The sequence below is a fragment of the Vitis vinifera genome, chromosome 14 (assembly GCF_030704535.1).
Source record: "Vitis vinifera cultivar Pinot Noir 40024 chromosome 14, ASM3070453v1".
Classification (NCBI taxonomy): Eukaryota; Viridiplantae; Streptophyta; class Magnoliopsida; order Vitales; family Vitaceae; genus Vitis; species Vitis vinifera.
In genome coordinates this window covers 4,719,014-4,791,102 of record NC_081818.1, presented here as the reverse complement: position 1 = coordinate 4,791,102, position 72,089 = coordinate 4,719,014, and the positions used below count along the sequence as shown (strand labels likewise).

The following is a 72,089-nucleotide window of genomic DNA, read 5'->3' as shown; positions in this document are numbered from 1 at the left end:
ATGTTTTCTGTTATGCATAGATTTAAAAGCTTAGGAAGTTTTTTCATACACCTAACTAATCCAAGGCTAATGAATAGAGTATTCTAAGTTTTCCAACATAAGGCATATATAACTTGAGCCTAGTTTTCATGGTAACATAGTTTATAAGGGTTAATTGTGTTCTTATTTCACTTGTATGCATAAAGGCATTTTAGTAAATAATCAAGGTTGCATAAGATCTTGTGAACAATTTCTCTAAACTGAGTTAATTGATTAATTGGAGCCTAATTAGGTTAATTAATCAATCAAGACCTATATGTATCAGTTTAAATAACCCTAGCCTTAGATGGGTGACTTAAACCCAGTAGAAGCCTATAAATATCCCTTTTAGATATTAGGGTTTTAGTCTTGCATTTTGTCCACTTAGAGAGAAAGAACCCTAGCCACCAACCCTTCTAAAGGTTTTCATTTCTTTGTATCAAGATCCATGAAAAGCCATCAAGCGAAAAACCCTAAGTTTACAAGATCTTCCATGGATTTATGGCATTTTACATCAATAGTAGTTAATTTGGGAACATCAAAATATGAGGTAAAGTACCATTCTCTGGATCTAGGTTGTTTTAAATACTTATATTTTTCGTTATGCATAGATCTAAAAGCTTAGAAAGTTTTTTCATACAACTAATTGATCTAAGGCCAAATAACAAAGTAATCTAGGTTTCCTAACACAAAGCATATATAACCTTAAAATGATGTGGGAAGTGATGAGAAACTCATCATTAATCTCACCATGTCATTAAAGTTTGATTTATTTTTTCCACTACATTTTGCAATGGAGTTTCAAGTGCACTTAACTAGGATAAAATCTCATGGTCCCTAAGGAAGGAATCAAACTTACTAGACATAAACTCACCGCCTCAATCAAATCGAAGTGCCTTGATATGTTTACCTAATTGGTTCTTCAATTTTGCCTTAAATTCAATGAATTTATCCAAGGCATCATATTTTCAATGTATTAGGTAAATATACCAAAACCTAGAGTATACCCATATAATCTCCAAGCATGGACATTGAAATGTCCACACATGTCAATATGCACTAACTCCAAACATTCCTTGGCTTTAAAGGTTCTCTTAATCATTTTATCTTTTAGACAAAATTTGTAAACTAGAAGTTTTTTTAAAATCAAAGTGTCTAGTGACCCAAACATTCAATCTTTAAATCCCATTTAGATTAACATAACATAGGCTCAAAAGGTAAACGTTTGATTAATGCTAGGTTATTTCATTTCTTCGTGAGATTTGACTATTCTTATTACTTGGCAAAATTGGTAATAGAGTGATACATAAAAGAGGTAATACATTTTACTAGCTTGCACAACTAATCTTGTAACTAAAGATAAGGTAAGTACATAGCTACCATGTAACCTTCTCTCTTTTTGAAAAGCCTATAAAGAATACAAATAGTGGGCTTAGAATCCATCCTCTACTATATATTCAACAATAAGAATATGATGTGTATTTTCATTTTTCATAGGCGATCCAAGCATAATTCCTTTTCTTGTATCCTAAAAGGGTGACTGTTATTCTTTGTTGTCCAAAATACTAAGCCTTCTAAGTAGCGACTCTGGCCAAGAAAAACTAAAGAAAGAGTCATTACAGCTTTTGTAGTACTCTAGATATTGTCTTTAGAGATTCGCCTATGGAATTTGTCAAACTAGTTCTAAAGGATTACTTTAACCAAATTTTTTTAAATTGAAAATATTTGAAAATCTATTTGAATAAAATTAGGTTTGCTAAATAAGTCTAAATTAAAAATGCAAGATTTTATTGATTTTTTATTCAAACATTCAAGAATGGGTTTCTATAATCCAACTTAGGGCTTTAAGCGAAACAAAAGTAATTATTTATATAAATTTGTTGATATTCAAAAAGTGGGATAAATGAGATCAACCTAAATAATTTAGAGTTGCATATGTCTCCTTATGTGTAATGAATGAAACTAAGATCTTTGTTTGGGTCTAAGATTTGTAGGTCTTCACCACTCCGTATGGATTTGCCTTAAGGAAAATAACAATGGTTAAACCTCACATAACTAGGAATCAAGAATTGCCAAGAATCTTTAATATTAATAAATGGACATTTATACCATCCTCTAAGTCAAACTAATCTTGGAGGGTATCTTTATTTCAATAATTATGTTTTTAACCGATCATGTGTTCTATTATTGAGTTCAATTTCCCATTGTTTCCATACAAGCCTTAACTCTAGGTTTTCATGCTTTACATCCCAAGAAAGCTCTTTAGCCTCTAATGGATGTGTTGTCACAAACACAATCAATTGAAGAAAGATAAAGAATTATTCTAGAAAATTAAATAAATAAATATATTAATTAATAATAATGGAAAAGAAAACAAACCAAGATCATAACTTCATTTTCTTCTCTCTAACCAAAAATCATGAATTCCTAAGACAAGCTAAAAATTGAGTTCTTATAGTTTCGACAAAACCTTACATGTGACATGTTTCTATTGGCCACTTATTTCCCAAATAATTACCTAAAAATGACTAAAAATGAATAAAATCATGATTTACAATCATGTATGCCCACTTAGGGTGGAGGAGTGCTTAAAACACAATTCCCAAGGTGGAGAAGGTGAAATCCTGAAGTGGCAGTAATGTATTTCAAAATTAGAGTCATTTTGAAATCATAAGTTAAATTTTTTAAAATCACCACTTTAATTTCAAAATAGTCCTTCAACTCCACCTAATTGCCTTCAAATGGTCATAACTTCTTTGTTTCAATTTCGATTTGTATATCGTTTAAAGCATTGGACTCTTGACTTCTAAGCTTTGAAATGATTATAGTTTCCTCAAAATTAATCTTGTAAAGTCTTTCAAAATTCACATTAACATGAAGGTATGTACTTATGCCAAATTTTGAATTCCAAATCCCAAGTATGAACTTTAAGCTATGGCCTCCAACCTTTTTCATCATATTTACTTGCTCTCCAACTCTTTTCATGATCTTCATTTCTCATCTTTCATGTTATAAATTATTCCATTTTCATTTGTTGTAGCTTTCATCATGCTTAAGAACTCTTAGAACTCCTTGTATGCACATTAAACTACTTCACTATCATGGGTGAGAGAAGTTCTTGTAACTTCTATCATTTTCATCTTTTAACTTAGATTTTAGCTCAAGATATAAGTTAAACTTATGGCTAAGGTCTTAGAAATAATTTGAGTTAAGTGGGATGAGTTAAACATTTTTATCACATAATTTGCTCTCTAATTGTGCCATTAAAGCACAATTTGTGACTCTAATCAAAGAGTCATAAAAGAATCACTTGCCTTTAAGCTTGCGCTTTCCATCTCTTTCTTAAACTTTCCTTATTTATTGTTATTCTTCTTCTTCTTAATAGGATAACCCTTAATTCTCATATGAACACCCTTCTAATCTTTAAGAAACCTCTAAGCCATCTTAAAGAAATCTTGTGAGATATTTAAGATCACACAAACCTTGTGTTCATAATAGTCGTAAAGGCAACTTGTCTAGATGACATGTTCTTTTCACCAAATATTCCTTGTAAACGAAAGAGAATGTTATAAAATATGGTAATAGATATGTGTTGCTATTGCAACACATTATCCAAACACCCAAGTATGAGATACGTGGTCTTTGATCCATATTAATTACGCCACATTTGATACATTTCTTTTTCTTTCTACTAAGATTATCCAAAATGAATAATTAGCTCTAAATGTTGCCTATTTTAGCTTTTCTACTATTGCTTACTATATCTAGATTACTTTCTAACCCATACAATTAGGCTTGGTCATTAATTAGCCATGAGGATGAGAATGACGAGAATGATAATAATTAAGCAACATGATATATATAACAAAAAATAAACCATGCATTAAACATTGAGCACTCAAAGGAAACAATATATAACTCATGTAGAGCTCTTAAAACTACATATCCTTTACTAGGTATGCGATGTCCCATATCGGATATGGGAGAATGTTCTTGGCGCTATATATATAGAGGCTCTTTTTAACCAAGTAGACGCGTTTTAAAGCCGTGAGGGCCCCCTTGGGCCCAAAGTGGACAATATTTACATGGTTGGGTGCGGGTCGTTACAAATGGTATCAGAGCACTAGGTTATGATCTTGTTGGGAACTTGAATCGATTTAGATTGGGGATAGATGAGTGACGCATTAGTTTAAGTTTTGGTTTCATTTAATCTAAGTTATAATGTTTGGAGGTTGTCTTGTGATGATTCGTTATAGAAAAATGTCAATTGACTTAGGAAAAGTGTCTATGTTGATGATAGATTTGTTAGCTTTCTGATATGTCTATGTTGATTGTTTTAGGAAAAGTGTGACTTTCCACATTTCTGGTAAGGTTGGATTTAGAGGGAAAACATGTGATTAGACCATTGTGTATGATCTTAGCTTTATGGGCTAGTTCCTTGCTTAGGAAAGGTTGTTAAGGGCTTTATGCCTATGTGGTACGAGATGGAAAACATATTATGTTCTACTGATAAAGGTACAGTGAAGCAATTTTAGTATTCGAGAGGTCACTTAAGAAGTAGATGAAGAGATAAGAGAAAAACATTTTCATTTATTTCAAGACTCATGTATGTCAAGTTTAGAGGACTAAACTTATGTTAAGGAGGGGAGAATGTACTGCCCCAAACCCAATGTAGGGGTAAAATTGTAATTTAGAAATTATTAATTAATTAAAGTAATTTAATAAGGGTAAAAATGTCTTTTTGTATTTAAAACCCTATATATAAATTATATATTTCCTATATTCTCTATTCAAAAAACGCTTTTACACAGATATCAGAAATATCAGAGAGCATAGGGTTGAAGGTTTAGGGTTTGAAGATCAATTTTTCAAGTAAGATTTTTAATCTTTAAATTAATATTTTATATTCGTTAATTAGTTTTAAACACTTTAGATATTCTTTGGAATATCTCAATTTTGATTAGAGTTCGTTTAATTAATTTCTAGGTCAAAAAGATTAAAAATTTATGAACATAGTTTGATTTATTAATGGAGATCAATAAATTTTTATTACTCAAACGAATAGATCTAGATAAAAAAATAAAAAATAAAAAAAATTTATATAGTTTTGGATGTGAAAATTACATAAAATTGTGAGCATGGAGGTTAAAAGTTTTGACTTTAGAGAGGGAAAAAAAATGATGAAAGAAGCGTAGGAAGGATTTGACATGTTGAAAAAAAAAAAATTGCATGGGGTATTTGTTAAGTTTCGGTAGGAGATTTAAATAATAGTAATAATAGTTTAATGCAAATAAATATTCTTAAAAGATTTATTTTAGATAAGTTAGAAAAAAAAAAGAAATAAATAGTGAGAGTAAGATTAGAAAAGAAAATGAATTTTACAATAATTTGGAAACTCACTAAATTAATTTATTATTGTTTAGGAAGTTGAAAATAATATTGAATGGTAATAAGAAATTAATTAGGATCCTAATACTAAACAAAATATTTTTAAGATTGTCAAATATATATATAGATAAATAATCAATAATCAATATTGTGTATGATATTATGTTAGGTGAGAAGAAATTCTTCAGAGTTAAATATTTCAAGATTTTGAGTACTTCTTCAAGGTAAGGGAAATTAATGCAGATTTTTACAAAAGAAAATAATTTCCGTTTTATATTGTATTTTGAAAAGTGTAAAAATATTATTTTTATCTTTTTGCATGGATCAAATATGTGTTTTGTATGGAAAGTATATTTGAGAATCTTCTTTGTTTATTTATGAAAAGTGAAAAATTTTGGAGATATGATATTTTGTTTTGTAAGTTTGAATTAATGAAATAAAGTGTTTGACTTTGGTTGCTATGGCCCTAGTCAACGGGTTATAATTGTTGACATTTCTATGGCCTTAATCAACGGGTTATAATAGTTGATATTATATGGCCCTAGTCAACGGGTTATAATAGTTGACCTTATGGCCCTAGTCAACGGGTTATAATTGTTGACTTTTGGTTTTGTTCACCTTAAATGGAACAAATTTGAAACTAGCCACTCATTTGTAAAGTCCCACCTAACTGGACACCATTTGTTATTTGATAACCAGAGTAAGATATTTTGAATGCATTTGATTTGGTTTTGATGAGAAATTGTTTTGAAATGGATATGAGAAAATTTGTTGAAAAGTTTGAATATATTAGTTTTTTGAACTCAAAAGTTTTTTATGAAAATAAGTATATGTTATATCTCTTATTTGCAAACATGATTGAAAATGTTTGATCCATGAAACTGCATTGATGTTCCTTATTGAGCTTTAAGTTCATGCCCCTTCGTTGATAATTTTTTCAGGTACTCTTAGTTCGGGCGAGGAGTGATGGCTAGGCTGGGGAAATTTTTCTTTGTTAGGATTTTGGTTCAAACTTTATTTTGGACATTGTTTTGATGTTAAAATTTATTTTTCATTTAAATTATTTGAATTTGGAGTTATTTTGACAATAACACTCTGGTTGATGTGTTAGTTTTTTTAAAAGTTGATATTTGGATATTTTAGAATTTTGTCCTACTACTCTAAACAGGAATTTGGTAATTGGTAAATTTCCAATTACAATACGAATGTTTGTGTCGTTTCCACTTTGAGCATTTGGGTTTGAGATGTGAAATGACCGTCATGCCCTTGGAGTGGGTTTTAAGGCATGACAAGGTATCCTAGTATAATAAGCATCAAGTCAACGTTAGGTAAATCACGATTCTAATACTAGATAGAAACCCCCTCTCACATTGATCTTCCTACCTTAAACTTAGAGAGTTCCTAAGGCAAGATTAATATACCTTTTAATTTAGCCCTTAGTCCTTGAAAGCCCCTACATTGGGTAAGTTATTTTCATATTTTAAGTTAAATGTATAACCAAAATCTTTGACATTTAGGGTCATTGCTCCCACTACTAACATATCTAGTTTTATCCTTAAGAAAATTCACATTCTATGATACTTTAGCCCAACCTATCATTGGAGTGGTAATAACCCAAAATCAAAATGGGTTTTAAGATGATGGCGAAAGTCCATATCCTTTAATTCATTGGATCAATCCATTTTTGGAGTGGTAATGACCCAAATCAAGATGGATTTGATTGTGGAAGCAATGGGTTTGCCTATGACATCTCCCACTTAATATTTTGAGTTAGAGTGCATTTGGCAGTGATTATGAGAAGTGTTTTTAACCTTTTCAACACTTGAAAATATTTATTTTTCAAACATTAAAAATATTAGAAACACTTCCCAAAATCATTGTCAAACACACTTTTAATTAAGAGATTCTAAAACTTTAGTAATTACGTTGATGAATAAATTATCTTTTATGAAAATTTAAAAAAATATTTACTTCTTAATTGGAAACATATTGTAATAAGAGAATGTATTCTTAAAAAAATTAAAATTTTCATTAGAGCTTTTTATTCAAAAAATAATAATTTGATAAGAAAACTACTTTCAAAATTTTAAAATCTACTTTTATAAAATTTTTTTTCTTTACAAAATTCCAATCTAATAAATATCTTATTCGAGAAATGTTTATAAAACACTTTTAACGTAAAAAGAGTTTTTAGAGAAAAATTAGGTGTTTGATAAATTTAAAAAACACTTTTAAAAGTTTTAAAAATTACTTGTAATGTTGAAAAATCATTTGTAGTGTTTTTTGAAGAAACACTTGATAGATGATTATCCTAAAAGCACTTTTAGAAAAATCACTTTCACATAACACTTCAAGTAAAAGTACAATCAAAAGCTCTCTAAGTTTCTGTAAACTTCTTTTTAGTAATGTCTTTTAGTGATAACTTATCTCTTATGAAAATTTCTAAGATATTTATTTTCTAAATTGAAAATTCTAATATAATAAAGAAACTTCCAATTTATGAAATTTTTTAAAATTTGAAAACACTATTAGTGTATTAAGCTATTTAGAATAAGATAACAATTTTGTTTCATTCATCTTATTTTAGAACTTTGTGTATTTTCCTATAATTTATATTCATTTGAAGATTCAAGATTGGTGTAGAATCAAGTCTGGATTAAACAAATATGGTTGAGTTATTTAAGACTAATGACATAAAAAGTATACAGTAGACCTATGAAAATTAGAAATAAAATTCATTTAAAAGGAATTTAAAATTGAGAATTTTAAAAGAAAATTGTTTCCAAATTATAAAAACAATTTGAAAGGAAAATTTAAATTGAGGATTTAAAATTGAGAATTTAAAAAGAAAAATATTTTCAAATAATAAAATTAATTTGGAAAAGAATTTTAAATTGAGAATTTAAAAAGGAAAATCTTTTCAAGAATTTGGAAAATAATTAAATTTCTTTTTCAAAATCTTTCTAAATTTTTGCCTATAGGAAATGTTCTTAAAAAATTAAATGCACCTAATTTTGTATGTCATTATTCTTTGCACTTAACTCAAAACTCTCAAAAAGTATGTAATTCTTATTCTTAGGTTTGTGAGAGAAATTCACATCCTTTTAAGGTGTTGAGGAGTCTACTAAGGAGCACAATGGTGTTGCGTTGCGGATGTAAGATTAAGTATAAATTATGGGGTGTAAGTATTAGAGAGTAGCGATTGCCATATAAATCTATATACCTCTTCTTCATATTTTATGGATTATAGTTCTACGATCTCTAATCTCATGATTTTTTATCTCCGCGCATTGTGTGAAGGTTTTTCATGTAAAAAATACTTTGTTTTACATGTGTTTGATTACTTTTAATATTTTCTATTTTCTCAAAGGAATCAATTGAATTAAAAATCTCAATTTTTATATTAAAATCTTTGAAAATAACCATTTCTACTCCCTTCCTCCTCTCTTTGGGTGTTACCTTACTAGATCATAGGTGTTTCAAGCACCTTATCCCATAAGAGCAATATTTAATTCAAGGATTCCCATAAAATAAATTTAAGGAAAATATTTTAAAATCCTCGATAATAATTTGAAAAATGAACTTTAGCTTCTCAAAATTCAAAATTTCTTTTTCATAAGATTTACTTTGCTTACTGCTACTCCTTTCCTGTTTAATAAATATTCCAAATTTGGAATCTTATTTTTATAATAATTTATTCAATTAAAATTACCTAAATCTTAATTTTTAGTAATATTGTTTTTAGCAACTTTCTTAATTATAAATTATTTATCAAGAAGCTCTCTAAAATGATATTTATTCTCTTAAATTAGAATCTTGTGCAATAAATAAAATATGGTATTTAATATTTATAAAACAAGAGTATTTTTCCTTCAAGGAAACTTTGATTTTTAAAATTTTGAAATATATTTTGAGAGGATTTTTAGAACAAAATCTTTAAGAATAATTTTATAAAAGGAAAAATTGTTTTTAACCTATTTCAAAAAAATCTTTCCAAAAACTAAAACTTTCCTTATTTCATGCACTTTCCAATTTAAATAAATATATTTATTTGGAAAGTAATTTCAAGAAAATTTATACATATAAGATTTCCCAAAAAATTACCAAAAACATAACTTTTAGTAACATCTATAAAATATCCGTCTTGAATATCCCCAAAAATTATTTATTATTCTAATTAAAGATTATTATAATAAGAAATTTTCTTAAATACTTGAAAAGTAAAAATCTAGACAACATTTTATCTAAAATAAAGTTAAGGAAAATATTTTAAAATCCTTTAAAATAACTTTTCAAAAAGACCTCTATGACCACCTAGACCTCGTTCCTATTGTTTTGAAATTGTTGTGCTCACTATTAGTATCATGAAACACCTTGATTAAACTTTTAAGCTCTTTTGTTGATTCATATTTGCTTCTACTGAAAAACAACATTTACAGATGGTTGGGATCCATTATAATTCACTTAATGTTGCTTGATTCGACTTTCTTGAGCTAACATAAAACCTTAAACATCTTCCAAAGAATGAGATTCAACTCTAGAAGTTATGATCAAAACTATAGTCATACCCAATATTAAGACTAGCAAGAATACAGAGAATATAGTCTTCCTAAGAGATTTGATGCTTAGTCAAAGTAAGAGTATTAGAGTATGTTCTCATTTTAAGAAGATATTCTCTCATTATCAAGCCTAATTTCTCAAACCCTAGATTTGTAATTTGTATTGCACAATCTTAGCTTTGCCTCATATTGCAACTATCTTGTCAAGAGTTTGCCATATATCACTTGTTGTGTTGCAATCTACCATTTATGGGAAAATGTTATCGCTCATTGAAGAGTGAAGCTATGAGATAAGTAGTTGATCTTGTCTCTACCAAGTCACATATTCACAGTTCATTGATTCTAACCTTCCATTAATATTAATTGTCATTTCAAGCGAGCAAATGGAAGTGTTGTAAACAAAAACCCTTTACACCAAAGGCTTAGACTTATCAAGAGCTTGTTGTTCCTAGATAAGAAAATTATCGTTAGTGAGTTCCGTTGTAACCAATCGACTAGAAAAACTAATGACTATATTTAGAGGAGATGAGAAAATCAATAGAAGTTTAAGATGACGTTGTCATTGTAGAACTCTAATACCATACAAGAAAAGTAGAGAAAATGGAAGTGATCTACCAAGTCACATATTCAAAGTTCATTGATTCTAATCTTCCATTAACATTAGTTGTCATTTCAAGCGAGCAAATGGAAGTGTCGTAAACAAGACCCTTTAGATCGAAGGCTTAGACTCATTAAGAGCTTATTGTTTCCATATAATAAAATTATCATCAATAAGTTTCATTGAAACCGATTGGCTAAAAGAACTAATGACTAGATTTGGAGGAAATGAGAAAATCAATAGAGGTTTGGGATGATGTTGTCATTGTAGAGCTCTAAAACCATACGAGAAAAGTAGAGAAATTAGAAGTGATCTATCAAGTCACATATTTACAGATCACTAATTCTAGTCTTTCATTAACATTAGTTGTCATTTCAAGCGAGCAAATGGAAGTGTCGTAAACAAGACCCTTTAGATCGAAGGCTTAGACTCATTAAGAGCTTATTGTTTCCATATAATAAAATTATCATCAATAAGTTTCATTGAAACCGATTGGCTAAAAGAACTAATGACTAGATTTGGAGGAAATGAGAAAATCAATAGAGGTTTGGGATGATGTTGTCATTGTAGAGCTCTAAAACCATACAAGAAAAGTAGAGAAATTAGAAGTGATCTATCAAGTCACATATTTACAGATCACTAATTCTAGCCTTTCATTAACATTAGTTGTCATTTCAGGCGAGCAAATGGAAGTGTCGTAAACAAAAGGCTCTTTAGACTGAAGGCTCAGACTCATTAAGAGCTTGTTGTTTCTAAATAAGAAAATTATCATTAGTAAGGTTCACCATAACCAATGAGAAAATCAATAGAGGTTTGGGATGATGTTGTCATTGTGGAGCTCTAAAACCATACGAGAAAAGTAGAAAAAATGGAAGTGATCTACCAAGTCACATATTTACAAATCACTGATTCTAGCCTTCCATTAACATTAGTTGTCATTTTAGGCAAGCAAATGGAAGTGTCATAAAACAGACTCTTTAAACTGAAGGCTCGGACTCATCAAGAGCTTGTTGTTTCCAAATAATAAAATTATCATCAGTAAGTTTCGTTGTAACCAATTGGCTAAAAGAACTAATGACTAGATTTGGAAAAAATAAGAAAATCAATAGAGGTTTGGGGTGATGTTGTCATTGTATAGCTCTAATACCATACAAGAAAAATAGAGAAAATGGAAGTGATCTAGCAAGTTACATTGTCACAATTCATTGATTCTAGCCTTCCATTAACATTAGTTGTCATTTTAGACGAGCAAATGAAAGTGTCATAAACAAGACCCTTTAGACTTAAGGCTCAAACTCATAAAGAGCTTGTTATTTCCATATAAGAAAATTATCAACAATTTGGTGATGTTTGTTTTTTGGCTGAATAGAAAAAGCCAAAATATTTGGTTTTTTCTATTCAACTAAAAGTAACTCATTGACATCAACCAACATAATTAGACTAAACTTATTGATAACAAGTTTACTTTAATTATATTGGTTAATATCAATAAGGTACTTTTAGCTAAATAGAAAAAGCCAAATGTTTTGGCTTTTTCTATTCAACCAAAAAACAAACACCACCTAAATTTCGTTGTAACCAATGGGCTAAAAGAACTAATGACTAGATTTGGAGGAAATGAGAAAATCAATAAAGATTTGGGATGACATTGTCATTGTAGAGCTCTAATACCATACAAGAAAAGTAAAGAAAATGGGCTTGAAGGAAAGAAAAGAAAAAAAAAACAACGATATATCATTTTACTGAAATAAGTTGAATGTAATTTATGATAATATATATAATAAAGAGTAACAAATTGTGGTCAATGATGAAAATATCGGTAATTGGATTTTATAGATATATCGGATATATTGTCAGATATTTTGATACAAAATATCAATAGACCAAAAATTCATCAAAACTTATGAAAATGTAAGAAAAAACTCTTAAAAATGAAATTAAAAGTATAATAGACATTTTAAAGTTGTTTTGTTAAAAAAATTAATATATGTATGATATGATTTGCAATATTAAATTTAATTATATAGTATCGGTTGATAAGCAATGTAAATTTTGTAAGTGTAGACTCATTATGAAGTTAAATTATTATAAATATACTAATTATGTGATTTAAATATATTACCGTTAAGTTAATTTACTTACCTCTATTGAAAATATATTAATTAATTATAAAAATATATTAATTTAAATTCAATGTTATACTGATTTAAAAATGCACTCAGTTAATTTATTCTTATTATATTATTATTACACTTGAATATCAAAATAAAATAAAATCATTAATTTAAAACTAAATTATTACAAATGTACTAATTAAAATTAACTTATTTATAATAATTCAATTTTTTACCAATTTTTCACCGATATGTCCAATATATCTTCAAAATTTCAATGATTTTTTTCCCATTTAAAGCTGATATTTTGCTTGTATTATCGATATATCCGTAATTACCGATATTTCCGTCAGACGATATATCTTACATATATATTGTATTCACCTTCTCCGACACACGATATATCACTGATATATCCCGATATTTTTGTCCTTGATCGTGGTATCATAACGATCAAAAGAATATTTTATAAGACTCAAATAAACTAATAAACAAATTAATCAAATTAAATATGTTACATGAATTTAAACATTAAAAAAAGTGATGACCATTTACTTTAAAAATCTCCCATTTACTCTAGAAATATATAAAAGAAAATAAATATCTTTAATTTTATATATATATAAAAAAAATTATCCCATATCCCACATGTCCATGAAAAGGTTTGACCATTGACCCTCTAGATCCTTCCTCCATATGGATCAATCAAAATTAAAGCCACTTGTCATATAAAATTAAAGCACTATTAGCTAAATTAGGAAATTTTAAAACAGAAAAAAACTCATAAAACACACATTCACTCCATTTTTTTTCCCTCACACTCACTCTACCTTTCTCACTCTAAACCCTAGAAAGTAAGTTCACTTCCACTCTCCTCTCTGATGCTAGCTTTTCTTCTCTTAACCGTTTCAAGGGTTTTTCTTCAAAAACATTTTTACTATTTTAAATGAAAAAAATTTCTTCATGGGGTTGCATTTTGATTTTTCTGTACTGGACGTTTTCCATTTTCTATTTAGGGTTTATATTTTATGTAGTTTTGGTGATTTATTTGTTGTAACGCCCTTTTCGGGTTTTGGTTTCTTCAGAAGTTATGGAATCTAGTTTTGAGTTCAGGGGTGGGTTTTTGTTTTTGAATTTTAATTTTTGGGAGAATTAGGGTTGTTGATTTGTTTAAGTGTTTGTGTTTTTGGTTTTCCACTTGAGGGCTGTTTGGATGCTGAGAAATGAAGGGAGAGAAGTTGAAGCAAAATTTTGGCTCGGAATGGTGTTGTTTCTTGTTTGTATTAGGTTCAGTTGAGGGGAGGTTTTGGTTTTATCTGATCTGAAGCGGTGGAAATGTTTTTTAAATCTTTTCTTCTTTCACCTTGTACAATTTTCTCAGCATCCAAACGGTGCGGAAACGGGTTAAAAGGTTTTGGTTGGAATGGAGGTGGAGTGTTCATTGTTTGTTAAAATGGAGGTGTTTGGTTTTACTCATGATGTTGTTTGTAGTGCCTGCATTTGTTGTAATTCAAAGTTTTCCTCCATTTGAAACTTAAATTTGATATTTTCCATGTTGTAGTTGATTGTGTCCTGGTTTATTTGTTTCAAAACATCAAGCTTGATTGTTAAAGGAAATTAGATTTTTTTTTTTGAAAATATAAAAAAACTTGAAATGATGGTAAATATGTTTTTTGGCAACATGTTTTCAAGAACATTTCCTGAAACTGGGTCATTTTCAGAAAGTTCTAAAATATTGTTTGCAGTTAAAAGATGAAATTAGAACTTTTCCCTCCTCCATGCCCGTTTCATATCTGATTTTTTTTTTTTTCCTGTTTAAGTCGATCCCCACGTTTTTCTAAAAGTTAGGGCTTCATTGTTAGTGGAAATAAGAACAATATTTTCTTTTTTGAAACTAGAAGATGGAAACAACAAAAAAAGGTTAGATTTTTTTTTGTTTTTAAACATTTTCTTAAAATGAGTTATTATCTTTAAAAAAATGTTAATTATTATAGGCACCTTAACTATTGAAACAATCCGAAAAGGACATGTGCATTGTGTTCGGATAAGTAAGAACATGTTCATCATATTCTGATAAGTTGGAACATGTTCATTGAGATTTTGTTCTTGAAAACAAAATTGTTTTTAAAAATTTATTCTGGTTTCTGGTATCAACAGATCCAAAATTTAGAACTTACTACCATTTTGTGATTATTTTTTGTTTCTTTTCAGATTTATGTATGGCATTGATGTCATCTTCATTCTTTTGCTTTTATGGTTGAAATGGAAAGTCTCTATTCTTTGTTTCTATTATTGGTGTGTAAAATAATTGATTTTCTGAATTGCTTTCCTGAATTGCCCCTTGGACGGAGTCAATGTTATGACTTGGAGAGCCTATTTGGTTGTAGAAATGAAGATGGACTTTTAAAAAAATGTTTCGGTTTCTGAAATGAAAACAAATAGCATGTATTTTTCTGTATAAATTAGGGACATCTATATTCTGTGTCTATTCTGAGATGCAATTAGGCCTGCCTGTTCAGTGAACATGGTTTACCCTATTTAAATTTTCTGATCTGTAAAGTGAGATATGAATTGCAGGTATTGAAGTCTAGGGTTTTGGCTTCCATGGTGTTTGGGGTTTTATTTCTGTCAATAGGCTGCCTGGAATCTTCTGAGTGTGAAGCAGAAGTGCTTCGTATGTCATCTGCTGACTGATTCTCTCATCAATGCTTGTTACCAGAATGGTGGGTGCATTATCATTTCTACAGTGATATTAGTTTTAAAGATGAATTTATTGTTTCATTAACCTTTTTCTTGAAGCAAAAAGTAAGATGAGAAATGGTTAATTTGAGGTTAACTTTGATATAGATTCAATTGGCTTGTTGGATGCAGAGTGAAGATTTTGGATGATGTGTGAACCACATGCGGGTGTATCTTGTTGCCTCTTTGGTTGTGCATGATATTTGATTTTTGAATCTCCCATGGACTGCAACAAGGAAGAGGCCTTGAGGGCCAAAGTAATTTCAGAAAAGAAGATGCAAAGTGGTGACTTCATAGGAGCCCGGAGGATAGCACAAAGGGCTCAACAACTTTTCCCTGATCTTGAGAACATTTCCCAGCTGCTAACTGTATGTGATGTTCACTGTTCTGCCCAAAACAAGATATATGGGACTGAAATGGACTGGTATGGAATCCTTAAAGTTGAACAAGCAGCTGATGATGCTATCATCAAGAAGCAATACCGAAAGCTTGCCCTTCTACTTCATCCAGATAAGAATAAGTTTGCTGGTGCTGAAGCTGCTTTTAAGCTTATTGGAGAAGCAAATAGAATACTTTCAGACCAGGGGAAGCGGTCTGCGTATGATATGAAGTATCGAGTGTCACTGAAGCATACTGCTCCAAAGCCACCACCTCATCAGCTGAATAGGAACTCATTTGTCAGAAAACAATATGGGGTTCAGAACAATTTTCCAAATGTTGCCAATCCTCATGGTGTGGGTTTGAACCCTCATCAGCAGACACAACCAGGTTTATCTGATGGCCAGCAAACATTCTGGACATGTTGCCCTTTTTGTAGTATAAGGTACCAATATTACAGGGATATTATGAACAGAGTTTTGCGTTGTCAAACTTGCCAGAAATCCTTCATTGCCTATGATTTAGGGGCTCAGAGTGTGCCACCAGGAGCAACTTGGAGTCAGCCTGCATTCTCACTTCATAATGAAGTCCCAAATCAGTGCCCCATTAAAGTGAAGACACAAAGTCCTGCAATGAACCCTGGCAGCATGGGATCTCAGGGAAGTTTTAACAGTAAAACTGCTGGGCCAGATTTAGTAAAGAAGAAAAGGTGCGCTGATGAAGCCATTGGGGGGTCTAAAACCAATGGGAAAGAAGATGGCAATGTAGATGTGGGAAGTAAGAAAGGTGTTAGAATGCCCAAGTCCGATGCAGATAAACCCAGGAAATCAGGATCTTCAAGAAGAAACACAAGCAGGAAAAGGAAAAATTTACCTGTGGAATCCAGTGAAAGTTGCCAAACTTCAAGTAGTGAAGATGCCAAAGAAGCTGCCATTGCTCAAGAAAAAGGTGTCGTTCCTTCTGGAGAAAATTCTGAATTTAATATAGGACATCAACCAAGGAGATCTTCGCGGAAAAAGCAGCATGTTTATTATAATGAAAGTGTTAGTGATGATGATGACTTTGTAAGCCCTCCGAAAAAGGCAAGAATGGATGGATCACTGGGCACTGGTGAGGAGAGGAAAGATAAACCTTTGGATGATGGGGTACCAAAAACTTGTAATACTGCTGGTTTTACTTCTGTTGTGGATGTAGGCAAGGAAAATATCAAACAAAAAGAAAATGTCCCTCTTGAAGAAACTGTTGTGAAAAGAAAAAGTGAAGCTGGGGGATGTATGATCAATGGAAAAGCAGCAGCCACGGCAGATGACAATGATGAAAGGTGCAAAGGCAGTGTTAATTCTGAACCAAACTCATGCCCTGATGTTACCCACGAGCCAGTGAGCCTTGAATGTCTTGACTGTGATTTTAGTGATTTTGATAAAGATAAGAGAGAAGATTGTTTTTCTGTTGATCAGATATGGGCTATTTATGACCCAATAGATGGCATGCCAAGATTCTATGCTCGGATCAGGAAAGTTTTCGCTCCTGAATTTAAGCTGCGTTTCACTTGGCTAGAGCCCTCTCCAGATGATGCAAGCGAGATTGCTTGGGTCAAAAATGAATTGCCTTATGCCTGTGGTAAATTTACATATGGGCAAACAGAAGAAACTGCAGACCTCCCTATGTTCTCTCATCAGGTTCATGGTGAGAAAGGTGGTATTAGGAATTCCTATTTTGTATATCCTAGGAAGGGAGAAACTTGGGCCATCTACAAAAACTGGAATACTGATTGGAGCTCCAACCCTGAAATCCATAGGAAATATGAATTTGAATATGTGGAGATTCTGTCAGATTTTGTTCCGGATGCTGGAATTGGGGTTGCTTACTTAGGCAAAGTGAAAGGGTTTGTTAGCCTCTTTCGGCAAAGTGTGCAGCATGGGATTGTGTTATTTCAAATACCACCTAGTGAACTGTTAAGATTTTCACATCGAATTCCCTCATTTAGAATGACTGGCTCAGAAGGGGAAGGTGTCCCTAAAGGATCATTTGAACTTGATCCTGCTGCTCTGCCTAACAACCTGAATGATTTTAGTGGTAATGATGATCTGAAGACGGAAAAGGAAAGTGTCAATGCTGGTGTCAATGGTTCGCGTACTAAATCTCCTGAAAATGAAATGAAATCCATGAACAATCCCACGATGATCAAGCCAATGAAGCACGAGGAGAATGATACTGAAAGAGAGACCTCAGAACTTAGAAGGTCTCCAAGGGAATTAAACGGCTTATATAAGAAAGATGGTCAAGTAAATCAAAGTGAATGTGCAAACCAAGCGGAAATTGGAGATAAAAACCATGGAGACCTCACTCAGTCTAAAGGGAGCATTTATGTAAATCTGGCTGATGAGAGGATCAATACCCCTAAGAAGCATGAAAAGGATGATCTTGAAACAGGTAACTTCAAACTTAGAAGATCTCCAAGGGCACTAAACAAGAAACACAGTCAAGTAAATGCAAGTCAATTTATGGTTGAAGAGCAGACTGACAGGCATATAGTTCATGTCAAAGATGATCATCATGGCAGCGCTCATCCTAAAGGAAGCATTTCATCATGTCAGTATGATGAGAAGATTCCGTTGCATGTGAAGGGCCAAAGTTCCAACAGTTTCACAAAAAATGCCATTGTCTCTGCATCTATCTCTTCAAATAAAATTCTGGAAGCACAGTTTTATGACTTCAGTGGGGAAAAATCTGAGGAGAAGTTTCAGACTGGTCAGCTATGGGCACTGTATAGTGAAGTAGATAGGATGCCTAAGAACTATGCTCAAGTTAAGAAGATCGAGCCTACTCCTTCTTTCAGGTTGCATGTGGTATTTCTTGAAGCCTGCTCGCCTCCCAAAGACATGGTTCAGCCTGTTTGTTGTGGGACATTCAAACTCAAAAATGGGAAAACCAAGGTTTTTCCACGTGCAGACTTTTCTCATCAGATAAGAGCAGAATCCATTGGGAAGAACAAATTTGCTATCTTACCTATTAAGGGTCAGGTCTGGGCATTATATAAAAACTGGGAAAATAATTTGATGTGCTCTGACATAGTGAATTGCAAGTATGACATAGTTGAAGTTCTCGAAGATAATGACCACAGCACAAAAGTTTCAGTTTTACTACCCCTAAATGGTTTTAAATCTGTTTATAAGGCTCCAAGAAGGCAAAGATCAAGTACTGGTATTTTGGATATACCCCGGGACGAGTTACCAAGATTCTCTCATCAGATTCCTGCTGTTCGACACACAGGGGAGAACGATGCCCGCCTGGCAGACTGTTGGGAGCTAGACCCTGCTTCAGTCCCTGGTATTTTAGTTTGTTTAGATTGAAGTGTCAGTAAGGTAAGTTCTATATATCATCTTGTTCCCTCAAACCTAGTGTAACCAGGAGCTTCATTCAGAATGCTCCAATGTGAAAAATGGAATGGATTTAGGAGAAACTTGACAAATATGATTCTCTCTTTTGCATCTGGTATCTTGAATGGCCTCAACCATAGAACCTTTTTGTTTGGGTCATACTTGTAGAGGAGAAGTAGTTCTTATGAAATGATTACCTTATACAATCATGAAAAAGATACTGCAACTACAAAATGTTGTGGGACCTTATGCTTCTGTACTAGTCACTCCAAATTCTTTAGAACCTATGAGGTTATGTTTGGTTCTTGGAAAGTACGAAAAGAAAAAAAAATGCTAAAAGAAATTATTTTTTCTTATTTGGTTATACTATGAAAAATATAAAAAATAATCAAATATAATTAAAATTAGTTAGAAAACTGTGCATTTTCAAATTGTTTCATTTTTATGTAGAAGAGTTGAAGAAGAAAAATAAATTTTAAATAGCATATAAGAATAATTTATTGAATTTAATTTTTCTTTCCATTTTCTTTTCCTATCATTTTCCCCTAAATTTCCTGGGAACCTAACATAACCTAAAAGAAATCAAAATAATATCCATAATCTCTTAAATAGTTGAATGCTGAAATTTGGTTAAAGAAGCTATCAGAATGTTCCCGTTTCTCAGCTATGTTCATCTTATGGACAAGACAGTGCTCCATAGCTCCAATGCCCCAGTCATAATTCAGTATAGCTGGAATTGGGTGGGCAGAACCCTAAAATTTTCCCTTTGTGTTTTCATATGATAATCTGTAAGGCTTCTCCAATATAACTACTAGGTAAGGAAACTCTCTTGGTATTTTCCAGCCATCAATTTATCTCATCCTAGTGTTGCTTGAGTGACATTCTGTTATTAGGAGGTTTAATAGGTTAAGTTTACAATTTGTAGCCAATTAAATCTTATGTGTAAGGTTGACGATACTTGACGTAGTTTTTATCAGAATCACTTTGGGTTGGTTATGCATGAACTCCTTGTTCTCCATTCAGCTCCATGTAGGATATGCATGCGTACATATACGGATTGATGGATATATTGTTGAAATCATAATCCTTGTCTTTTTTTGTCTCCATTCACATTTCCCCTCTACTGCTCTCAACCTGAATTGTTTTTCTTTTCTGTTGCTGGCATTGAAACTTTCAGTCATTAAGCTCAAAGTTTTGCATGGTAAGTGCTAACCATTGAAACTTGCATCTAAGCACCTCAAATTTTGATCTGGGTTTCTTAGCTGTGATAATTCATGCTTGTGCGGATCTGCAGAAAGAGATGTGCTATTAATTCAAAGGATTTCTGTCTCCAGTCTGGAGTAGTTGAAATTAGACTGTATTGCTTGCTTCTTGTCTCTTTTAGAACTGTAAACTTGGTCAATGGTTATAACCTAGACATGAAAACTCACCAGCTCACCCATGGTCTTAAACCAGATGACCTGAATGGTGTGCACATGAATTTCTAGGAATCTGTTCAAATCTCAAATGCCATGTCAAATTGAATTTATGTCTCTGCAGCCCTGTTTGGATCCACTTTTGAAAAGCCAAAAGCTATTTTTTAAGCTCAATAGGAGTTAATATGCCTGTTTGATAGATTTTAATCAAAAAGCATATGTGTTGGTGTCATTCCCACCTGGAGTCAGGTCCGTCCAGCTTCATTAGAGTCAGACAGACTTCTTCCCTTGTTCGTGCTTCTTGAATCCAGGAAGGACATGTGGAGGGAAGCCCCCCACAATATGGTTTTAAAAAGAGTTTATATGGAAGTCAGGAAAATGTTGCTTTTTGTACAAGTTTTATTATGACTTATGCAAAAAGTTGTTTTATGTTTAACACTACTTCTACAATACCAAGATTTGTCTTTTAAAAATTATGATTTCGACTTCAAAAGCTAAAAGTAGAAATTATTCTATAGAAGCATATCATGAACTAAAAAAGTTCAAATATCTTTCTTTAGGATTGTGTGATGAAAGTACATCGTCTCCCCTTGCTAGGCTCTGTTGTTAATTTCCTCGGTGCAGCCAGGTGACAACCAGCTTGTGATATTCTTCCAACTGAAATTCCTTGGTTTGATATCTTGTCTGTCTGCTTTTCTTGAAGTCAATAATTTTTGGTATATTGATATTATCATAATCTTTCAGCATGGATTGAAGAGTTGCCAGAATGGTGATTACCATTGTTGGGTGTGCTTGGAAAGATCGAAAATGGAATTGGTTTGAGGATTTGAACTAATGGTAATAATTTGATACCCTATATTCCATTATCATTAGTGTCCATTCTTTAAGATTCTTTTCCCTTTCTTGTTTGAATTAGAAATGTTAGATCATTAAGAATGGAGTGCAATATGTGACCTAATTGGCATCTCACCATTTTTATTTATCTATTGTTTAAATTTAATTTCCATATGTAATGGATTTGCCTTACCTTGGTGTAGTAAAAGTTTAGAAATAAACAAAAAGTGGAAGCTATATAAATTTAAGAAGAGTCATGGAAAATTTTTAGCCTAATATTGAAATAATTCTATTTTACTAAATTTTGATAAAAATATTAAAATATGATGAAATAATTGGTTAAAAGTGATCAAATACTCCTCATGTGAATTTATTTCTATTCATGTTTTTGTTTGAAGAGTAACCTATTTTTGATATAAATGTCCTTAATTATTTCAAGTATCTACAATATATTTTAAAAGAAAAAATTATTTTACAAGTAGACAATAAGGACATTTTTGTCAAAAAAAAAATGATGAAAGGTTAGATTTTTAAAATTAGATTTTTAATGATCCTTTTAATTAAATAACCCAAATATGAATAGATGATGATGCAGCAATATAATATCAATTGGCATAAATAGGTCTTAAGATTTAGGGGCATAAACTAATCTATTAAATTTTAAATCAAAGGTACTTGTTATGTGTTTGTAACTGTTTGTTTTCAAAAACAATATTTGAGAATAGTTTTATATATATATATATATATGTTTTATAAAATAAAAATTTGTTTAGAAATATGTTTTTAATATTTGTAAATGTATTTTAGAAATAATTTTTATGTCCAATCTTTTAGTTTTAATCATTTTAAATGTTTGTATAATTATTTTTTAAATCGGTTAGAGAAAATAAATAAAAACAATTAAAAAATGTTATTTAAAAATATATTATTTTTTATTTTAAAAACAATTAAAAATGTTATTATTAAGAATAGAAAATGGTTTTTTAATTATTTAACGTGTTTTTTTTTGTTTTTGTTTTTTTTTTTTCTGAAGATAGACAATTGTTGTCAAAAATAGTTTTTAAATAAACCCTTTATTATTTGAAAATTATGATGGGAAAACTTCTCTTGCCAAGAAAAATTCTTTTGTACTCACTTAAAATTTGAAAATGAAAAAAGAAAAAAAATGAATTTTTAAATTAAGGTCGAAGGATATAATTCAATATTAAATAAGTTATCCAAATAATTAATACAGTTTGCCTTGGAAATGGATCAAAGCATAATTTTTCATGATCGGTCATATTTCTAAAATTTATTTATTAAAGAAAAATAATAATAAAGTGCCCATTAAAAGAAAAGAATGGATAATTGTGTTTTTGATCTAGTTGAGCCCAAAAATTAAGATTTGGGCTTTAAAAGTTGCATAATTGATGGAAATAATATAAAATATGAAGATATCAATATACCCTTTAAAACTATTTGAGTATTTTCTACCACAATGTTTGACAAACTTTTTTATCTTTTTTTAAAAAAATAATTATTCTGAAAATTTATTATTTTTAGAAAACTAATTTTTTTTAAATATATCATTTTTAAAAAATAATTTTGACATATTTTTAGTTATTTTTTATATAAACAATTTTAAAAATATATATTTTCCAAGATGTTTGATTTTTAAATACTAATAATAATAATTTATTTTTATTCTTTTGAAAAATTATATATATTTTTTCCAAATCAGAAAAAATAAAATTTAAATTAATGTTTTTCTATTTTTTTTTCATAGTCAATAAAGGTGATTTTTGAAAAAATAAAAAATTCATATCCTTCTTTTCAATCTTTACACTTCCTCTAAGTCTTGGGCTTAAATGATGAACTTATATGGAGTAAAACCTAATTTTTCAGCCTAATTAGGTTCAAAACACAATTGTATCGAACTATCTCTAACTAAATTGGGTTAGGTCACCTTTTATGTCACAAAACCTTAAAGCTCTTCTGCGAAAATTTAAAAATACGGAGTAGGGGGCATTCCGAGAATTGAACTCGGGACCTCTCGCACCCTAAGCGAGAATCATACCACTAGACCAAATGCCCAATTTGTTCCTTTCGGTTTCATAATATTTAATATAAATAAACGCTCCTAGTTTATTGGACCAAATCTCTATTTAGTATTTACCGACTTATTCTCGTTTCCCTCTCAAGTCTGAGTTGGGAGAGAGACGGTCGACAAGCTCAGCACCCAATAGCTTCGTTTCCCCTTTCCCCATCATACTCCAGCAGGTTTTCTCGCTTTTCTTTTCTAGTGTTTTTCTATCTCACATTTTCCACTTCTTCTCTCTTCCTTTTCTTTTGTCCTTCCCTCTTTTGTGGGTTTTTTTTTTTTTTTTTTTTTTTGCGTGCACCAATTGTTTGATAAAATGTTTATAAGACATGGATTTGATCAAAACCCACAAAAGAGTTGGTAGCTTGGGATGAAGTTTTCTGCCCACTGGAAGAAGGGTCTTGGCATCAGGTCTTCATTCGTATAGTCCAAATTCCGGCGGAGTAGCAATGACACGATCTCCACTTGCAGGGTATCTGCTCTTTGCTACGAGATAGACAATGAGACAAAGCCAAGAGGGGAGAGCACTTAGACAATTCACTTTGAGTACAGGGAAGTCTGCTGGTTGGATTTTCTCAAAGCGTATTACGGTTTTTCACCGAGGGCTTACAGGTATCTAGATAGCTTGGTTTTTGAATAGATAAGACCTTTCTATGGAGGGGGTCGGGGTGGGCTAAGCTAATAAGAAGCCTTATTCAGACATGCTTATCGGCAGTGGGCAGATAGCAGATATTGAGTCAAAACTCTTCCTTAGTGGCTTTGGCTTAGGCTTAGTCAACCCACCTTCGTTGAGGAGTTAAAGTATTGTTTTGTGGGTTTAAACATGGCATATTTGAATGCAGTTTAGGTCTTTTGTTGTTTAATTGGGTGTTTTATATTTGGGTGGGTGGAATTTGAGCTCCCAATGCCAAATTTACGGTTCAATTGCTTTAGACATGAATGAAATTGGAATTGAATTTTAAATCCTTCTGATGCCAAATCCACAGAAACAATTTTTTTTCATAGAAGCAACTTCCTATGATTCATTATTATACAAGCAGCATGAATTAAATAATGAATTGATATCTAATTATTTATTGTTGTGTTAAGTAGTAGTAATACTGGTGTGTGCATGATATATTGAAATAATTTTTTAAAATTATATTATTGACTTGGGGTATACAAGGCTAAGTTCAGGGTCCAATGCGTGCAATGCGCAGAATTTAGCCTAATGTATTTGTGAAAATTTTCATATGTTCAAACCAAAAATGGAAGGATAGGCTCTCTATTTTTTTGCCTAGGCATTGCCGCCCCCTGTTAAGACTAATGAACTAGATGTAGCTCAAACACCTTGCTTGCATCAGGATATTTTACACAGATTTTTAGCATGGATGATTCCAATAGTTAATATCCAACCTTAGAGATCTGTTTTAAATAGATTATACTTTTTTCAACAGATCTAGCTTAAGAAATCCATGTAATGAAAAGTGAGGGTGATCATATGATTTTTAAACTATCTGATTCTTGGCACATGAGATTGCTCAAAATTTTGAGATATGGTGGTTGTCAACTTCTAGAATTTGATGGTCTAGAATAATTTAATCCTGGTGAATCAAAATGTGTGGTTCTATGTTTACCTCCTTTATGAGCATTCCCCGTTTATCTCTGTTTTACTGTCCGTTTGTAAACTCAATTGTGGAGTGTGTGTGTGTCGATGCGCAAGTTTGTGTCCCTCTTTATTGAGCACTTCCCATTTTAGCTTGTCTGGCCTCTGTTTGCTACAGCTTGTGGACCTCATCAATGGGCATTGCCCATTTTGGTTGGTTTGGTTATTGTGTGTGTGTACCAGTTGAATGGAAATTACTGTTTTAGTTTACTTCAGTTTTTCCTTTGCCAATCTGGACATTAGTTTCCAAGTATGGCTATCCACGTGTATGTCAACAATTATATTGTATTTTTTCTTATTCTCTCAGATTATAACATCTCTTCCAGTGTTCTTGCAATCTTCGACGGTTGTCTTGGCCTGGTTGTAGTAAATTGTAGCCACGATGAGCTGACAATGTGCATTCATTTTAACAAATGGAAACCACAAAATACGGATTTTTTTTTTCTGAAATGTGCTTCTTCACTATATTTATTTGCAGGTTAATAGCAGGTTCCTATTTCTTCCAAAAGGTATTGCATACGTGGAAACATGTTGAAGCACCTATCTGGCAAGTTATGGATCAAAGGGGTCTGGGCAAATGGAAGAGATCAATTTAGGCCTTGCTTATATGTACCCACAAGTGGCTTCCACAATGGAAAGGTACAGCTTTGAGTTGTGTTCTATTTTATAGGGACCCAATGTACTTACTTTATTTTAATCCTTGCAAAAATTGGTGGCTGGTATTAGAAAAAACTTCTACTTGTGAATGTTGCATGCAAAGGAAGAAATTAAGAGGAAAAGATAAAGCATTTATTGAGTTCATTGGTACTCATTATGAGCTTGTTTGGGAGCGATTTAGGGGAGGTTAAAAGCGCTTCCTAATAGTTGGAAGTGCTTTTCATACATAAATTAGATGTTCACAAAGTTAAAAAAAATAATTTTTTTTTAATTTTAAAAATCACTTGAAGTGTCTTCAACTGGCACTTCGTAGGTCATAGATGCGTCTTCTAAAAATCACTTTTTATTTTTTATGTAACACATTGCCAAAAATATTATCTAACTCCTTTCCTTTTTTTTGGCTTATATTGATAGGAGAATCCGCTTAGAAGTGATTCTTAAAGAGTTAAAAACTTTTTCTAAAGTTTGAAAGCGTTTTCCTTGCAAAAATTAGGTGTCTAACAAAGTGTGAAAAATCAATTTAAAATTATAGAGAATTATTTGAAGTGATTTTTGGACTATCACTTGGTAGGTGCTTTTCTAAAACCACTTTTTTTATTGAATTCTTTTTTGATTTATGGCTAAATACTAATTGATTTTCCATAAAAGTGCTACCAATAGAAGTGCTATAGGCTAAAAGTGCTTTTACAAAAATCATTCCCCAATGGCACAATAATCATTCCCAAATGGCCCCTAACTGAGTTTTCATAAAAGCATTTACAAATCTATGATAGAAGTATCATAGAAAAAACCACTACAACCTAAAAGCACTTTCCCCAGAATCACTTCCAAACAGTTGCTAAATTTCGTTGCATACCATTAAATCATGATTTTCTTTATCTGAATGGATTGAGAGATTTGATCTCTTACCATCAAGGCTGTGTTATGCAACCACCAAAAGCTAACAGCCTACATTAAGCGTGTTTGAAAGATAAATATATAGGATCTCTGATGATAGACTTGAACCTATGATGGTGTGCCTACACTCTCAAAACTAATACCTTCTTTGATATTAACTTCTTCCTAACGTGTCCTCCTTTCACAGGCTCATTTGGCACCAAGAAGTTTTTTCGGGGTAGAGGATTTCCTCGATGATGACAATAGCAGGCCATACACTTATCAGAAGGAGAAGAAATCAAAGAATCCGAACAAGCACATATCATTTAAACAGCGGACAGGAGCCTACATGGAACCCTTTACACTTGATGTGTTGATCTCAAAGCGCTTTGTTTCAGCCTCACTGACCCACAGGGTAACTAGTAAGCAGGTTGCAGTTGCTGGTACAAACTCCAAAGATATAAAAGCTGTGCTCAAGTCTCGATCTGATATACCTGCATGCTTGGCAATTGGACGCATTTTATCCGAGAGAGCAAGAGAAGCTGATGTTTACACAGCTTCCTACACTCCAAGGGATAGGGACAAGTTTGAAGGGAAAATCAGAGCAGTTGTTCAGTCTCTCATTGACAATGGGATTGATGTCAAGGTTTATCTTGACTGAATAAGCTCCAAATTTCTCTATGATTCTTTCAGATCCTTGGGAATGGGGGGTATAGTTCAGTTATTATTATATATGATTTAGAAACAAGTACTGGGCTGTTTGAGGTTTTGCAAGCTTGAAATGACTGGAGCTCTGAAATTCAAGATTGGCCTGGTTGAAAAAAATGAAGATGTGGGTTTTGTTTAAGCTCAACTGGCATCTCCTTTTCATAACACCATATTAGCTTATTCAGTCTGGATGATAAGAATTTTGCTTGGGAATTCTATGATCTGTAATCATGTTTGCTGCACATACAATGCTATCAGATAATTTTTTCTTAAACTAGATGGAAAAAATTTGGAAAATATATTTTTTGGAAATTTTTTCCTTTGTCTTCTATAAAAATTAAATACTTTAAAAATAAATAAAATTTTTATTTTATAATTTCTTATATTTTTTAAAAAATTATTATTTTTAGTATTTTTTTCTTTTATTTAATTTGAGAATCAAATATAAGGAAATAAACATAGTCTTAATATAAGTTTTAAATTTTTATTTGATAATGAAATAATTGTGTCACAAATTTTTGTAGTAAAAATTATTGTTATTATGTTGTTAAATTTTGAGAAAATACAACTTTTTTCTTTGCCCAAAATACCCCCAAATTAAACTTTTTTTTTTTTTCTGAAAATGTTTTGTTCAACTTTTTCCAATAAAGGCCATGGCATAGGATGTAATATTGTCTAAAATAGAGGTCAATTATACACTCTGCTCAGAGGAAAAGAGTACATACCGCCTCCTCTCCTTAGTGACTTGACAACTCTGTTCTGCAATTCCTACCGTTTCTTCATCGGGTGCCGTTCGAAGGTATTTCTCTAACCCTAACCCTAATATCTTTCCTCTTATGGTACATATGTGTTTGTCGGTTTCTATCAATGCGCCTGTACACCGTCTATTTGGTTGCTGAGAAAATTTGGGAAATTCAAAAGGAAAAAAAGTTTTGAAGCTCAAAGTTTTCGTTGAAATTCCATCTGACGAATTGTTATGCAGCTATTTGGTTTCGTTGAGTTGAATTTATTGTTCCTCGGATACTAAAACAACAAAACATTTACCCGTTTTGTCGGTTTTCACGTCAAGCAGCTGCAGGGCTAGGGTTTCGTAGTATTTCGAATTGAAATGTGACAAAAAGGATTTGTTTTTGCTGCTGGATGCCATCCTTTTCAGGCTGCGTTTGGTAGGATGGAATTGGAGGTCACAATGCCAACTTCATTGGTATAAATGGAATTAGAATTGGATTTTTAATGCTTTATGGATCCAAAATTCATAAAGAATGTAGTGTTTGGAAACTTCTATAAATTGATGATCTAAAATCATCTAGTCCAGAGGATTATTAGACTGCAATTTAGACCATTAGGTTGTGCTTCTGCACCAGTTTAAATTTTCCACATGTCTAGTCCGACTGTTTGAATATACTCCTTTGTCCCCAGTGACTGCTTTGTTTCCAAGATTCGCACATCTAAATCTGATACACTTGCTACCCATCTTTTGTTAGTTTTAGCTCCATCATTGACATTGTCTGCTCAGAAAATTCCGTTGAAGCTTGGGTCAAGTGGTAGAGGGTTGGGGTGGATTTATGGGAAGTTCCAGGTTTTAGTCCCAATCGAGACCAAACAAAATGAAAAAAAAGAAAAAGAAAAAGAAAAGAAAACTATCAAAAAGTTGTATGCTTATAAAATGGAACTTGGCAACATCTAATGTTGCTCAGCATATGAACAAAGGTCAAGACCTTCTTTTTTTGATAGAAGAAAATAAGGTTTTTACATTTATTGCTCATTGTGCAAGGAATAATTATTTTTCTGTCAATGCAATTGGAACATACAGCTTGCTTTATGCATCCAGCCCTAAACGGCTTAACGTTTAGTAACATATTATCTTTCCTTCTCTGTTATCATCGTTTCTTAATCACAGCCAAAGCTTAATTTTTTTTCATGGTGGCAGATGCAAAACTATATCTTGTTTCTAGTAGTGAATAAATGTTCTACCACTCCACCAAAGTTTGAATTCATGCGGTTGGTAAGCAAACAGACAATTTGTATCATAAAGACAGCCCATAGGCCAGTTGCCTTATTGTGGATAAACCTTCCTTCTCTTACCATCTTTGTTTAAGCACCCTCATAATATCTTCCTCCTACCAACACCAACCACCCTTGTTCCCAACCATACTTTTAATTTTCATTTAATGAAAATTGACTATTATCCAAGCGTATTTTGGATGAACTTTCTCTTTCTTGTTTTACATAAAACTTTTGTTGCGATGATGGTTGTTCCTCAAGCTTGATGCTTTGAGTTAACCATATTCCATGAGGATTGGAAAGAATAGGAAGGAAAAGGCAACAAAGAAACTTCTGTTAAGAACAAAGGTAATTTTGGAAGTCCTTGTGAGTTGCAACAAACCTTGTGTGGATTAGGATTATATCATATATTAAGAATAAAATTTAGCTTTGACCCTGAAGTTTCTGTTAGCATTTGAACACAAAGTGGAATATTAAGAAATCTGTGGAGACAAGTTATTGTTCCTAAATATAAGTTCAAGGTTCAAAGTATCGACCGAGCATATACACCTCAGCAGTGTTCAAGACGATTCCGATACCTAAGTTACGATTTACAATATTGAACACCGACTTAGTGCTAACTTGCCTTGAATTATCTAACTTGACCAATTTTTTTAGGAAATAAAACTCATTTGACTCAAACTGAGTTTTAGGTTGGACCTCAAATTCCAATACCCTAAGTTACATCACAAATCCCTCTTCTTCTTCTTCATCCACAAAATTGCCCTTCTTTGTCGCATGCAACTGCTTTCGTGGCAATTAAAAGTTGAGAAGCGATGATCTGAGACCGATGTTCTCTCTTCCTCTAATCATCGTCTTCAAATCTGTTTGCTATTGGCAAAAACATCTCAATGGTGCCTTTGTTTTTCTTGAATAGGCATCTTGAGTTGTACTTCACGGACCTTGAAAGCTTGAGATCAAAGATTCACCCTTAGCTAGAGAAAAAGATTCAGATTTAGGAAAAGAATGGGTATTGGGTATTTTTTTACATGCCAATAATATATATGGTATTATATTGTATTATTATTTGTCACTATGCATTATTGATTAGATGTATGGGTTGAAGATGGGATTTCAAAAATGTTTTTGGAAGGCAAACGGGGATATTTATATGGCCATGGGCATAAAGGTAAGAACATGAATATTTATATGGTTACAAATATAAACGGTTTATAAATTAATCAATTTATAATTGAGTTTAAAGTTTATCATACTTACAAATTAAGACAAATGATTAAAAATAATCAAGTTCATATAAAAGAATATCATTTAATATATTTTAATAATTAATTAACAAAAATATAATTGCTTTATCATATTGATTAATTATATTTTTTTTAAAAATTTGTTAAGCTATTAAATTAACATATTTTGCATATTGTCCGATATCGATCCAAATTACCAAGACCGATGTGCCTCGGTACCTTCTGAGTCAATGATCAATACTGCGACTTTGAACCATGTATAAGCTGCTTGAAAGTTATATTCATGAGGATTTGTGGTGTTCCATTTTGGCAAAATCCTTGTAAATAGAGCTATTGACTATTTGACAAAGCATATAGATTACTTTCTTCATTCTTGTTGTTGGACTATGGGTTTATACTCCCATTGGTTAGCTGCATTCCTCTATGAACTTACAGAGAAAATCAGTTGATATTTGTTTGAGCATATTCATCATTAGTCATGATAGACTTAGCAGTGTAGCTGTAATCATGGGTCATGAAAATTGACAATTATGCAAGTCTACTTTTGATGAACTTTCTCATTCTTGTTTTACATAAAACTTTTGTTGTGATGATGGTTGTTCCACAAGCTTGATTCTTTGAGTTAACCATATTCCATGAGGATTGGAAAGAATAGGAAGGAAAAGGTAACAAAGAAACTTCTGTTAAGAACAAAGGTAATTTTGGAAGTCCTTGTGAGTCATGAAAAACCTTGTGTGGACTAGGATTATATCATATATTAAGAATAAAAGTTAGCTTTCACCTTGAAGTTTCTGTTAGCATTTGAACTCAAAGTGGGATATCAAGAAATCCATGGAGACTAGTTATCATTCCTGAATATAAGTTCATGGTTCAAAGTATTGGCCAAGTTTGATACAACTCAACTGAGTCGTATTCACCTTCAGTAGGGTCTGAGACAATTCCGATACCCGAGTTACGAGTTACCACATTGAACACTGACTTAGTACTAACTTGCCTTGAATCGTCTAACTTGGCCAATTTTTTTTGGAAAAAAAAAATCTCATTTGACTCATATCGAGTTTCAGGTTGAACCCCAAATTCCAATACCCTAAGTTACTTCACAAATCCCTCTTCTTCTTCTTCATCCACAAAATCACCTTTCTTTGTTGCCTGCTAATGCTTTTGTGGCAATTGAAAGTTGAGAAGCAATGATTCGACACCAATGTTCTCTCTTCCTCTAATCATCGTCTTTAAATCCTTTTTGCTATTGGCAAAAACATCTCAGTGGTGCCTTTGTTTTTGTTGCATAGACATCTTCGGTTGTACTTCACGGACCTTGAAAACTTGAGATCAAAGGTTCACCCCTAGCTGGAGAAGAAGATTCAGATTTAGGAAAAGAATGGGTATTGGGTATTTTTTTACATGCCAATAATATATATGGTATTGTATTATGTTATTATTTGGCACTATGCATTATTGATTAGATGTATGGGTTGAAGATGGGATTTCAAAAATATTTTTGGAAGGCAAACAGGGATATTTGTATGGCTATGGGCATAAAGGTGAGAACATGAATATTTATATGGTTATAAATATAAACGGTTAATAAATTAATTGATCTATAATTGAGTTTATAAGTTTATTATACTTACAAATGAAGAAAAATAATTAAAAAATGATCAAGTTCATATAAAAGAATATCATTTAATATATTTTAATAATTAATTAACAAAAATATAATTGCTTTATCATATTGATTAATTATATATAATTTTTTAAAATTTTGAGCTATTAAATTAACATATTTTGCTTATTGTCTAAAACCAATCAGAATTACCAAGACTGATGTGCCTCTGTACCTTCCGAGTCAATGAACAATATTGCGACTTTGAACCCTATACAAGTTGCTTGAAAGTTATGTTCACGAGGGTTTGTGGTGTTCCATTTTGGTAAAATCCTTGTAAATAGAGATATCAACTATTGACAGAGCATATGAATTACTTTCTTCATTCCTGTCGTTGGAATGTGGGTTTATACTTCCATTGGTTAACCACATTCCTCTATGGACTTACAGAGAAAATCAGCTTATATTTGTTTGAGCATATTTATCATGGGTCATGATAAACTCAGCAGTATAGCTGTAATCTTACATATATTGTTGTTCAATTATATGTTTCCACAGTTTACAAATCCTGACTACATAAAGAGAAATTGTTTCATTGCTAAAATGTGGCTATGGTTTGCAGGAGTACATTTTCCTTTAGCTAGTTTGGCTCATTGGATGAACCATGGCAGACAAGAAAAACAAGAAGAAAGCTGAGGATGCTGCTGGAGCTTCTGAAAGGCCATCATCATCTGAAAAGAAAACTCCAAAATCCTTGAAACCTGAACGTAAGATTGAGAAGAGATCTCCATCTAGGAACATTTTCAAGGCCAAAGTAGCCACAGGTGCTCTACAGATTCAGGGAGTAAAGGGCAAGCAGAATAGAAGCAGTGAATCAAACGGCAAAGAAGGAACTAGCAAAGCTGAAAGACACGAGACTAAGAAGCCAAAAAGCAAGGAAAGGAATAAAGAAAAGAATTATGAAAACCACATGAGAAAGGACCAACCAAAAAAAAACAAAGACGAGTGTCATGAGTTGGAAAAGAACCTCGAGAACCAAAAGAACAAAGAAAAACTCGGTGGTTTAATCTTTATGTGCAGTGCGAAGACGAAACCTGATTGTTTTCGTTATCATGTAATGGGTGTATCAACAAGCAAGAAAGATCTTGTGTTGGGTGTCAAACCTGGGCTTAAGCTTTTTCTTTATGATTTTGATCTCAAGCTTATGCATGGAATCTACAAGGCATCCTCGTCTGGCGGCATGAAACTTGAGCCTGAAGCTTTTGATGGGGCCTTCCCTGTTCAGGTCACATTTCATTATAGCTTATCTCTGTTTAACAAAAATACTCTTTCTTTATTGCCAGTGTAAACAATTTATGTTCTGATATCTCTCAGTTTTCAGGTGCGCTTTACTGTTCACATGGACTGTTATCCATTACCTGAGAGCATCTTCAAAAAGGCAATCAAGGATAATTATGACAAAACTAACAAGTTCAAGACAGAACTTACTATGGAACAAGTGCGGAACCCTAGTTTCCTCTGTAAGTTTTGGCAGTCATTATTCCATCATAGTTTTGTATTGATAGAATCATGATTTTCCCATGCAGGTTAAGAAACTCATGAAACTTTTCCGACCCACTGAAATCCATTCAAAAGCACTGCCTATCCATTCTCCACCCAGAGCAAGAGCAAGAGAGCGTGATAGGGAAGTTTACAGAGGAGAAAGAGAATCCCATTCACACAGTAAACCATTGCTTAGGGATCCCAACACCATTGGTTATGCTAGGAGCTACTCCAGGCTGTCTCATGAAAGACACCATCCTATTGCATACAGAGAGGCAGCATCTACTCGATCAGAGGAATTTCCTCGTGATGCATTTATGAGTGAAAAGGAGTATCGAACTTATGGTCTTCAGGGAGCAAGCACTAGAGGTGATGCTAGGAGCTACCCTGTGCTGTCTCATGAAAGGTACCAGCCGAGGGTAGAGGAATTTCCTCCTGATTCATTTATGAGTGAAAAGGAGTATCGAACTTATGGCCTTCAGAGAGCAAGTAGGAATATGACTCCTCCAGCTCATGAACGAGAGCACCTTCTGAGGCAAGAGGCCCCTATATACGTGGATGTTGCTCATGGACAAGAACATGTAGGCCGAGATCCTCCTTTTGTTAATGAACTGGAGTATCGGACTCAGGGTCTTCAGGCTAGACGGGAATTGCCATTGTCAGTCCTTCCTGCAACTGCAAATCCTGCTGCTGCTGTAGTTGAAAGAGGGCACCTTTTAAAGAACGCTGCTTCTGTGCATGGAGAACCTCTTCCTCGTCACACTACTTTTATAAATGAAGGAGAGTATCTTACTTCACATCTTGGTGCAAGACGCGAATTGCCATCTTCAATCCCTGCTGCAACTGTAACTATTGCTTCTGCTTACCCAAGAGATCCATATTATAGCACTTATTCTAGTGTACCTGTGGATACATATCCACCACCACCAAGAAGAGAGGAAGTCAGGGCGGGATCTTATTTTCTTAGTGGCAGGGCAGAGCCCTACTTGGGTGAGACCGATCAGATGCGAATGAGAGAGGCTGATACCCTGGAGAGGATATACTCAACCTATGCTTCTGATGCTCCATTAAAATATGATCAGATACACCACTACCAGAAGGCCAGGCCTGAACCCGGGAATGTCCCGGTTTCTTCTCTCTATTCATTTGCAGGTCCATCATCATTCCGTCGTTGACCTGAGGTTGCATCCTTCATCCCCTTGTTGAATATTTTGGCCCTTCGTGTAACTGAAATTTAGACAGTATTTAAAGGTTTTGAGCATTATTTTACACACTCGTTGTCTGGGCACAGAATTAATTGGCAAACATCAGAGTCAGAGAGGATGTTTTGGTGCAGCCTAGGCTGAATGGAGTGGGTAATCCTGGCTTAAACTTGTTCCTGTGGTTTCCCCGGCCCATATACCCAGACCCAACATGTTATCTGCCATCATTAAAAGGATGAAGTGCGTATTTTGGTTGCCGGTAGTTCTCTTTGAGTTTGGAAGCTAAATGCCAAATTGCAAATCATGGAGCCCCTCATGAGTTTCACAGATAGTAAAGCCCACCCCAAGATGAGTGCTCTCCAAGTCTGTACTCTCTCATCACATCCATGGCTTTGAACTTCCATTTGTGCCTGTTTTTTTTTTCATCACACAGAAGCTATGTTTGATGGGATCAAGGAGGGGCTAAAACATTGTAGCAATGTTTGAATTAGCTTCTTGAAAGCCCAGAATTGTTTATGACCCTAAAAGTGCTTTTTATTTGCATTTGGGTAATCTGAATAATGTTGGTTATGGTTTTAAAATTAGCGTCATATAGCAGTAATAATAATGCTGCCCCTTATAAAAATCCTTATTTTGCCCAAAAAATAAAATAAAATAAAAATATGTCCCATGTTTAATAAAATTTAATAATGCTAAGACTATTCCTAGAAAGCATGATTTAGAGTTCTCACTTATCAATCAGGCCTTGCTCTTTTGCTACATGGATCAAAGGAGAGAGTGGTCCAACTTTCCAACCATTAGTGTGAGGAAATGCAGCCCAACCCAACTGCAAAGGCACTCTCTTCTGTCTTCTCCAACACGAATTTTTCAATACCCAAATACAGGAGATGCTAATGTCTCTCTCTGGACCTTACAGTATTCATACTAAGCTTAGTTTCTCTCTCACCATGTATCTGCATCTTGTTTCTTCCATTTGAAATGGTTCTACATGTTCATATACGCTGACAAAATGTTTGGGCCAGCATGTAAAATGAGTTATTTTATGAAATTCTAATTTTTTTTTCAATGTTTTTTAAAATGAAAGATATTCAAATATAATCTGTCTGCCATTTTGATCTTGAAAAATGAAAATATTTACAACATAAGTAATGTTGAACACATACTACATGGTGTCATGACTTCTCCTTATCTCCGGGCCTTTGATGTAAAATATGATACTATAATAAGAATTAAGAAGATATCATTTTAAGAAAAACACATGGGTAGAAATTTCATAAAAATATAAAAATTTTGACACAGGTTGACAATCATTATGATCCCTACGTTCACAGAGTACATTAACACTCGATAATCCATTAATTATAGGAACAAAGAGCATAATGATGAAGGTTAAAAAAAAATAAAAAAATCTCCCCTTTAGAAACAAAACTTTCAAATATAAAAGGGTTAAATATATATAATAATGGTAAATTCGTCATTCATCATATAAAAAAAATTTCTCTCGTGAGCCCAATGAAGAGGTCTATCCCGACATCTCAAGTGAAGTATAATAAAACTAATTCAGATTTTGCAATCCAATTGGACAAGTATCTATTGAAGTTTTGACCGGACCTATTGAAAAGATATAGTAAAATTAAATTTTTAGATGAGAACACAAATATAAGACGTTAAGTTATAAATAAATGATGCCATTAGACTTTGGATAAAATAATAATAAGATTAAAATATAATACACGACATGATTTGATACCCCTTTTTATGTATAATTATATCAGTGGATATATTACGTGGACGCAACTTTTAATAACATCCAATAAAATCGAGTCATCCTAGCTGTACCCATTAGTCTATGGATTGCCACTTCAGAAAGATATATACATATTATTGGTAGGTAGGATGGCTATCCTAGTTAACAAAGACCATAGGTGAAGTCTCTTTTGCTTCATATGTATATATTCAATAATTAAGATTTGACTTTTATTTGTTACACGAAATGGATAGACTTCAGGCCTTCATAGGTTGAGCAGTCATAGTTTCTTGTTTTAAGGGCTAAGGGTTTTTGTACTAATTCAAATTCAACACTTAAATATCATGAAAGCTTTCAAATTGAACAAGGAACCATCGACTTTTTAACTTAAAATAAAAAAAATACTCTTCTCCCTTGCTCACACAGTCATATTTAAACTCATGAACTTGATTTTGATATTAATTCTTATATCGATGTTTTATTATCTCTTCGAAAAACTAATTAATGTCTATAAAGATGGATTAAACTTTTAATGATGTTTTGTCACCATCTTTTTAATGACTCGTCTTCAAACTTAAAAATAATATTATCACACCACATCTGATAAGTGATTATTGAATTTAGAAAAAACATTTATTTGTATTTATTCGATTTTCTTTTTTTTTTTTGTAATTTTTTCATCTAAATTTACTTATCAAGAATTAGGGTTTTTTTTTCTTATTAAAATTTTCTTTTCCTTGTGTTTGGCTTCTAAAAAATTTAAGGCAAAAATGCAAGAGAAAGACAAGAAAAAAAAAAAAGGAAAATAATAAATTATATTTATATGCTTCAATAATTTCATTTGACTTATATTTCATTTTCTATATAAAAATTAAATAATTTAATATATATGTTTCTTTATTCATTTTAATTATTTGATCATAGTTAAACACGTTCATGTTTAAAATTACTCCTCCAGTTGGCACTGACTTTGTCTTCTCTTGTTTTTCTAATTTATCTATTTTATTAAATCAATAAATTAGAAAAAATAAACTTATGGGCTTAGTTTTCTGACTACCGTTAATGGCTTCCCTTTTAACGGTATAAAACTGGAAAAAAAATTATTCTTAACTAAAAACTGGAAGCCAAAGGAGAATTAATTAATATTAAATAAAAATAAAAAGGTGGTGTAAGTTAGAGTGTAAAATAGCAATTAATACATGTAATTGGGTTAAAAGAATCAACCAAACATGACTTAATTGGTAAACATGTAACACATCTTTAAGATGTTGTGTAACTCATTTGATAATTTAAGTCGGGTTGGGTCTAATTTGAGTTAATACAATTAATCTTTCAACCTAACATATTTATGGTTCAATTGATTAATTTATTCAAAATTAAATTTTAAATGAATTAAATATAAGTTCGATAGGTTATGATTATAATTAAGATAATTGTTACAATTATTTTTTTTCAAAGTCATGTTATGTAGATTGACCAAAAAATAATTTATTTATTAAATGATATATATAAGTCAATGTATGAATATGACTCGAACATAATTATACTCTATTCAAATTCATGAAAAACGTGTTAAGTTCGAGTTATACTAGTAAATCATGTCAAACTTTGTCATATCAGTCATATGTAACATTGTTAAAAGATAAAAATATGATAAAATTATTGATTCACTTACCAAAATAATTGAAGATTAACATCATTACAAAAAATCAAAAGAGAACAAACTCCATCGATGATCATAATCATCTATAAAGAAATTTGTATAAAATCTTAGGTGGTGATTATATATATATATTATTCAATAAAAAAAGTTTATGGTATGATACATATGATAAAACTAAAATTATGAGATTTTTTGGAGAGGGTTTATAAAGGTAGTGAAAGGATTAAGCATGTAGTATTCACTTGCATTTCTCCTCTTTTGTATCAATTTTTTTATATAATGGATTTTCTTTTCCTTTATCCGTGATTTTTCATATTTAGAATTTTTCACATAAATCTGTGTATTTTTGTTTTGTTTTGTAATATATTGTTTATTCTCATTCTTTCGTAACAATATATGTATTTAAGTTTTTTAATTATAATATTAATTTTATATTCAGAATTTCATGTGGATATCATTATTGATGAACAATCAATCGTCCATTATCCCTTAACCATGAAATGGTGGAAGTCTTCGATGCAGTTGTCTCGTATTTTCTCAATTCCATGGACTATTCATGGGAGAGAAAAAAAACACACAAAAAGGACAAAAGAAAACAAGAAAATACTAATTAAGCAATGAATTTTCTGCAAGCCCGCGTCTACAGAATTTCTTAATTTTCTATAGACACGTTCGCGTACAAGTACGAGGTTTGACTTTGACCCATGCATTTCCCATGCAGTTTGCTTTCAGTTTCTCATTCATTTTCTATGCCAATGAACTGATTCTTCTTTACGTTATCCGGTCTCCAATTTGCATCAATGCGGCGAAGATAAGAAATCATGTATGGATTAGTTATGGTGATCTTGAATTGGCACAAAAATTCTTAATTGAGTTTTTTTATCCATCATTATCATTTGATCTTGATATATTCTTATGCATTTATAAAATCAAATTATTTGTATCTTTGGTCTTTTAAATCCATTTTTTCAAATATTTAATTTCTTAAAAGAAAAATAACACTAATATAGTATATTAAAATATCACCATTAAATCAATGAAAAAAAGTTGAAAATATTGAAGAAATGAGAATTTTCCTCGACTTATCGTATTGGACATGCCAACACACGTACATTTTGCTATATATAGAATCTTGTGTGGAAGAATATTAAGACCAACCATATTAATATTGGATTAATACGAAAAACGTTAATAATAAGAACTTCTGGAACAATAAGAATTTCCTTTTATTTATCGTATTGGAACCGTCAACACATGAAATTTCATCGAAATATCATATAATTTGCTATATGTAGAACCTTGTGTGGAAAACTATTGAGGCTAGTCATGGTCATGTTGGATTATATTAATAGACTCATTTACAAGTCATTGCCATGTGATAGGAGACAAACGTGAATTACACGTGATATGTAATTTCTCACAAATTTAACATATTTGTGTTCAAAGGAAGTAACGTGAGGGTCTTATTCATCGCTTTGACACCATTATTTCTTTATCTCCTAAAGCATCCTTGAAACTAAAAGCACCCACAGAAGTTGAACTTTTTCATGGCGGAAAGTTACAACTCCCATTCTCCTTCAACTTTTAGAAACAAGGGGTAACAAAGGAAGAGACTTTATTCGATTCCTTACGTGTCAATTTAAAATTTAATAATGCCATATTTTGTCTTCATCTTTCGATAAATCCATAGATCCCTTGTTTAGGAAGACAACCAAAGAAGGAATATATTCTTTGTTTTTTTTATTATTATTACTCAAGATATTTTATAAAAATAAATAAAGTGTTTTTAGAAAAAATTATTCAAAAATATTTTTTATTAAATGTATTTTTTTAAATTAAAAAATTATTTTATAAATTAAGAAATTGTATTTTTAATTTTAATATAAAAAATTAAAATATAAATAAAAAATAATTTATTAATTTAAAAAATTTTAATTTCTTTTATGTTTTTTTTTTATTTAGTATTTTCATACAAGGAAACAAAACCTTTATCTTTACGTGTAGGAAGGTGTTGGATTTTTTTTTTTTTCTTATTTGAGCTAGTCATGAAGATTCGCATGAAAAATATTAATGGAGTCATACTAGTCAATGCCGCGCAATCGAAGAGAAAAGTCAATTACGACTCACATCAAATGCAATTTCTCGAGAGAATTACCTGATGGGGTAGATTAAATAAGAAAATAACTGGAAATGGTGGTCTCTTTTGATAACTCTTAAGAAGGACAATAATAGGTTTAAATACCAAAAATGTCCTTCAACTAAATACTTTTAAAATTCAAAGTATTTAAAACACTTTACTTTTTATTAGGGTGAGTAGGTTTCACATTTATTATAATTATTGACATTCGAATTTTAAATCAAAATTTTGGGTTTAATCCTTACAATAATAATAGTATAATTTGTTATTTAAATTTATTTTTCAAAATAAAAATATTTTTAAAATAACATTTAATGTATTTTTTTGCATTTTTATTAAGGAAAAAGCGAGTTTCATAATTATATAATAAAAATGATGATTTTTTTTCATATATATTTTTCTAATTTTAAATTGATAAATTATGTTTTTGTATTAAATTGGACGAAGATAGATTATTTAATTTTTTTATTTGAATTATCTAAAAAGAATAAAAAAAATGATGGAGAATGTTTACTCATTTTTTATTTTTTATAATAAAATAATTTTAAAAAATTTATATGATTTTTTTTTATTTTTTTTTCCTTTGCATAGTATTTTTTTTTCCTTAATTTTCATATATAATTTTTTCGTCTTTTTTTTTTCCTCAATACATCGAGTGGATGATGTTAATATATATGATATGTTAAATATTAATGAGGTATAAAAAGTTATCTCTAAGATCATTAGTTTTATTATAAAATATAGGTATGATAAAAATATATTATAATTACAATATAAATACTTATATTACAATACATTACAATAAAACATAATTAGGAAAATTTTAAACTTTTTTTTATAAAAGTGATAGTTTTGTATGATGATACCATATTTCATAACATATTTATATTATGAATCACTTCTAAAATAAAATGAAATACTAATTTGAATTCATGAGACTTGTGGTTTTTATTTTTATTTTTTTATATACAAAAATTATTAAATAATTTCAATGTGTTGGGGGAATCATGTTAATATAGTGATAATGATATTTGAATAGCAATAGGTTATGAATAAGCATTTTTAAAATTATTACTTTTATAATAAAATATAAATACGACATAAATATATTATACTTATGATACAAATACACTAAAATTACAATATATTATAATATAATATAATTTATTTTTGTTTAATTTTTTTATGTGCTATATTACTCAATGAATAGTTGTGTGTTATTTCATTAAATAATTGTGTGTTATTAAATTGAATATTTATATATTAGGTTAATAAAGTTTTTAATTGTATGTTATATATATAAGATGACATAATAACTTTTAAGATGTGGTTTTTATTTTTGAGATATTGAAAATTATGTTTTTTATTACTAGATTCTCAAAAAAATCTTAATTTTTTAAAATTTAATTATGAGTGTTAAGAGTGTATTTCAAATAATTTAATTTCTTATTTATATATATATTTTCAACCCCACGTTGCTAAAGGAGTAAAGAAAATGATAAATTTATTAAATATACCATATTGATGTGATAATATAAAATAATTTATAATTAATACCAAATAATAAACTAAATTAATAATGCACAGTTTATTATATTATTTTTATGAAAATTATAACATTTAATTAGACTTATTGTTATTCATTTTTTGATAATAAGGTTAAAAATGATATCCGTTAAAATTACTATTTTACCATTTTATTTCCATTCAGTTGGCATATTTTTTGTTGCTAATTTTATTTATTGAATAAATATTAGCATTTTTAAGTGTTTTTTTTTAACTTATTTCTGAAAGGAAATTATTTTCAAGTGAGTTGTTTTTAAACGAGAGCGTTTGTTTTTTTTCAATTTTTTGCTGAAAGTAATTTACTTTCAGATTTTAAATTATTTGTTTTTCTACTTTTTTATGACTTGTTATCAACTTTTTATTGAATAGAAAAAATCAAAATATTTGGTTTTTACTAATAAAAAAAGTAATATGTTAATTTTTTTAATTAATGTTTTATAGAAATAAAATATATATATAAAAAAACAACCTAATACTTAATAGTATTAAGTGTTAAAGTTCTATTTAGAATTAAGTAAAAAAAAAAAAAAACCACCACCTTTTTGTTTCACTTATTACTTATTCTTAAAACTCAAAGTATTTGACTTTTTTTAATGCAAAAAATAAAATATTTGTTTTTTTAACTTTATACTAAAACCAATTTTCTTTCAAATTTCAAATTGCTTATTTTTTTTTTTCACTTTTTGTTAACTTATTACTTATTTTTTAATTTTTTTAACTCAATAAAAAAAACCAAATATGGTAAAAGTAACATATTGGTTTTTATTTTTTTTATTTTTAATATTTAATAAAAATAAAATATTAAAAAAATAAACAACTCATTACTATCAAACACTATTTAGTTTTAAGTTATATTTGAAATGAAGTTAAAAAAACAAATACTAACTTAATCTTATTATTTAGTGTAAAAAAAAAAACCTCTTAAAAGATGTTGTTTTAAAATATAAAAAAAAATTATTTAGATCATGTGTCATGATATTATTATTTTTAATTTATCTCTTTTTCTATTCACACTCTCATTATTATAAAAGATTAAAATGAAAACAAATAATTATCCTCACCTTACATTCCAAAAATTAGAATCATCAAATTTATTTTTATTAAAAATAATATATGAATGAAAATAAATGTTCATTTTTATTCCCCGCCATTTCATCATCCCAAATACGTCTTAGGCTATTTGATTCCATATTTTATCTTTCATTTGCTGATTGGTAGATGGAACCTAGTTTGGGAATACAATCAAAACAAGAATTAGAATCCAAAGCGCGGGAAGGTAGGTTGGTTGGTGATCCAAAGTTGACGGAGACCATAAAAATGTTTAGGTAGAATATTGTTAGGACATTCAAAACAACGTAAACAACTCTTAAAAATTATTTATAGATGTTTCTAAAGGCATGCTCTTATATATTAATTATATAAATGAGAAAATAATTTTGAAAAAAAAAAAGAAAAAGAAAAGAGAGGGCCCGTGGATAATGGCAAAGAGACTAACATGGCGACCATAAAATAGTCCAGGTCCGTTGAGGACTTGTCTTGTATTGGATATTTCCTTAATTATTTTCATATGACTATGACTCGGTCCAATCATGATGTTTGTAGTATGATATAAGCTTCTTGACATCAGCAGTGCAATTTTCTTCTGAATCTTGGTTAGTTTTCTATCCCGCCAAACAGGTTCTTTGTTAGATTCTTCTTGCATCATTTCATGGTGACGATCAGGAAGACGAAGAAACTGTGGAAATGAAATTAAAAGACTTAGCAGAAGACTTGGAAATTAATATGACTTTAGGTCTAGTTTGCATATATTTTCAAATAAAAATTAAGAATACTAATAATTTTTATATTAAAAAAAAGCTTATTTATTATTTTAAACTTCACTTTTCAAAATTTTTAAAATTTATTTAAATATACTTTATGTTTTGTATTTTTTAAAAAATTTAAAAATTATCTTATCTCTTATCTCTTATGTTCTTCCTATGCAAATGTTCAAATAATGCTAAAAGGTTCCTAGGGATTATTGGTCAAGGATTTAGGATTTTTGACAAGAGTATGGGTAGTTTTAAAAAATAATTACTAAACTATCTTAATGAAAAAAATAATTCCCACTTAATGGAAAAAATAATTCCAAATCTACTGTACTTTTTGTCGGATAGAAAAGAGAAATATATATATATATATATATATATATATATATATATATATATATATATATATATATATATATATTTAAATTGTCTCTTTAAAATACGATTTATATCATTTTAAAAAAATTATACCAAAAAATCATCTTTTCAAGATAAGATTTCTAAAATTCCTTTTAAAAAAAATCTATAGTTCTCTTTAAGAGACGATTTCTTGAAACAATGAGGGGAAATCGTAAATAAAAAAAAAAATCATCTTTTGGTTTTCTAAAAAATAAAAAAAGTGAGAAATTTTCTCTTCAAGATTTCTTGATGTGTTTATTACATAAATTCCAAAATTTCAACACAAATTTGTTCGTTCAAAGTTAAAAAAGATAGGCAAAACAATGTTCAACATATATGAAAAAAAAGGAAAAATGTGAAGAAAGAAGATCATGATACTACACAACCTAATCAGGAGAAGGAAACCCAAGAGTTTTAAAGCACGTGAATCCTCCATCCACCACCAGGTTATGTCCAATTACATATTTTGCTTTATCAGATGTACAAGGCTGCATGAGCCATATCACTTTCTTCGCACTCTTTCTCTTTTCTCACTTTCTTTTTTATTTTTTTTTATTTTTTAAGAAAATCATCCTTCAAGACACAAATTTTCTATTATTATTTCAAAAAATCGTATTTTAAAAAGACGATTTTAGCATATACATTATTGAAGCCCAATCATAGGAGCTATTCTTTAGCTGTTAGTTTTTTGTTGTAACAGATTACTTCTGATGTATTCAAACGTTTGTTCTCATTGTAATTGACTTGACCACGTTTTGTGGGATATTTTTTGTAACCGTTTGGGATGTTTATGTTATATAAACCCCATTCAATGTGTTTAATAGGAAGAACATAATTCAACAATTACTCCTCTTAATATCTTTCATGGTATCAAAGCAGTAAAGACTCTAATAAGTTTTTTTTTTTATTTATCCAAAACCTCTCTTTGCAAATATCCTGCACCATGGCCGAAAACACAACTAGTAGAATCAATGTATCACTCATTTCTTCTACTTCTTGCTTTGATGGAATTATCTCCATTAATGCAACTGTCCAACTACCCATCAAATTGAACAACAACAACTTTCCCTCTTGGAAAGCACAATTTGATGCCCTACTATATGGTTATGACCTCATGGGATTTCTTGATGGGACTAAGACATGCCCATCCAAGGAAATTATTACCGAAGATGGAACAACTGTTTCAAATCCAAATTTTGCTATTTAGACTAGGCAAGACAAATTTCTCCTTCATGCAATCCTTGCATCTCTTTCAGAAGGAGTTGTGCCTTTGATTGCTACTGCTACTTCTTCTCGTGATGCTTGGGTAAAGCTTCACAAGCTTTATGCTAACAAATCCAGATCACAAGTAATGAATCTCAAGGAGAAGCTTACCAACATCACTTGCAATACTCGTTCTGTTGCAGAGTATCTTCAAACCATCAAAGGAATTGCTGATGAGCTAGCTCTCATTGACACTCATTTAAGTGATGATGATCTGACTATTTTTGCTCTCAATGGCCTTGGCAGTGGCTTTAAGGAGATTTCTGCTGCAATAAGAGCCCGAGACACTCCTGTTTCATTTGAAGAACTTCATGACAAGCTGGTAGAACATGAATCTTTCTTGAAAAGAGAAGAGTCACGTGGTGGTTCAAATGTCACTATGAATAATACTCGCACAAGTCTTGGCAACACCCAACCTTGATATGGCAATGGACAAAGTTATAATGGGAAAAGGTTCTTTAATAACCGCAATCACCAAGGCCATAACAATCATTTTCACTCCAATGTTGTATGTCAATTTTTTCAGAAAAATGGGCATACTGCTAGACAATGCAATTTAGCCAAGAGGCTCTTACAGCAACAGCCAGAGGTTCATCACACCTCTTTTGGGAACTCGTCGTCTTCAAATTGGATTGTGGACTCTGGTGCCTCCCATCATGTTACTGGCGATTTAACTAATCTTTCCCACCACCAGCCTTATGAAGGTCCTGATGACATTCTCTTGGGTGATGGTTCAAGCCTCGAAATTACTCACATTGGTTCTTCTAAACTCCCTGCTCCTTCTAAGTCTTTTTGTTTGTCTAATGTGTTATGTGTTCCTTCCATAAAGCAAAACTTAATTTCTGTCTCTAAGTTTTGTAAAACCAACAATGCTTCTATTGAGTTTTTTCCTTCTTCTTTTGTTGTCAAGGATCTCAAAATGGGGGCGCATCTCACTCAAGGGCGGAACAAGGATGATGTGTATGAGTGGCCTTGGCCTAACAAGGGAAACATAATGGGTACCTCTCCTAAACAAGCCTGTGTTAGTGTCAAGACATCACTTGCCAATTGGCATTATCGTTTAGGACATCCATCATCTTGTATTTTTCAGTTTTTAATTCGCAAACATAATCTTCAAATTTATCCCATTGAGTCATTCCACGGTTTCTTTTGTGAGTCATGTTTATGTAATAAGAGCCACAAGTTGCCTTTTGGAGTTTCTTCACTTCAAAGTCGTGGTCCTCTTGATTTAGTTTATTCGGATGTATGGGGGCCTTCCCCAATTGAATCAATTGATGGCTTTCGGTACTATCTTATTTTCATCGATTATTTCACAAAATATGTTTGGTTATTTCCTATGGCTTACAAGTCTGATGTTTACATAGTTTTTCCCAAATTCAAGTCTATGGTCGAAAAATACTTTAAAGCATTATTGGTAACTCTTTACACAGATGGTGGCACTGAATATAAAAGTCTTAAATCCTACTTTGTATCACAAGGTATTCAACATCAAGTGTCTCCCCCTTACACACCTGAACATGTAGGCTCTGCTGAAAGGAAACATTGTCACGTTGTTGAAACAGGTTTGACCATGCTCCACAAAGCTTCTCTACCTTTAAAATATTGGTCTCATGCTTTCCTTGCTGCTGCATACTTAATCAATCGTTTGCCCACTCCAGTTCTTAAACATCAAACACCTTTTGAGTCTCTCTTTCAACAATTGCCAAACTATGATAAGTTACAAGCTTTTGGGTGCTTATGTTTTCCTTGGTTGCGTCCTTATTCTTATCATAAACTTGATAAACGCTCCAAGCCCTGTGTCTTTATAGGATATTCCAACACTCACAATGCTTATAAGTGTTTAGACTTGTCTTCCAACCGTGTGTACATCTCTCGTCATGTCCAATTCATTGAACATCAATTTTCTCTTGCCTCAAATACTTCGCCTACAGATCTTGCCCAAGTTGTCTCCACTTGGTCTTCGTGTTTCCCAACTCTTGCTGTTATCCAACCTTCTTTTTTTGTGGTTCCCACTCCCTCTGAATCTTTCCCGCACCAAGGATCTTCTTCCATTACCACACGGCCTAATCAGGAGTTGCTCTCATCACGTTCTCCTGCTAGTTCCAATCCATCTACTATGACTTCAACTCCTCTCTCGGTGTGTGATGCTACTCCAAGGTATGATCTCTCCTCTTCCCCTCTCATTTTGTCTTCTGACTCCTCTAATACTTCCTCTCCATCTTTGTCCTTGTCACCACCTACCCAAACCCAAGGGTCCAATCCTCCACTTGAGCCATCTCATTGAATTGTAACCCGTTCTCAAAATAATATCTATTGTCCCAAATAGTTTCTTGGCTTTAAGACAAGTTTTCATGTCACCAAACATCTGCTTCATGCGTCCCTTGAGCCTACTACTGCCTCTCAAGCTCTTCAAGATCCCAGCTGGTGTGCTGCCATGGATGATGAGCTTGTTGCTCTTGCTAGCAACCGTACATGGGTTCTTGTACCTCCTCCTTCCAACCATAACATTGTGGGGTGTAAATGGGTGTTTCGTATCAAATGAAATCCAAATGGTTCTATTTCTCGATACAAAGCCCGTTTGGTTGCCAAAGGATTCCATCAACGCCCTGGGGTCGATTATCATGACACTTTTAGCCCAATTGTTAAGCCAACCACCATTCGAGTTGTTCTATCCATTGCCTTGAGTAACGATTAGCCTATTTCACAACTTGATGTTAATAATGCTTTTCTTCATGGAAATTTAACTGAGGATGTTTACATGGCTCAACCACCTGGGTATGTTGATAAGGATAATCCTACTCATGTTTGCTGCTTGCAAAAGACTCTTTATGGTTTGAAACAAGCCCCTCGAGCTTGGTACACAGAGTTAAAGACATTTCTCCTCAACTTTGGGTTTATCAATTCTAAATCTGATACTTCATTATTCATCTATCAATGTCGGTCAGTCACAATTTATTTTTTGGTATATGTGAATGATTTACTTGTAACAAGAAATTGTTCTCAGTCCATTCAGAAGTTCATTGATGCTCTTGCTCATCGTTTTTCCCTAAAGGATCTTGGTCTTTTGAGCTACTTCTTGGGAGTTGAGGCCATTTCCACTTCTGATGGCATGTTTTTATCTCAACATAAATATGTTCGTGACTTGTTGGCAAAGTTTCATTTGGAAGGTATAAATAATTCTTCCACCCCAATGTCTTCAACTAGCCATCTAACTCTCAATGATGGTTCTCCTCCAACTAATGCTACTCAATTTCGGAGCTTGGTTGGTGGACTTCAATATCTCCAGCTCACTCGACCTGATATTGCTTTCGCCATCAACAAACTTGCCCAATTCATGCATGCCCCCACTCAAACTCATTGGACTGCAGCTAAGAGGTTGCTTCGTTACCTCAAACATACAATACATTTTGGTCTCACTTTTCGACGACCACAACCTCTCCATCTTCAAGCTTATTTAGATGTCACTCCACCTCTTGATTTTCGAGCTTATTCTGATGTCGATTGGGCTGGCGACCAAGATTCTTACAAGTCTACCACTACTTTTGTTCTTTTTCTTGGTGGCAATCCAATCTATTGGTGTTCAAAGAAATAGAAGACAATAGCTCGTTCATCAACAGAGGCCGAGTATCGGGCTGTCGCTTCTACTGCTGTTGAAGTCACTTAGGTTTCTCATCTCCTTTCTGAGCTTGGTATCACGCTTCAACAATCTCCTACTATTTATTGTGATAATTTAAGTGCCACCTATTTGTGTGTAAATCCGCTATTCCACAGTCGAATGAAGCACATCGCATTGGATTACCATTTTGTTTGGGAAAAAGTTGCTGATGGTTCTCTTAAAGTTTCTCATATTAACACTCACTCTCAATTGGCTGATGTCCTTACTAAACCTCTCTCCAAAGGTCGGTTCCTTTTTCTTCGCTCCAAGATTGGCATTTCAGATGGAATTGCCATCTTGCGGGGGCGTATTGAAGCCCAATCATAGGAGCTATTCTTTAGCTGTTAGTTTTTTGTTGTAACAGATTACTTCTGATGTATTCAAATGTTTATTTTCATTGTAATTGACTTGACCACGTCTTGTGGAATATTTTCTGCAACCGTTTGGGATGTTTATCTTATATAAACCCCATTCAATATGTTTAATAGGAAGAATATAATTTAGCAATTACTTTTCTTAATATCTTTCTTACATTTTTTAAAAAGGAAATTTTATAAACCGTATCTTAGAAGGACAATTTTTTTTATATAATTTTTTTATAATGATGTAAATGATCTTTTAAATAGGTAATTTTTTTTTAAAAAAATTCCTCATTTTTATATGGCATGAAATTATTTTTCTACTAGGATAGTTTAGGTATTATTTTTTAAACTTTCGTATTCTTGTCAAAAATCCCAGGCGGATTCATGCATGCAGGCTGCGAGCCTGAGGCGAAAAGAAGTGGCAAAAGCCGCCAACGTGTCGGCTGAGCCTAGCTGACCATAGAATTCTTGAGCCCCAAGTCTAAGTCTAACAAAGTCTCCTCTTTTATTCCTTGTAAAAACCAAGAACAACAAATAAAATTGAATTTTCCTCGTACTGATTCCTGAAAGTTTCCTTTTTCCCCCATAAAATTCTCCTTAAATATTCTGGAGAACCAGAAAGAAAGGAAGTGGGCTTTATATATATATATATATACATGCAAATATCACTTATGCATGCGAATGAACTGTCTTTGCTTTCTGTTAAACAGATAAGAGTAATCAAAGGAGTTGAAATTCTAGAGATGGGAGGGTGTTTTTCAGATGTGAGAGGAGGGAAACAGGCTGTAGGAGTGGGGCTGACGGGGCCCAGTCTGCCTCCCATGCCCACCAGCGACGCTGCCCACAACGACGCTGTTGACCACTTCTTTCGAGCTCGAGGCATTCAACCACTATTCACGCAGCTCGAGGTGGTGCCGCCCGTACACTTTGTTGTTTTTTCCTCTAACCAAACGCTATTTCTCATTTTCTTTTCGATTTTGAATGTTTTTTTTTTCAGCCACACATTGGGTCAAACACTAACTTTTGTGATTTTATTCTATTTTCTGGGTTGTTTTATTCCATTTTGCAAATTTTCGCTGTGCATTATCTTTGCTTCTTTTCTTTTCCTCGTATTATTTTTAAAACTTTTCTTTTCATTACATATACGAATCCCTAATGTTGTGTTTGGTTGATGAGAAAGTGGAGTAAGGAAATCGTTGTCAATTGAAATTTTCTATTCCTACTTCTTGGCAATGGCAACCAAAATGGATTGCAATGTCAATACGAGGACACGGTCAACCGATTTGCCCTGGAAATTGTTATTACTATTATCATTAGGAATTGGTCAAAAAAATCGTCATCGTTATTTTTATAATAGTAATTGCAAATGTTTTCTCAAGTGAAAACAGAGCTTTTAAAATATTCTGTGAAGAATATCTCACTCATGAAATAATCCATAATTTTCTGAGATCAATTTCACGAATAATTATGAAAATTATGCTTTTTTTGTTGTATACTGGAGAGTGAGGTTTCTTTTTAACGCTTCCTGGATGGTAACATTTGTATCCCACTGTTTTGATGTCCATGAGTGGAGCTTGATAATTGAAGTGTATGAGGTCTGCAGGGCAATTTTTGAGTTGTATTTGGGATTGCTGATGCAGAAGCATACATTCTCTATAGGGTATCGTAATATTATTAGATTTAAAAATACTAAAAGAATGGTGGATATAAACTGATAAATTTGGTTATCTACAAAGGGTTGTTGGTTAGTTGTGCCAAGAAAATTCATCTTTTTGGATATCTCTCAAATCGGTGCAATTTTTGCCTGTTGCCTGATATTTTAATATTGTACTTCTGCCCGCCATTGCATGACATTCTAATTTTCCATCTCATCCTCACTAAAAGACTGCCCAGAAAGTTGCTCCCCTTTTAGAAACATGGAAAGATTCCCCTATTCTAGATGTGTATTTGACTTTTGAGCATCGACAAAATCATTGATTCCAAACTTTTTATTTTCATCTAAATGTGTGCAAATGTGATAATGACTTGATGTTCGATTATCTAAGGAATCATAGGTGAAAAAGTGTATTTTTTTGTGGCTTCTGTTCATATCCTGGACCACTTTTTTGGTTGTCTGAAGTTGTACTAGGTTTTTTTCACTTTAAGCACTTTCAAATCAGGGAAGGACTGGCCAGAAAATTGCATTTCCATACTGATCATCCATTTATCACCTGCTCTGATGGTCCCTGAGTGTCTGAATATGAGGTTGACCATTTTCTCAAATATTCAGTGTTAATGCTGTGAAAGTCAGGTTGAACACTAAAACCAGGATGTTGCATCGTGATATTTTAAAGAAGAGAGTTTTTCCCCTTCATGCTCAATATAATTCAATATCTGAAATGCCCTTTTAGAATGGGCAGGTGACCTTAGCATTCTATGATCCCCAAGGGAGATATATCTTGCAGACCTTGGATCCAGCTCTTTTCAAAATAGAGGTTAGAAATGTACCCACCTCCAAGAGTAAGAAGTCCACCTGGAAATGGAAGATTCGACATTTAACTTTAACCATAGGCAGTAGTGATTCTAGAAACGTGGATGGGTCTGTTGTTCAGAGTGTGTCGATTCCTCTTTATTGTCTGTCTGTTTGATTTTGTTCCTCAAATTGTACTAATATCTTTTCATTGATTTCTGCAGCTATCTTTATCTGGTTCCAATTTACGTGATCGTGACATCATCTCTAAGGCATGTATTTTCACACTTGTTTTCATAGTGCAATATTCTTTTGCTGTCTTATTGGGCCTACCTTCCTTTGTTGTATTAAATGTCAGTTTGTTTGTGGTAGTTTGATTTTTCTTTTTCCTCTTTATTCTTGAATGCTTTGAATGACTTCGGCTACTATTTCTTGCTTCTTCCTGTTCATTTGTCCACGTGGATATGGAATTCTTACCTGGGTGTCCCATTGTGAGTGAAAACTTATTAAAAATACTAAGAGAGTAATTATGTAGAATAAAAGGACAAGAAATCTTGCTACAGGGAAACCTAGAAAAGAATGCAACCAAAAACATGTAGCTGTAGGTGATGGTGGGGAAAAATCCGGGCTTCATTAGTGCTAGAGTGCATGTGATTTATAACACATTATGCATAGTATATACTGCATGAGGAGGAAATCTATAGGAAGAGAAGTGGTCTCTATAAAAATTTCCTTTTCAAAGTAAATAAAATTCCAATAAACAAAAAGCCTTATTTCAAAAAGCAAGGTTTTCTGGCTGAAAATCCATTCAGAAAATCTGTATTTAAGCAAATATAAGATGAATTTTCATCAGGAACTAACGAAACACTTTATGATTTGTTCTATAGTCCTATTTGCATTTTTACTTGACTGTGATGAATTGTTATCAAGAGCAATATCATAACATTCATTACAGAAGAGGGACTTCCCCTTCTCCTGCCACTCCCTCTGAAAACAGTCTCTTTGCCAGGGCTAGAATTTGACAACCCTACAAACTTGATCAAAATATCCCCTAGACTCTGATTAATTTATTTCCTATTTGGTACTTGCACTATATAATAAAGTTTTTACCATGAATTATGAATCATTACTAAGCTCCCACCATTCATGGGAACTAATCCTAAGGTTGGGAGGATCATGGGTGATGTGTATGTATATAACATGCTGAACCACATACCATCTATCTACCTTAAAATTTAATTTATCCTACCATGTAAGTGTTCTTGCATACACAATTTTTGATATTTTGTATCTCAGCATAAAGCTGTAATATGAGTGTTAGGCATTTGTATGACAATATAACCAAATAAGTAGCAGTAGTGGTCTAAAGAAACAAGTCAAAGACTCAGAACCTACTGCTCTTCATAAGGTATTTATATATATCTTTCACTAATTTCACGTGTCAAAATTTTTTACTGTTGGAGTGGCATGCCCCTTGCATATTATGTAGAGTTGATCTGTGATACCTGGACTTGTTCTATCAAAGTGCTGGCATTGCTTTTAATTTTAGTAGCCTCTGTATGGTAAATATTTCTTTGACATGTTCTGGTATATGGTGCTGAGGCTTGTCATGTTATGGTTTAAACTGAAATAGTTCCTTTTCCCCCTTGTATTGCAGAGTGATCCTATGGTGGTAGCATATACTAAGAAAAGAGATGGAACACTTGAGGAACTTGGGCGCACAGAAGTAATAATGAACAGCTTGGATCCAGCTTGGATTGAAAAAATTACTGTTGCCTATCATTTTGAGATTGTCCAGCCATTGATGTAAGCATGCTATATATCTGTGTACATTTCTGCATTATGTAGATTTATTCTGTTCACTACTAGACCTCTCTTTAGCGTAATCGGTTCAATCATGTGTTTGCTCATTTGTGTTTCCAGATTTCATGTGTATGACGTTGATACAAAATATTACAATTTACCTGTGAAGGTAATTTGAAATCTACTTCTTAGTTCCTCTATAATATTAATCTGACTTCAATAAACTGTACTTTTGATGGGATTTGTTCAATATCTGCCAGTCAATAATTTGATGGACAAATAAAATTTTTTTGTGGAGATTAAGATTTGCATAAATAAATGGATTCATTTAGATATACCATGGTGATCATATCACTACAAATTCCTTAATACAACATGTTTCTGTTTTCTATGTTTTGGATGTTCGGTTTGGGTCAACTAGGGAAAAAGGGAGTTCTGGACATTGATTTTAGAGTTTCTAATGAAAAATAAATGATAAGGTGGTTAGGTCTCTCTACTTCATATTCTTTTTTAGGATGACAAATGGTTTTCTTCATGTTCTAAAATGTCAATCAATTTATCAAAGTACAACAATTTTCTGCTTTAATTTAATATATATGCAAATATTTGAGAATGCTAAGCATTCAATAACAGTGAAAAACCTAAGCACTTGCTTGTTGCCTAGCCTCCCACTTTATCTTGATGATTAATCTGACTGGTGGTGGGGCATATGAAAAAATAATTTTCTTTTAGTTATATGCATGCAAACCTGGAAGTTAGATAGCCCCAAATTTATCATTAGGAATGGTGAAATAAAAATAATGCTAGTATCTCATGATTCAAATTTCTCACATGACATTTAAGTCGATTTGCTCGTTTAAATTTCACTTGGTTTTACACTTTCCTTGTTTATTCATGGTTTCAGCATTGTAAGAAAATGCAGCAGATCTTCATCTTTTTAGATCTATGATATGATTAATATTCACCTCAAATATTCTCAACAAGTCGAGTTTTCTCAAAATTTTCAGATTGTTTTTTTTTTGGATTACTGAGGAACCTTCCATGGCCAACCTTTAGGACTCTCCATGGGGACCCAAACCTCGGGTGTTGACTGCCTTGCAATAACCAGTACTGGGTAAATTCAGGGTATAATCAGTGGCAGGATTTGAACCTAGGACCATGTGCCACTTACTGCGACCACCCTTCCTAGTGTTCACCCTGATCAACAAGGCTATCTTGGCGGGTCTCAAAATTTTCAGAAATTGATACTGTTTTTAATTTCTTCATATTCCAATGCAAAGGAAAGTAGTGCAATCTAAATATCTTACCATGAAAATTCATCCTTAATATGCAAGTCCTTATGAGGACAACATTTTTATTCCCTCTCTATTTGCAATGTGCCTAGGTGTAATGTTCCTGAGCAATTTGCATTTGGTCATGTTTATTTTGTGAATTGCCTTCACGAATGAAAATGCTTTTTGTTCCTTCTATATTTTTATCTTTTCAGCCTAAATTATGACCTTTGATTACAAAATTTATGTAGTGAGTTCCGAGAGTCAAATGATAATTCATGATATAATTCTCAAAAGAAATCCAATTTATTTAATATTTCATTTGAGAAACATAGGCTTGTAGCCATACATCATAAGTCTGTAGAAGAATTTTTCAAAGAACATCTTAAGGAAGATATTTTATTCATGTGCTTTAGGTAAATTATTTATTTTTGGCACATTTTAAGGAAGAGATTTTATTCATGTGCTTTAAGCAAATTATTTAATTTTTGGCAGTTTGTATATATATATATATATATAGTTACCAATTTTCAAAATTGAAATCATTGTTTCTTTTCCATAAATAAGTTTAGGGTTAAACTTTTACATTCAGATTTATACTTCAAAGACTTTCAGAAGGTGAATTTCAGAGTTCAACTTTATTACTTTGTGACCTTGCAGACGCTGAAGTTGAATGATCAAGAATTCCTTGGAGAAGGCAGTTGTGTTCTGTCAGAGGTAACTTGCCTTGGTTTGTCGCAACTTAATGATGCTGCACAATCCTGCATGTTTCCTATGTTCAAGTCGATTAGAAATTACATAACCAGTATATTATGCAATGTTCCTGTGAAGTTTTTAAAGTAGCAGAAAAGCTATTTGGCTGTTTCTATGACGTTTCAAGTGAAAATTTTCAATTTTCTGCATAAAAATGGCTTTTGAAAGTAGCCGTCCATCTCTAGAGAGAGCACTTTTCTTTATACAGGTGTAGTGTTGTCTGATTTTAAAGCTTGTGCAGTAGTGCTTGTGTAACACATGGCAAGACATGCAAAAATGTAGTCATCCATATAAGGAAGTCTATGGGACATTATTCATTACAAATATGTGGTCATTATTGAACTTACACTTCATTGTATGTGTTTTGCTTAACTCATGGCAGATAGTGACTAAACAAGGCCAGAGCTTAACCCTAGATCTTCATAACAGAAATGGGAACAGGGGTTTGAAAAACCTAGGGAAACTCACTGTCCATGCAGAGGAAACAGTTGCTTCAAGGAATGCTATTGAGGTTATATTCCATTGTTCACACTTGGAAAACAAGGACTTGTTCTCTAAAAGTGTATGTACTCAGAACCCATGACTTAGAGCATTTTGTTACTTATAGGTGCATTGATTTGTGTTTGGGTGTTAAATTTTTCTCATCTTTTTTTTTTTCTTTATTAGGACCCTTTTTTAAGAATATCTAGGATTGTTGAAAATGGAGGTTCTGTTCCAATTTGCAAGACAGAAGTGGTTGATAACAACTTGAATCCAATCTGGAGGCCTCTATGTCTAACAATGCAGCAATTTGTTAGCAAGGCAAGTTTTTCACCTTCTTACAATTCTAGTTAGATGGTGGTCTATGGTAAAACTGAATGTAGATATTTGTGATTACTCTGTAACAAAAGAGATACAAGTAATTTGTGAGCTACCTGAGTACAGTGTCTTTCAGTTCACAAAAATTGTGTTATTGTTTACTACATTACTTAAGGAACCATTGTGTGCTTGGTTATTTCATATTTTTTTACGAAGATAGTGGGTGTCAAATCCACATTTTTTGGAACCAATTTGATGTCTTGGTGGGACTACCCCAGCCTACAGGTTACTAAACTTTCTGTTTCTCATTTGCTTTGCAGGATAACCCATTAGTTATCGAGTGCTTTGATTTCAATAGTAGTGGGAATCATGTACTGATCGGGTAATTAATGAATCTATTTCTTTTATTAGTTTTTTATTATCATCCTTTCAGTTTTTTTTCCTTTGGTTTACCAAATTTTATGTCATCATCCTTTGTTTCCTGAGATATGTCAACTTTGAAAATTCCTTTATCAGTAAACTTCAGAAATCAGTGGCAGACCTGGAAAAACTTCATAAACAAAAAACTGGTGCCAGTTTCATCTTACCCTCTTCTGCTCAGCATGGTCATGAGAAGGTATTTGTTTGATACTTGGAAAAGGAACCACATATTGCATTAGTTGATGATTTTTAACCCTTACATCTCCTATAACTATTAATGTATAGGTTTTGAAGGGCCAGCTATTTGTTGATCAATTTTGTGAGAAGCAGCTATACAGTTTTATTGATTATGTTTCTAATGGATTTGAATTTAATTTTATGGTTGCTGTTGATTTTACTGGTAAATACTCTTCAGCTTTGCAGGATTGCTATCTTTTTGCGTTTTTATAATTTTTCTGTTTCATGAGCGGCCGTTTTATTTTGTCCAGCTTCAAATGGAAATCCTCGAACTCCAGATTCTTTGCACTACATTGATCCTTCTGGCCGGTTCAATGCTTACCAACAGGTAAGGCTTCCCATCTACCATTAGTGCTCAATTGAAGATGCTCATTTAAATTGTGTTCCCACTATCCAGTGGTTTACTGGTGGAGATCTGTTGATGGAAAAAGATTATTTGGTTTTTTGATACCAACCCGTGGATATGATTGAGGAGTGTAGTAGATTTTATGACGGACTTAACTTCGTTAGGGTTTTAGCGTAACACCAGCCTTGTATACATTGTTGATCCACCATTATCTAATTGCTTAAATTTTTGGGACAACTTGGTAGCTTAACATAACATCAACTTGGTTATCATGAGGTGATGAGTTGAAACCATGCAGCATCTGTATTTCCCCTATTTACAGATCCCATGTGCAAGCCAAAAGAAGGATGTTCGGGAGGAGGGGTTTAACCTAACATTGGCTTAGCATAAGCCTCTCACAAAATAAATCAATCTTCTACACTAAATTCCATGTTTATAGCTTGAATGTTAGCTCACAAAATAAATCAGTCTTTATTGATGTAGTGGGTAATATAATTTCTTGATTGAATTCCTTTCAGGCTATAATGGAGGTCGGAGAGGTCATACAATTTTATGATTCTGATAGGCGCTTTCCTGCGTGGGGATTTGGGGGAAGGACAATTGATGGTACCGTATCACATTGTTTTAACTTGAATGGAAGTGCAAGCAGCATTGAGGTAAGAAGACTCAGGGTTTTTCCGATTTGTCTTCTACACAACTACCAATAAAGAAGATATATTACATTTGTCTCTGCAATTTATCATAATGAAAACCTTGATTTTTTTCCAAGTTGTGAAAGTGCAAATTCTTGTTAATTCAAGGAAATGGATTTAAGTCCACATTCATCACCTCACTCTTTTTGCTAGATTTTAGTATTAGTAAATTTTTTTAACTCAAAATGAAAATAATCTGTTCTATTGAAGACTTGACTTCACTATTAAAGACAGAAAAAATGGCTATCAATTGAAATGTCTACAAGTAAGATCCTTTAAAATGGATTATATTGTTCTGATTATTTGCAATTAGATTTTGATTTTTGTGTTTTGGACTGAATTCCATGTCATGCCATGTGTAGACAAAACATTTTTACTTGTATTTGCCCATAAAACTAACACTTAAAACCCTAGAATAAACAACATTTTTTTTTTTTTTTTTGGCGGAGTTTGCCTCTTTGGTTTGTTATGTTTGCTCTTCAATTAAAAATAACCCTCTATATTTTTTGGTGAAATGAGATAGTTTAACTAGTCTATGGAAGAGCTGTCATGATATGCTCAAAATTATCTAGTGCTTCATTGCATTTACTAATGATGCTTGTTCCAACAGGGCAGGGGGGAAAAAAGAGAGAAATAGTGTAACCTATCAAGCAAAGACGCATGTTTGTTTGAATTGTTCGTAGTTGTCATGATTGTGGCATCCCAAATATTGTTTTAGATGAGCTACACTGTAGTTGTAGCATAGTGTTGCTCATTGTACTGGATTGCCTATTGATGCCTCCTCCTGCTTGGACTATGTTCTGATCTATGAGGACCTCATAATAGGCCATTAGAACACTATTAAATTTCTATTATTTCACAGGTTGAAGGGGTCCAAGGGATCATGGCTGCCTATGCAAGTGCACTGAACCATGTTGCTCTAGCAGGACCGACTTTATTTGGACAAGTGATCAATAATGCAGCTGAAATTGCTCGCCAGTCCCTCTCCTATAACATCCGCAAATATTTTGTTTTGCTTATCATAACGGTAGAGAGAAGAATGACTTATAATTGCATTTATTTTTATTTTATTCTACTTCTTTGTAAAGAAAATCTAACTTCAAAGTTGCATTTATCTTCGTATTCTTTTTTCCCTTTTCTTTTCTTTATTTTTTTGGGGACTCAAGTCATTTATCATCTTTTTAGGATGGAGTAGTTACAGATCTCCAAGAAACAAAAGATGCTTTGGTCAGGGCATCTGATTTGCCCTTATCAATTCTGATAGTTGGAGTGGGAGGAGCAGATTTTAAACAGATGGAGGTGTACCCTTGTTTTCATAATTTAGCATTCAATACTTCAATTAATTTATGCTTTATTGGCATTTCAGTACTTAATGCTTTAATGGGTACAATGGGTTTCATGTCTCAACAATGTTATATGTGTTCTGATTCTTATTGTTTGGCAGATCCTTGATGCTGATAACAGTTGTTGGTTAGAGAGTTCTACAGGACGTGTAGCAACTCGAGATATTGTACAGTTTGTTCCCATGAGGGAAGTGCGTGGTGAGTACATATTTTTCATTAGCTTGTCCAGCATAGGTTTTGGAAAACTTGAGTTTTCAGCTCAAACTTCAATCTCACATCATCCTGTTAGAGGCTAATAGACGTACTTGAATAGGTTGTAAACTCCAGAGTTTGAGCAGTTTGCATATAACTTGTTTTTGTACATACCATAGACTAGAAAGATGAATGGGTCTATAAATTTGAAATATTTATTTCCCTTTTATATCCCTTAGACAAGAAAGATGTACTTTTTCTTGGCAAATCGATTAGAAAGTGGTTTTCCTTAAAGAGTAATTTCTTATCTTAAATCTTGAAGCAGGTGGGCAAACTTCCGTAGTCCAAGCTCTATTAGAAGAGCTACCTGGCCAGTTCCTGACTTACATGAGAAGCAGAGATATTAAACCCAATGCAGTCAACATAGCTCAAACATCTGCTTCCCATGCCACCATTTAGTAAGGGTTGTCTCCCATTCACCACTCCAGAGTTCCAAGGCATTGTAAATACCGAAACTAGGTTGACAATATACATGCTGTCTATAGGAACCACAGATGATTGACATATCCCAAAGGGAAAAGGTTAGATTACTTAGTCTATACTGGGTACAATCTGTTTTCAAGAATGTAATAACAATTGATAGCATTGGAATGCACTGATTTGATTACAAATATTGAGAGTTTCATCAGTGTGTATCATGCATGCCAATTGACCTTTAAGCTTATATTTTTAGGTAACAAGCCAATGATGTATTTCATGCCAATTTTCCCTTGAACATGTCACCGTTTTATTCTTGCATCCCAGTGGATATGGGTTAGCATGTGAAGTGTTTTCCATGAAGGATCAACAAGCTAGCGCATTTTATTCTTCAATAACTATGTTTTTGTGTACAATATTTAGATAACCAGTTGTAATTTTTAACAAAGCCAGACTTCCTTTTAAGAAAATAAAAAATAAAAAATTCATACCTTTGTAACAGGTAAGATGAATTGATCTTCTACCCACTTTACTTCAACCATTAATATATAATAAGTTTGGAATTCCTAAATTCCATAATATAGGAGCCAGTTTGATTATATGATTTAAAAACAGTTTTTCATTTTTACAAATAAAAAACTATTTTTTAAAAGCTTTTAAGACTGTTTGGCTATTGTTTTTTGGAAATAGTTTTTTAAAAACAAAGTGAAATAGAGAATAATTTTTAGAGAACAAATAAAAATTGTTTTTACTAGTTTTGAAAAGTAAAAGGAAAACGTAGAATTTTTTTAAAAAATCATAAGAAAAACAAATAAAATTAAACATGATATCATTTTTCTTTCTCTCCACGATTTAATACCGATGTGATATTCCTTGAAATTATATTTACTTTTTAATTTTTTTTAACATGATTGAAAATTTTATATTAAGGAAATAAATTTCAAATCAAACTATACTTGATACATAAAATTTATTAATTTTAAACTAAAAAACCCATCTAATTAATACTAAAAAGTCATGGAACTAATAAAATTAGTAAGCCACGTACCACAATTTATTTTAGATGTTTGGGTTTGTTTCTTATATATATAATATTTTTACAAATTTTTTTATTAGGAAAATGAACTCCAAATTAGACAAAACTTAATGTTTTGGTTTAAAATGACTTTATTGTTTCTCTTCTATATAGAATAATTATTTTCTAATTTTTTTTTTACTAGAAAAATGAACTTCAAATTAATCAAAACTTAACGTGTTAGATTCCTTAATAAGTTTAATAATTTTTAAATATAATTTAAAACTTAAATAGTGAACCAATTAATATTAGAAATTTATAAACAAAAAAATTGGTCCAGAATGATTTTATTATGTCATTTTTACATAAAATCATTATTTTTTTTTATTTTTTTTCATTCGGCAATGAACTCCAAATTAGACAAAACTCAATGTGTCAGATTCATTAACAAATATAGTATTTTTTAAAAGTAATTTAAAACTAAAATAGTGAACCAATTACTACCAAAAATTTATAAACAAAAGTTGGTCGAGAAAGACTTTATTAATTGTTTATCTTTTACATAGAATCATTATTTTCCAATTTTTTTTACTAGGCAAATGAATTTCAAATTAAATAAAACTTAATGTGATTGGATTTATTAACAAGTCTAATAATTTTTAAAAATAATTTAAAACTCAAATAATAATCCATTTGATACCATAAATTTATAGACAAAAATTGGTATAATTCTATTATTTTTCTTTGGTATAACATCATTATTTTCTATTTTTTAAAAACCAAATAGATAGGTTCTAAATTAAACAAAACTTAATGTGTTGAATTCATTAAAAAGCTTATTAATTTTTAAAAATAGTTTGAAATTCAAACAATAAACTCATTAACACTAAAAATTTATGGATACAAATTGATTTATAATACCTCTATGATTTTTTTTTTTGTACATAGTTATATTTTTATAAATTTTCTTACTATAAAAATAAACTTCAAATCAAATGACACTTTGTATTGAATTTATTAATGAATTTAATGATTTTTACAAATAATTTGGAACTCAAAAAATAGATCTAATTATTAAAAAAAAAAAAAGAAGATTAAAATTGATATATTATGAGTTATGACTTTATTGTTTCTCCTACAAATATATTTTTTGAATTTAAGTAAATAAATTATAAATTAAGTAAGATATAATTAATCATTTAAATTCTTTAATAAATTTTTTAATTTTAAAAATAATTTTGAATTGAAAAAACATATATAATTAATTATAGATTAAATCAAAATATTTTAGAATATTATATTGTAATTTAGTACTAAATGTGCACATGAAGTGAAAAACTTGACTCATTTACAAGTTAAAAAGTTAAACTTCATTCATTATTTATTTTTAATAAAATATTGTTATTTGAAATTATTATTATTCATTTTTAACCAAAAAAAATATAGGAAGATCTTAATATTCTTATATTTCTAACATATACTAAAACAATATTTTTTTTTATAATAGGGTCCATCTGCAAGTGCGTCAAGCAACTGGCTTGAGGCTTTAAGGATTTTCACCAGGGCAACTACTCTATCTCTTGCTTGCTCCAATGAATCGATGTTATCAAACAAATCCAAACCCATGCCATATTTCAACAAGTCATCCAATGAAATATCGCCATCGCCCAGCAAACCACATAGTAAGAACAATGACTTGACCTCAACACTTATCAAACGTTTGTAGCTCCACTCCAGACATGAGTACACGTTTTTACTCACTCCTTTGATGTTTGTTGGTGAAGATGCTCTCAATTCTTCCAAGGCATTCTTCCATACAGCCAGCCTCCCACCTTTTAATGCCTTTGCAATTGTTATAATCGCAATTGGTAGACCCCCACATTCTTCAACTATTTTCATTGCTATGGGGCGCAATTCAAGATTCTTCTCCAAGGAACCACCTGCTGTCTTGTTAAATAAACTCCAAGCTTCTTCTTCTGTTAATTGTTGAATTCGAAAACATTTTTCTACGTCCATGTAGTTATTTAATGTGTAGATCTCTAGATGTCAACACTACTTTTCATTCCGTCTTATCATCTTTACAAGGAATTCCGACTTCCTTCAAACCAACTTCCTCCCAAATGTCGTCTAAGATAATAAGGGTCTTCACTTCCTTCAGTCTCGTCTTTAGCTCAAGTGCTCTTGTGGATTCATCCTTCCTCTTAAATTCCAAGCCTAACATGTCTGCAATTTGTTGTTGAATTTTAGCAATTCCTTGTTCAAGTTTGTCGGAGTCTCGAGTCCAGGATACATCTATGTAGACTTCTGTTGTGAACAACTTCTTTTGCTTAGCTTGTTCTGCCACTTGTTTCATCAGTGTGGTTTTGCCCACGCCGCCCATCCCCCATACTCCAGTCATATACATCTCAGCATTTCTGAATGCATTCATTATTTCATTCAAAAGCGATGCTCTAGATCCAAAAGGTTCATAATCTGTAAAACGTTCATATTGACAATCATGAGTAATTATCTCCAAGTTGGTTCTCCAACATTCAAGCCCCTTATTTTTCTCTACTGCTAGCTGTACAGATAAACTAGAATAACAAGAATTCCTGTAAATATGTGATTGTATCTTAACAACTATAGTTTCCTTATTGTTAGTCAATCAGTCCTAAACTATAGGATCTAAAGCTTTATATAGTGGCTATTTATGCACAGCCAGTAATAGAGAAAACTATTGGAGTCTTCTCCTCACAAACTCTGTATTTTTGACTTGGTATTAGAGCGGGTATTATTATTTATGAGTGTTTAGCTAGGTTGGTAATTCTGGACAAAATTCCTAAGTGTCCCATAACTCGGTTTACCGATCCTTCTTCGGATTACTTGACTTTGAAGAGTAAGACTTTGCTAAGAGGTCGAGGTATGTAGTTGAGTGTGTGGTGATTGAATGTGAATCGACCCTGTTTTTCATCTTTAAATGAGTTAAGAAAACCGAGAGAAATGGTTTTTGGTGCAAGACTTTTATTCCCCCGTTTTTGGATCGATCCAGGTATAGGGGCAAATCGATCCAACTAACCTGATTCTAAGATCAATTTCCAGCTCTTGGATTAAGGGCTTCATAATCATTTAAAATCAAACTTTCTCCCATTTTTAGAAGGTGAGAGACTGCAACAACTGTGGAGATAGTTGCAATCACTCCGTGTGTTCTTCATTTCCTCATCTCTTTTCCTAATTTGGGGTTTTTTGGTTGCAAGAAAATCCAATTCTCTTAATGTTTTCCAAACTAGTTTTTAATGGATTTTCTTGAGCAATAAATGGATTGATTGATTGATTCATTTATATCTCAATCTCTCATTCTATTTAGGTTTGGGTGCAAACCCATTTTCTTCTTGTGTGGATTCAAGAAGAGGCCAAGATCGAGCTTGATGTGGACTTCAAGTGTGGTCTAGAAGAAGGTGAGAAGCTGAAAGTGAAACCTTGTATTAAGTTTTTATTCTTCATAGTGGATGTTTTTTATTGTTCGTAGGCACATGGTTTTTGATCTCTTAAGAGGTTTTCCATGTTAAAATCCAGTGTTAATTGTCTCTTTCTCTCACTCTACACTTTGATTTATTTTCTGTTTTTGATATCATTGATTACTTGGGCATATATGTTGAATGGAAGAAATATGAGGTGATATAAATGTGATGATCCATGGAATATCCTTAATAATTTTTTTGCTCATTTTGGTTAATGATGATATCATGTAGTAAATTCATATGAGTTGAGGAGATAATTGTTCTTCTGATTTATTTTTTAGGATTGTTGAAACATTTGCATGTGTATTGCATTTATAAATTGTTGGAAGGGTGTTGGTGCATACATTCTTGCTTGTGAATGTTATGATTTGTTGAAAAGTTGTTGGAAGAGAAGTTTCTTGACATTAAGAAAGTCTAAGGTTAGGTAATCTTTGTTGGGAGAATTTTTAAATTGTTATACAACACCTATTCATCCCCCCTCTAGGTGTAGTCCATTATTGAGATTCACCTTTTCATTATCCACTCTATGTCATCACAGCCTGAATTCTTATATACCCCTCGCACCATGACTAATGACAAACTCGAATCATCCTCTGTACCAATTATCCATGTTCAATCAGAAAACCCCAGTTTCACAACTAATGTCATCCTTATCGAAACCAATTATGATGTCTGGTCTCAAATCATGGAAATGCATATTGCAGGATGCGAGAAGCTTGAATATCGTACGAGTAAAACATCTCTGAAGGTTACTAATACTTCCTATGCGAAGTGGTATGCTGAGAATCAAATGGTCAAAGGATGGTTGTTGACTTCTATGTCACCGGAGATTATGAAACGTAATCTTAGATTGCATATTGCACATGAAATCTGGATTGCTCTTGCTAAAGCATTCTATGATGAGGCTGATGAATTGCAACTCTTTGCACTGAATCAACGAGCATTCTCCACCAAACAGGTCGGTCGTTCTCTTTCCACTTATTATGGTGATTTGATAGAAATTTTTCAAGAGCTAGATCATCATGATAAAATTGTCATGAATGATTTCAATGATGTCATTGCCTATAAAAAATCAGTTGAGAGACTACAGATGCATATTTTTTTGAATGGACTAGATGCAGAATTTGAACAAATTTGAGGTGAGATTTTCAGTAGGGATCCTATATTGGATCTTGAAGAAACTTATGCGTATGTTCATCATGATTCTGTTTGTTGAGCTACACTGAATGGCGAACCTAAACATTCAGAGCTATCTGCTATGGTAGCTCACCGAGTTAAGTATTAGCAACCACAAACAATCCCGAAACCAGATCGAACATCTGGTATATTGAATCATGATCATAATCAATTGTTTAGATCACAAAATCGCATATACAAAATAAGAGTTGCATGACTAGAACGTATGTGTACTCACCATGGTGAAATCGAACACACTCAGTCATGGTGTTATGAATTGATTGGATATCCAAAATTGTGGGATTTTGCCAAGGCACCTTGCAAATGAAATTCAAAGACAAACTATCATGCTTTTGTTGTTGTGATCGAGCCTAATCATGTTTCCACCAGCAATCCTAAGAAAGCCTCATCTTTCATTGCTACTTCTAGGAATGTGGGTAAGGATCTTCATACCTCTACTCCCGTTAGTCATAATGAATGGATAATTGATTCAAGTGCCACAAATCACATGACCTTTAACAATAATCATATTCAATTCATAAATCCTCAGACCAACGTATAGTGTCCACAACCAATGGTACCCCATCTCCCGTGTTAGGAGAAGTTTCAATTTCTCTTACAAAAAAATTGAATTTAGATTCTGTTTTGGTTGTTCTTTCCCTTAATCATAACTTATTGTCTATTGCTCAAATAACCCTTGCTTTAAATTGTGTTGTGATTTTTTGGCCTAACCTTTGTGTCTTTAAGGACACTCAAACTCAGAAGACAACTGGTTATGGTGTTAGGAGAGGAAAGCTTTACTATCTGGATCTAATGCTGGCAAGCTCAAATCAATTGGCTTAAGTTTTTTCAGCTAATACAACTGATAAACTTCAAAGTTCATAAATTTGGTTATGGCATAGGCATTTAAGCCATGCATCTTTTGGATATTTACAGAAATTGTTTGCACAACTTTTTTCATAATCGACTATTTCAGATTATAAGTGTGACATTTGTGAACCGGTTAAAAGCCATCGTGTTTCATACAATTTATTTGTGAAAATGTATGTATAGCCACATTAGTATGAATAAAAGTCATGTACCTTTTATGGTTATTCACTCTGATGTTTAGAGCTCACATGCCCACCGGTTATTAGGGTGAAGCCATCACTACTGCAGCCTACCTCATCAACCGAATACCTTATAGTTCCCTATAATTTTATACTTCCTTTGATATCCTTCATCATACTATAAGTGCCCCTACCATACCGAATCTGTCCTCTAAAGTTTTTGGATGTGTAGCCTTTGTGCATCTTCACAAAGGCTTGAGAACTAAGTTGGAACCCCGAGCACTTTGATGTGTATTTGTTGGCTATGCCTTGCATCAAAAAGCCTATTGGTGTTATCACCCCTCTTCTCGAAAGCTTTGTGTTACCTTTGATGTGGTATTTCATGAAAATGATATGTATTATTCTGAGTCTTCACTTCAGGGGGAGAATAGAGATGAAGTGCAAACTTTACATCATCCTTTGGACAACTTGGATTTTATAAGAGGTGATAACTTGGAAACTAGTGGTGAATGTCCAAGTGATGATAACACCATGGATAATGAGGAGTGTCCAGGTGATGGTCCAGAATTTTTTGATGATGAGAATCAAGGTCAAATGGAAGTTTAGAATCAAATGGAAGTGTCGTTAGTCCCTCATGATGTACCGGCTAACCAATTGTCTTCTCCAGCCGATTCCATGCTTGAGTCTTATGAAAATTTTGAATCTGAACCTCACCTAAAAGTGTTACCCAATCGAGTCACAAAAGGGAAGCCCAAAGTTAGCTATGAACCTGACATCAACTCTAAATCTAAATATCCAATAAATAACTATGTATCTTACCATAGATTGTCAAAGGAAAGTATGGTGTTTGTGAATCAATTATCTGTTATATCTATTCTTAACAGTGTGCAGGAAGCCTTGAAAGATCCCAGATGGAGGAAGACAATGAATGAAGAAATGAAGGCCCTTCAAAAGAACTTAATGTGGGAAGTTGTTAACTTGCTTGAAGGGAAGATACCTGTTGGATGTAGGTGGGTCTTCACCATAAAATACAAAGTCGATGGAACTATTGAACGATGCAAAGCAAGACTTGTAGCCAAGGGATATACTCAAACATATGGAATTGATTATATGGAGACATTCGCACCAATGGCCAAAATTAATACTGTTCGTATTCTATTATCTCTGACAATGAATCTTGACTAGCCTTTACACTAGTTTGATGTAAAGAATGCATTTCTGCATGGAAATCTCCAAGAAGAAGTGTATATGGAGTTGCCCCCTAACTATAATTGGCAAATTGAAGGTAACAAACAAGTCTGTAGGTTGAGAAAATCCTTATATGGTCTGAAGCAGTCTCCTAGAGCGTGGTTTGGAAGGTTCACAAGTTTTATGAAGTCTATTGGTTACAAGCAAAGTAACTCAGATCACACTCTATTCTTGAAGCATAATAAAAAACAAATCACAACTCTTATTATGTATGTTGATGATATGATAGTGACTGGAAATGATTCTGAAGAAAGGAAAACACTATAGGAGCATCTTGCCCGTGAGTTTGAGATGAAAGACCTCAGTGAATTGAAGTATTTCCTCATAATTGAAGTGTCAAGATCGAAGAAAGGTATTTTTCTGTCACAAAGAAAATGTGCCTTAGATTTACTTAATGAAACTAGTATGACAACATGTAGTCCAACAAACACTCATATGGAAGAAAATATGAAACTATGTGTGCATTCAAATCAAGTTCCTGCTAACAAGGAACACTATCAGAGACTGGTTGGAAGATTAATGTATCTTGCACATACTCGGCCTAATTTAGCTTATGCGTTGAGTGTGGTTAGTTAATTCATGCACTCCCCAAGTGAAGAACATATGAATGTTGTCATTCGTATCTTACACTACTTGAAGTCATATCCAGGATAGGGAATTTTATTCACAAAATGAGACAATTTGGATATTAATGGCTATACAGATGCTAATTGGGTTGGGTCAATTCAAGATAGACGTTCTGCATCTGGCTATTTTACGTTTGTAGGAGGAAATTTGGTTACTTGGCGAAGTAAAAATCAGGAGCTAGTTGCTAGATCTAGTGCTGAAGCCGAATATAGAGGAATGACTAAGGCAATATGTGAATTGTTGTGGATCAGAAATCTAATGCAAGATTTACATATTAAGCAAGTCAGCCCTATGAAGTTATATTGTGATAACAAGGCAACGTGTGATATTGCCCATAATCTTGTCCAATAGGATCGAACCAAACATGTTGAGGTTGATAGACATTTTATCAAGGAGAAATTGGAAGCAAAATTGATTGAAGTTCCTCATGTTTGATCTCAATACCAGCTTGCTGATGTGCTGACCAAGGCAGTGTCAAACCAAACATTTAATGGTTGTCACAACAAACTAGAGGAGGAGTGTTGAAAATCATGAGTAATTATCTCCAAGTTGGTTCTCCAACATTCTAGTCCCTAATTTTTCTCTACGAATAGCTGTACAGATAGACTAGAATAACTAGAATTCCTGCAAATACATATTGTTTCTCAACAACTATAGTTTCCTTATTGTTATAATTTCCTTATTAGTCAATCAATCCTAAACTATCGAATCTAAAGCTTTATACAGTGGCTATTTATGCCCTGCCAGTAATAGAGAAAACCATTGGAGTCCTCTCCCCACAAACTCTGTATTTTTTACTGTTTATTCGGTGGAGGGGCACTATATGATACGCCATCGGGGAAATTATGGTCTTTTTGGATTTGAACAATAACTTGCACCTTTTTGTCCGTTTCTCTACTTAGCAGGTAATGTGACTTGAGATTAAGACACCAGCCATTAAGACAGCTCTTATTTTCATCTTTCATTAATTCCTCTGCCTACCCTGTAATCCCATCTGCCCCAGTCAGCCAGTCTTGAACAATAGGTTTGATTTCATCCCCACTTCTAATAGCTGCATCAATAGTTATCTGAAGGTCACCCCTCACACGCCCCAATTCCTGAATCTTCTTGTCAAGTTCATCCATGTGGCTGCGATAGCAAAATAGATAACTAAGTTGGTTTCCAATTGGAGCAACCAAGTACTCTGAAACTTTTACAGCAACGGTAATAATGTTGTCTGTCATTTCATCTTAGTTGGATATATTTTGGTGGTTTTGTTGGGAAAACAAAGGGGAATGAGGAAAAAATAGAAACAACTGAAAGCAGAAGCAAGAACAAACTAAAACAAGATAGCAGAAGAAATGGAAGGAGCATGGTATTTGCCCCAAGCAGGGAGACGGTCACCAACAAAATGAAAAACAGAATCAATAGTGAATATGAGTGAAGCTGAAGAGATGGAGAAAGCTCAAGGAATGCATGCAATTTGATTCAGTGTGACAAAACTAGGAATGGTAACGGGCAGGTTTGGGACGGGTCACCCCTATCCCATTCCCATCCCAAAATATTTAGTTATTTCCCATCCCGTCTTAAACCCAGGGTGGGGCTGGGGTTATTGATGAAACTAAATAGTTGTAAAATATCTTTCTTTAACAAGAACAATTGTAGAGCATTTGAAGATACCCGTTAACACCAATGTCCTCCATGATATGAATTCACCCACTACAAAGGCAATGAACAACCCAATAACAATAAAAATCTCTAAAGCAAGTAAATTGCCAATAAAAGGCTTGATGATGATGAACAAAAAACCAAATGCCCATTATAAGCTATTCAAATCCAGATTATTTCTAGAAGCAAGTTCAATGAATAATATAGAAATTTAGAAGTATGGCATCCACCTTAGCCTGTTTCTCAAACATTGATGTGGTCCTACACTCCTACCTATATAGTTCAGAGTTCTTGTACGCATCGGTGAAGTTAATGCCTAGAGCTGCTTTTTGTGCTGCTGAAGTCACTTCCAACATCCAAGTTGCCGGATTGTAACCATCTTTTATCTTACTGACTCCATCAATTCCCTTCAAGAAACATAATAATACATGGCTTATTCCAGTAACAAGAGGCAAATATGGTGAATACCTAGAATCTCTTGTGTTTATTGACTTTACCTCAAAGTACTTAATCAGATGTGCATAATGGTGTTCTAATGGGCCTGCATATATTTCCTCTCCTCCTCGTTTCAAAATAAATAGCTACAGTTTGACATTGAAATACTTAAAACCTTGTATAAATCCAAGAAATGAAAACTAGTTATTGGTTCCACAACCACTAGAAAGATATCTTACCTCATCAAAAGCATCAAATATATCAATGCTTGGCTGGTGGATAGTGCACACCACAGTTCGTCCAAGGGTGCCCAGCTGCAATCTTGGCTTTCCTCAAACAGCATAGCATACTGCGAAAAAAATTAAAAGTTTTTAGAAAAGGAAAGTTAAAGTCCACAGATCTGAGACATGAGAGATATGGCCATAACTGAACCAGACAATGTTCAATCAGATTAACAGTGAAAAATAAATTTCAAGAAGAGCTCTTGATTCTAGTAGTGTGGATAAATATTCCTCGTACTCATAATCGGACTTCCAGATAGAGCAATCTTTTTTTCGTGAGCTTGTTATATAACAATCTTTTCTCCAGCAATTCTAAAACATTCATGTATAGACACCCCAAAAGAAAAAGCATCCACAGCTTCAAAAACATTGCTTTGGACAGATTGCAACATTGCACTTTGAATTATGCACCGATCAGTGTTCCCATTGAACTCCAAAGGCAACACAAATGATTCCATTCTTTCACAAATTTGATCAATTGGAGTGTACAAGGTGTTTTTCTCATTGCCTACAAGAGATGATCCTTTAAAGTTTTAATTTACTTGAAGCACATTTGAATTGGGGGGACATGTCACAATTAGGATCATATTTCAGCTTACAGTGAAAAGCTTCATACAACCATAAGAATAACCTAGAGCCAAAAAGGGGCAACCAAAAAAATTCAACCACCCTTGGACAATAAAAGAACATCACAAGGAACCAACATAACCACACTGCCATCCAAAAAGAACCTACAGTAACAAGCAATT

The 72,089-nt window shown here is 32.4% G+C and overlaps 5 protein-coding genes and 1 non-coding gene across 9 annotated transcripts; 4 read left to right on the top strand and 2 right to left on the bottom strand.

Moving 5' to 3' along the window:
* Positions 1-13,434: 13,434 nt before the first annotated feature.
* LOC100255461 (uncharacterized) lies at positions 13,435-19,292 on the top strand. Of its 2 annotated transcripts, none has more exons than XM_002266532.5 (3): positions 13,435-13,531; positions 15,255-15,400; positions 15,549-19,292. In XM_002266532.5, the coding sequence occupies exon 3, from the start codon at positions 15,638-15,640 to the stop codon at positions 19,145-19,147; it is 3,510 nt and encodes a 1,169-aa protein (XP_002266568.2). In that variant the 5' UTR covers positions 13,435-13,531; positions 15,255-15,400; positions 15,549-15,637; the 3' UTR covers positions 19,148-19,292. The 2 variants fall into 2 exon arrangements, with proteins under 2 accessions (XP_002266568.2, XP_010660003.1); XM_010661701.3 differs by having other exon boundaries at positions 13,481-13,531; positions 15,525-19,292.
* A 4,110-nt stretch (positions 19,293-23,402) lies between these two features.
* On the top strand, positions 23,403-27,534 carry LOC100250278 (uncharacterized). 2 transcript variants are annotated; one of them, XM_010661703.3, is made up of 4 exons: positions 23,423-23,682; positions 23,975-24,115; positions 25,627-25,787; positions 26,890-27,534. In XM_010661703.3, the coding sequence occupies exons 3-4, from the start codon at positions 25,677-25,679 to the stop codon at positions 27,340-27,342; spliced, it is 564 nt and encodes a 187-aa protein (XP_010660005.1). In that variant the 5' UTR covers positions 23,423-23,682; positions 23,975-24,115; positions 25,627-25,676; the 3' UTR covers positions 27,343-27,534. The 2 variants fall into 2 exon arrangements, with proteins under 2 accessions (XP_002266607.2, XP_010660005.1); XM_002266571.5 differs by lacking the exon at positions 23,975-24,115 and having other exon boundaries at positions 23,403-23,682.
* On the bottom strand, positions 23,425-23,496 carry TRNAP-AGG (transfer RNA proline (anticodon AGG)). The gene has a single exon. It is a non-coding gene; the product is annotated as a tRNA-Pro (tRNA).
* A 529-nt stretch (positions 27,535-28,063) lies between the features above and the next one.
* On the top strand, positions 28,064-35,581 carry LOC104881437 (uncharacterized). 2 transcript variants are annotated; one of them, XM_010661706.3, is made up of 5 exons: positions 28,064-28,188; positions 32,863-33,525; positions 33,622-33,738; positions 33,827-34,963; positions 35,074-35,581. In XM_010661706.3, exons 2-4 carry the CDS (start codon positions 32,905-32,907, stop codon positions 34,955-34,957), a joined length of 1,869 nt encoding a protein of 622 aa, XP_010660008.1. In that variant the 5' UTR covers positions 28,064-28,188; positions 32,863-32,904; the 3' UTR covers positions 34,958-34,963; positions 35,074-35,581. The 2 variants fall into 2 exon arrangements, with proteins under 2 accessions (XP_010660008.1, XP_010660007.1); XM_010661705.3 differs by adding an exon at positions 32,448-32,565 and having other exon boundaries at positions 33,827-35,581.
* Positions 35,582-50,268: 14,687 nt separating this feature from the next.
* On the top strand, positions 50,269-60,583 carry LOC100262302 (protein BONZAI 3). Its single transcript, XM_019225270.2, has 16 exons — positions 50,269-50,492; positions 52,258-52,305; positions 53,691-53,839; positions 53,957-54,005; positions 55,768-55,824; positions 56,243-56,422; positions 56,527-56,661; positions 56,979-57,040; positions 57,175-57,274; positions 57,364-57,478; positions 57,567-57,643; positions 58,180-58,317; positions 59,216-59,380; positions 59,539-59,652; positions 59,798-59,894; positions 60,214-60,583. The coding sequence occupies exons 1-16, from the start codon at positions 50,328-50,330 to the stop codon at positions 60,345-60,347; spliced, it is 1,785 nt and encodes a 594-aa protein (XP_019080815.2). The 5' UTR covers positions 50,269-50,327; the 3' UTR covers positions 60,348-60,583.
* Positions 60,584-63,439: 2,856 nt separating this feature from the next.
* On the bottom strand, positions 63,440-63,808 carry LOC104881454 (probable disease resistance protein At4g14610). The gene has a single exon (XM_010661794.1). The coding sequence runs from the start codon at positions 63,806-63,808 to the stop codon at positions 63,440-63,442; it is 369 nt and encodes a 122-aa protein (XP_010660096.1).
* Positions 63,809-72,089: the final 8,281 nt, after the last annotated feature.

What these genes read in the sequence shown, in the direction of transcription:
- LOC100255461 (XM_002266532.5), top strand. Translation starts at nt 15,638, where the DNA reads ATGGACTGCAACAAGGAAGAGGCCTTGAGGGCCAAAGTAATTTCAGAA.
- LOC100250278 (XM_002266571.5), top strand. Translation starts at nt 25,677, where the DNA reads ATGTTGAAGCACCTATCTGGCAAGTTATGGATCAAAGGGGTCTGGGCA. An exon ending in GTGGCTTCCACAATGGAAAG is followed by an intron (nt 25,788 to 26,889) that starts GTACAGCTTTGA and finishes CTCCTTTCACAG; the next exon opens with GCTCATTTGGCACCAAGAAG.
- LOC104881437 (XM_010661706.3), top strand. Translation starts at nt 32,905, where the DNA reads ATGGCAGACAAGAAAAACAAGAAGAAAGCTGAGGATGCTGCTGGAGCT. An exon ending in ATGGGGCCTTCCCTGTTCAG is followed by an intron (nt 33,526 to 33,621) that starts GTCACATTTCAT and finishes CTCAGTTTTCAG; the next exon opens with GTGCGCTTTACTGTTCACAT. An exon ending in CAGAACTTACTATGGAACAA is followed by an intron (nt 33,739 to 33,826) that starts GTGCGGAACCCT and finishes TTTCCCATGCAG; the next exon opens with GTTAAGAAACTCATGAAACT.
- LOC100262302 (XM_019225270.2), top strand. Translation starts at nt 50,328, where the DNA reads ATGGGAGGGTGTTTTTCAGATGTGAGAGGAGGGAAACAGGCTGTAGGA. An exon ending in AGGACTTGTTCTCTAAAAGT is followed by an intron (nt 56,423 to 56,526) that starts GTATGTACTCAG and finishes TTTCTTTATTAG; the next exon opens with GACCCTTTTTTAAGAATATC. An exon ending in GGGAATCATGTACTGATCGG is followed by an intron (nt 57,041 to 57,174) that starts GTAATTAATGAA and finishes TTCCTTTATCAG; the next exon opens with TAAACTTCAGAAATCAGTGG.
- LOC104881454 (XM_010661794.1), bottom strand. Translation starts at nt 63,808, where the DNA reads ATGAATGCATTCAGAAATGCTGAGATGTATATGACTGGAGTATGGGGG.